Source organism: Biomphalaria glabrata, chromosome 6 (genome assembly GCF_947242115.1).
Source record: "Biomphalaria glabrata chromosome 6, xgBioGlab47.1, whole genome shotgun sequence".
In the NCBI taxonomy this organism is placed as follows: Eukaryota; Metazoa; Mollusca; class Gastropoda; family Planorbidae; genus Biomphalaria; species Biomphalaria glabrata.
In genome coordinates this window covers 43951022-44023110 of record NC_074716.1, presented here as the reverse complement: position 1 = coordinate 44023110, position 72089 = coordinate 43951022, and the positions used below count along the sequence as shown (strand labels likewise).

Genomic DNA, 72089 nt, shown 5'->3' with positions numbered 1-72089 from the left:
GACTTACAAAGTGGGCCAACCTGAAAACTGTGGGGGAGAAATTTCTAAAGGCTGGATAGTACTGCGCCAAGGGTCATACGTGCCCCACGGGCCATTGTTTAGGAATCACTGATCTATCAGATATAGGCCTAAAGTTTTCATACGTATCTTTGAATGAAACTGGTGTGAATGTGCATTTTAGTTCATCGTAGTCCCTTTATCAGTTTCCCCTGGACAGGAGGGGGGCGTAGCCTTCTCCTGGTGACATGTCCAATTAATGAAAAATGATGGCTGCGAAAAGTTGGTCACTGTTAAAATATTTCTTTAACTTTGCCAACAGCGAACCCAAAGAACCCCAACGAAAGGAATATATAAAAAATACTAGTTTAACCCTTAAAGCGCTGAGCTTTTTTTTTTTTTTTTTTACAATGGATGCATACTAAATGGAATTACAATTCTATTGTTTAGAGTTAGAGGCTAAACTACCACAAGCGTCTTAAGGGTTAATGATAAAACAACAGTAGTTCGATAACCAATATTCAACTAGAGTATTCAGTAATAGCAACACTTCTTTGACTTCCTCTATCTGGTAGCGTGTCTCTGTCCTGTGTCTCATGGTGCACAGTCTCGCACCCAATGACAATGTGCAATGCAGGGCCATAACAATAGGAAAGCTGTCTCCAGATGGAAGACACAGTCTATGTAAGACACAGTCTATGTAAGACACAGTCTATGTTAGACACAGTCTATGTTAGACACAGTCTATGTTAGACACAGTCTATGTAAGACACAGTCTATGTAAGACACAGTCTATGTAAGACACAGTCTATGTAAGACACAGTCTATGTTAGACACAGTCTATGTTAGACACAGTCTATGTGAGGCACAGTCTATGTGAGGCACAGTCTATGTTAGACACAGTCTATGTAAGACACAGTCTATGTAAGACACAGTCTATGTAAGACACAGTCTATGTAAGACACAGTCTAAGTTAGACACAGTCTATGTAAGACACAGTCTATGTAAGACACAGTCTATGTAAGACACAGTCTATGTGAGGCACAGTCTATGTAAGACACAGTCTATGTTAGACACAGTCTATGTAAGACACAGTCTATGTTAGACACAGTCTATGTAAGACACAGTCTATGTGAGGCACAGTCTATGTAAGACACAGTCTATGTAAGACACAGTCTATGTGAGGCACAGTCTATGTAAGACACAGTCTATGTAAGACACAGTCTATGTAAGACACAGTCTATGTAAGACACAGTCTATGTAAGACACAGTCTATGTTAGACACAGTCTATGTAAGACACAGACTATGTAAGACACATTCTATGTAAGACACAGTCTATGTAAGACACAGTCTATGTGAGACACGATATGACGAAAGTAACACGAACTCTCAGGCTAGATATCGAGATAAAGAGGTGAAGAAACAAAAACTAACAATGTCCAAAATCTTGCCGTCTACATTTTTGCCAGTCATGTCATACAAAAATAAATGACTGGCAAGATTGGGAACGTCACCTTAATCGTACATTGATCTTAGGATACACGTAAGTGTTGACATAGAGTTTGATAGAGTTCATTCAAAATATTGAGCAGACGACTTATCTCTTTTAGGAGTTCCTTTCAAACTTTAAGTATAGACTTCCGCTTTTAGAGAGTATGTTTAAACGGTATGTACACAATTGGCAGTCCTGTTATAAACATACGACTGACTCTTCTAAAGCAGGATTGTCCGTTGTTTTAGGCGAGTTCCGATAAAAGGAACTTTTTTCCTATAGAAATCTTTTTTTTTTCTTGATATTCCATTCTCTGTGAGCAGGGACGACTGCCCAAGACCCAGCCCCTGACGCGAATCTCCAACTTACCATATACAAGCCTATGTGTATAAGGCACTCATTTAGCCTACCTAACCTCAAAAAAGTATTTTCTAGCATCCAAACAATCCTTAATTTGCTTAGTGTCCCGCAGACTTTGCCCCCCCCCCCTTTTTTTTTTTTCAGCGATGGCTCTGCACACCCCTTTAAATGACTAAATACTCGTGGAAACAACCAACCCCAACAGCCACTTATTTCTCTTATTATAGAAACAGTAAAAAAAAATCCTTTCGATTTTCTTTTAAAGTGGGAAAATTAAAGTGTAGAATTAGTCCCACTGTTCTTCTTGTGTTTTAGATTGATATTTGTTATTTTCTTTCGACCTCTCTCCATCGCTGATGCTGATGTTATCATAAATGATGTACCCGGAACTACCCGGTAGTGTCTCACGTGAGAGGTCAGCCAGTAAAACTTCATGCACTGTTTCAACTGAAAAGACACACCAAGTGGATGACATTGGCAGAGACTACCGATGCGAGGATGGTGTGTGTGTTGGGGGGGGGGGGAGCAGAGGTGGTCCCCCATCCCACTCCGGACGACCTATCCAACTCCGCAGTACATACTCCGAGTAAATAATCAATTCACACATGTAAATTAAATATTGATATTTTAAACCGATTCTAGTGGATTGTAATAACCACCCCCCACCCGCAACATCAAGTCAACGTGAGGATCAATGTGTAAGTCTCATCAAGGTAAAGAAATCTAACAGAAGAGAGAGATAGTCAGACAGACAGATACATAGAGAGAGGGGGGAGAGAATTAGGCCTAGACAGATAGATTTTACTTTTTTAAGAAAAGGTTATGCCTTTATGAGACCAAAAGTTGTCTTTTGATCAATTTTAACACAATAAAGGCGATTCAATGGCGCTTTTAACTTTGGCAATCTTAACGTGATAGACGGACAGACTGCATGACAGATAAACAGCACACACACCCACAAACTGTAGTGGCTTTTTCCTTCCGGTGCCGCTAAAAAAACACCAAAGTTGCACATTCGGTTGATACGATTTGCTTGACAGAGAAAGAAAGCTTGACCTCGTCAGAGTAACACGTAAACAAACTGCAGGGCGTGCAGACTTCTGCATGTGTGTGTAGTGCGGGAGGTACTGCGCAGTTGGATACACAAATTATAAACAAGGTTGAATATTGGTAACAAAAGGAATCGGTCTAGAAGAGAACGACTGTAAATCGATAGGTGTAATGGCAGTGTATAGCCTAATCAACATTTTGAGGCTAAACAACGGGTGTCGCGTTAAAAAGTTTGGGGGGGGGGGAGGAAGCGGTGGAGTGTGCAGATTAGTTTTATTGACATGATTTGTATAAGTCAAAATTTAAGCTGATTTTGAACTAATTAGTTATAGCCTTATAGGTCATCACTGAGACGAATAATTTATAACACTCACAGTGTCACCCGTTAACTCTTTCTCTCCGTAATTATTTGTTCACATTCTGACGGAATTCTTCATTTTGCTCATTACTATTTCACTACTATGTTCTGATTTAAGCTTGAATAACTTTTTCGTTTATTATCAGAAACTGTTTTAGTTGGTCTAAGTCTAGAGCTAAAGGGGGAATGCATGCTCTTTTTATGTAACACAAAGTATGGTTTATAAAATGAAACATTAATTTAATTAAATGAGGTCAAATCAACAATGGTATCGTCAATTAGGAAAGAAAGAGTTAAACGATAAATACACTTGATCTAGATATAAACATAGAACCTATGAAATCATGACATCTCAATTGTTTGAATTGGAAATAGAATCAAATAAAAGGAAGCCGAACAGAATTGCCGTTGGGGTGCCTAAGAAACAAGTCCATTGCACTGGTGGGGTTGAAAGAAAGCCCCAAACAAACAGTTACTATCCACACACCATTCTTCGAGACACCCGCACGGCTGGTGGGGTACAGAAAAGAAATATGGGGAGTTTCCCCGTATCCCCGCCCTCAGCCTCGTCTTTAACCTTATCGTCATTAAAAAAAATGTAGCTGTGTATTAAATGTTGTTGCTAGTATCTTGAGTTGGTTAAATAAATAAGTCTAACATTAAAATTTTAAATTGCTTTTTAACTATTTTTCCCCCTTAAATTAAGAAAGCAATATGGTGATAAATATTTGTAAACATAAATTGCACTTATGGTCTTCCGAAACACGTTCAGTTAAAAAAAAACACCACCAAGTATTGAATTTATTTGTCACTTCCTGTTGATCCCCAACTGCTTTGACTAATACTCCATGTAAAGTTCGAGCACAACTGACAAGCAGGCCGCAGGGCCGCCCACGAGTTTGTTTAGCGCAAACTCCTTTAAGTATGCTTGTTTTAAAGTTGTTTTTCCCCATCTGTCCACTAATCATTCGTTAGGGATGTTCAATGCATACAGGATCTGCCTCTTTAAAATAAATTAATGATGACTTTGTCCTGTTCGCCCACGTGATGCTCTACTTTCTGTAGGGGACGCATGCGCGGGCCTCTTTACGAAGCGGAGGGATTTCATAAAAAATTTTTTTTATTTGACCGGAAAATGAAATAAATGTGCTGTACAGGTGTATAGAACGAACTATTTGAAACAATGACTTTAAATGACTTCTAACAGTTATTCTATATTCTGTCATTGCTGCTTTAAATGTCTGTATCCTGACTATTATAGATAGTGATAATCATAATAAAAAAAAACATTATTAAACAATTTTCTATTCTTAGGCCACAAGTCTTCTTCTGTATTGTTATATTCACAAGTCTAATAGAAATACCTTTGCGTACCTACTATTATTACACGTACACATCAGTTGTAGATCTATATGTCTGCATCCCTGATATGGTTAACATTTTTGACAATCTGTAAGGCTATCCCATATTCAAAGGCTGTATCTCCGCGTGACCTGGACTAGACGTTATGGAAAGCTGATCATTAAACTTGTTGACAATTGATATATGTAGTGAATGAGAAAATGTAGGAAAGTAAATGTAAGGTTCAGGATGTCCAGCTTTATCAGACGTATCCACCGGCCCTGTCATAAAGGCAAAAATAATCCATGAACATCTGGCATTTATATATATGACTTAATTAAATAAAACAAAACACACACACACACCAATTTACTACCAATGGCGGATTCAAAAACATTTGATGGGAGGAGCTTAATAACAATCAACGCTTTTTCCATATATTTATAACAAGAGTTTGTGCAGGTTGGAAACTTGTTTTCTGAACCTGATGATCTTCATAGAACTATCAATTGAAATTTTTAAAATTTATCTGTAGAGGGCGTTTTGATTGGCCGGCCTTAGGCCTGGGGTGAACCAGGCAGCGCCTAAGGCCTCCAATTGATGAGCCTCGGCCGCTTCTCACAGAATTCAAAACATTTTTTTTGGAGAAGAAATAGCGAAACTTGTGCCCAGTGTTATTGTTAGAGTACACTAGGTTTGAAATAAATAGAGTTTTTTTTTTACTGTTTATTTTTATTTTTCTATTTCATTTGGGGGGCCACCAAATTCACTTCTCCTAGGACCTCTAAAGCAGGCCTTGAATGCAGAGAGGGAAAGAATTGAAACGGATTCTATCGACTCATTGAGAGGAACTTCCCTCGTAGAAATATGATTCTCAATCAAGATATAAAAGTTCTGAAGCCTTTTGGAGACTTTCACGATTAACTTGACAATACCAAGGACGCTAAATAAAAAAGAATTGAGCTTTCCTTGTTCTTATTCTTCATTTCTTCTGTCGAAGGGTTCAGATCAGTAATCCTATACCTGGGTTGAACCGCGCAGTTCTTTCCAGATCAGGCAGTTTCCGTATAGTTTTTCTTCTATAGGAGGGTTTTGTGGCCAGAGTCTTGTTCAGACCTCTTGGTATAGTATGCAGCATTCTCTGGTGATGCTCCACAAGGGCAGGTTTCGCTAGTCCCGACTTTTAGCTTCCGAAACATATGTTGTCTCATTCTGTTGTGTTCGGTTCTGAGTCGAACAATTATGCGTTGGTCATGTCGAGATAGCTTATGGTAGGCATCCTTTTTCTTGTAATTGGGATGTGAGCTGGTCCAATTCTAATTTATTCTACTCTTTATTCTTTTCATCATTTCTTCTGGGTAGAGAGGGATTTTCATTTGTTTGCTTGTTCTTCCATCTTTGGCCAGCATGTCTGCTTTTTCATTGCCTTCTAATTCAATGAGTGCTCGAATCCATTGAAGAACAGTTTCCTTGCTGTTGATGTTAGGGTTTTCAAGAGCTGTGCTGAGAGGCTTTATATATGAAGTATCCGAGTTTTTCTGGCTTTGAAGGACTGTTTTGGCATCGGTCAGTGAGACAATTTGGCTGTTTGGTGTACATGGGTAGTTTATTAGTGTAGTAGCTGCTAGTTCATTTGCGCTTTAATATTAACGACAACTCAATGAGTGGCAGTTGAACTTTCTTTCTTCTTATCTTCTTTATTACCACTAGTTAGTGGCCCATTTATTTTTAAATACGCTGTAAAACAGAGTGAAAGTCGAATGCTTCCTCTAGAGTGAAATTAGATTGTACTACAAACTGAAGAGCTCAGACAATTGGATTCTGCAGAGCTAAAAGGCGCACACAAGTTATCATATATCTTTTTTTTTTAAATACATTGGTTATAAACACGTCTTTTGTTTTATACACCGGATACACCGAAAAGCTATCTATTTATATATTTTCCGCCAGGCATAAAAATCTCCAAATGGAGAATTTCACAATAAATTTTTTTGGTTTTAAAATCATTTATTTTTTATGACAAAGTAAACATTACGGCTTACATATTTAATTTAAAAAACAAAATGGTTCGCATTCAGATAATATAGTTGCACCTAAACTTTGCAATGTGCGAAATATCATTCTAACGGACTTTCAAATCTCTTTTCCAGTCTTTGAGATCTAAACGTGACTGAAGAACTAACAGAAAGACCAACAAAAGGCTAAAAATAGCTACAATCTATGACAAATAATCTGGGCATGGCTCAAAAACTAGATAATATTCAAACTTTCGGTTTGGGTTAATGGTTGGTCCCTGACTGGCCTTTGTATAAAGACGAATCTGCTTTGGTGATTATATACAAAAAAGCTTTTTGAATGAACGTTAAAGATATCATAGCTTCCATTCTCCCTTTTGATATTCTGTATAAAAACATTGGCCCGTAGAGCACTTAAATCACCTTTCAGGTGACAGGGCCAGTCACTTCAAGGACACTTCAAGGACATGTTCCAACGGAATGGTGCAAGTCGGGAAGATCAGATTTCCTCTTCCTCATGGCTGAGTGGTAATGCGATTCAAATTTATTCGGGTTCAAATCCTGGTGAAGTCTGGGATTTTTGGGGGGATCTTTGAGGCGCTTCTTACTTCATCCATCTCTAGACAGTTGGACGCTTTGCTGGCGACATTACACCCTCGTTAACCGTGGGCCAAAAATACCTTATAGATCGCAAGGTCTGAAAGGGGTACTTATCATGGCGCACGAGAAGTATAGAGAATGAGGGAGGATGGAGAGGCGCCTGTAGCCCATTAAATCCAATGTTGAAACTATTTTTCAATTCTCTGGCGAAGTAGCCACAATACGGTAGTTGCCTTGTTAAATGAAGCTCTGACGCAATTAGACATTTTCTATTATGGGAGAAAAGAAACTATAAATAGCTAGCTTTCTGGTGTATCCGGTGAACGGAATAACGGAAGTGTTGATAAGCTATATTTGTTAAAAGTGACGAAATGATTGTTGTGCACTTTTTTTTTAGCCCAGCAGAACTCCGTATGTAGATCTTTTATTGTTGTTTAGTTGGCAACATTAAATATTAATTTCGCGTCCTTGACATTGTTAAGTTAACTCCGAATATATTTCAAGCCACTCCATTTCAAGTAATTCAATCAACATATTAATTAATATATTAAGCTAATATACAATATTTAACTTAATGCAGTTTAAGTTGTGTGTGTGTGTGTTTTTTATATTTCATTTAAACTAGTTTTTTTTTATTATTAATTATGTATTTCTATTTCAGTTTAAGTTTTGGTTTTTATTCAAAGAAACGAAATGCATTAGTCCAACATTTGCCCATTTCACGTGCTACGACTGCATCGCACACTGCCTGCTGGTACAATGATACAAGACTACACATTTTAAAGAAAGTATAAACTTATCTTTTTCAAACTGTAAAATAAACGAAACTATTCGAAGAGCATCGTAACTTACAAACTTATGTTGTTTTCGCTTTTTTGTTTTTTAATTACTCTATTATTGGAACTCGGGGCCTCTCTATTCGACAACTTTTAGAAAAAGCTTTATATTTTGCTAATGCTTAATTTCTTTTACAATATACGTATATTGGATTGGAAATTGGAATTCATTGAATATTGTTTGGTAACAAATACCACAAATCAGTGGCGTCACTAGGGTCGGTGTCACCCGGTGCGGTGGGCTCGTGGGGTCACCCCTCACAAAAAAACTAATCGTTGGTTTCTTTTTGTTTGACCACAATACATTGAGATAATTACTCACATTCATTGATTACACAACGGCACAGTGAGTGATGATTGTATTTTAAAATATCGTAATTAATTACATGTTGCTTGTATTAAAATGTAAGTTTATTAAAATTAGAAACAATCCTAACATCAATAAAACACATTTTCTTTACTTTGTGTGTGTCAGCACATTTACAGTAAGACAATGCAATGTGTGTACTACCTTTTTCAAGTAACAGTCATAGTGTCATGACACTCAATTCTTCAAGTCTTCTTAAAAGTAATCAGCTTCATCTTTTAATGGCCACAGGTCATGAGATCAGCCGCAATGTACCCCAAGGTTGACACGCAACTTTTCTGTTTGTATCCCTATTTTTTTTTTAATCACCAGATCTATAAGGCTTGTGTTAAGAGTTTGAAAATTAAAGAGAGTACCGCGGAGCTCTGGCTGTGATCTACTATTTTTGCCGTCTGCGCCTGTCCGGGTAGTAGATTTCCATTGGATCTCAAATGTGTATTCCGCTCATGCGCCAGTTTGTTGACATAGAAGAGATAAACTTGCAGCAGGCGTCTTCCGAAAGAGGCAGCTTGAGATCTCTTAAATCACTAATCATAATGTTAAAAACCAGATCTAGATCTTGGTAAGATATGTCAACAAAGAATATCGTGAAAAATAATTAGGGGAGGGGGGGAGCGCAAAACGACATATTCACCTTTCTTTATCATTTTTATTTTATTACATTGTAAAAAAAATATTCTTAAAAACACATTGACCTTTCTTTATATAAATCGATACCGGAAACACTCATTCTTCTTATTATTATCAATAATATTAAGAGTATTATTGATTTTGGAAATTTGATTTGGTTAACGTTTTCTATATTAAAAACAAGTAATAGAAAAAAGAATACTGATTAAGACCAAAGCTTATCTAAGGGGAAAAAAACGCCAATTACCGCTATTTATCTGAAGTTTAGCTCCCTTTCTGCTATGTAAAATAAAATTAATTAATTAGTGCTAAATGATTAACTCAGTGGTTAATATCTTTTATTGATTCTTGTTTTGACATCGACTATGAATAATTATGTACAATTTCTACTTGATCCGAGAATGGGAAGTGGGAGAAAAAAAAAGTGTCATCCACATCTCTCATTAAGTAACATTTATTCCCCTTATTTTGATATCAAACAAAATAATTAATGACCCACAATTATTAACTGATTATTTTTTTTATTTATTCATGTCTTGTCAGGTTCAATGAATAATTATGCAAAGTTTTAACTTGATCCGAGATTGGGAAATGGGAGAAAAAAAACATGTTCCAACTTTTTACCAGAAAGACAGAGTGATATAAGCTTTGTAAAAAAAAAAAAAAAAAAAAGAGAAACCGGCAAGAGAAGAATTAACAAAAGGGGAAAGCTTGAGATATTTAGATCGTCCACGTAGATCTCATTCTACATCAAGGAGCTGCTCCTGACCAGCTTGCTAGCGGGGCTAAAATAGTAGCTCTTCGGTGAAGTGTGTCTCAACCACAGGTCTCAACCTTTTGAGGCTGTTGAACTCTGTTTAAATTATGCGTTTAGCGGGGGGGGGGGGAGCTTTAATGACGTAATCAGATAATGTATATTGTAGAGATCTCTTTACTCCTATCTCATTAGTTATAACTTCAAGACGTCTAGAGTGAGAATAGTTTTACTGAATTTATCTGGATCTTGATACAGAGACAGAATGAAAACGCGGACCTGTCCATTAAATTAACCGAGTCAATAGGCCTAATGTAGATATCACTGCTCCAGGCGGATTCTATTTTAGGTATAACCAGGGCCGGATATACGACTGTGCAAACTTGTGCGGCCGCCCAAAAAGGGGTAACCACATAAAAAAGGGGGGAAGGGGGTGATATTGAACTTAAAAATCTCTCTATTTTTGTTTTCGCAAATTAAGACATGATTTTTTAAGATTTGTAATTATTATTATGTACATTTATAGTAAAGCTTGAAGAGCTGCTTATATCTGACCATATTTAATGGCCAAGCTTTCATCTCATGAACCATAGATGTTCCACACACAATGGTCGCGTGACACACATAGTGGACAACTGACCTCTGACTAGTAACTTAAGCGACATTGTGAAACTATGTGTTAGCTGAGTTCTAAAGCTCTTGACATCCTACTCGAGGGGTCCCGGTGAAAACTGGGATTTCGAACTTTTTAAAGAGTCCACCCAACTCTAATGGTTAAAAGTGAAGTTCTCCTTTCAGACCTTGCGATCTATGAGGAAGATTATGTAAAAGTCATCTGTTTCTGTGGCCAACGGTTAACGAGAGTGTCATGTGACCAGCACAACGACCAACCGCCTTTACTTTCCCCAAACTAATGTCAGGTAGGCCTATCCATTAGTGCTGGTTTGACTCAGAGGAGCCCTAAAGATCCCGAAATTTAAAATCCAAGTCTTCACCAGGATTCGAATCCAGGACCCATCGGGTCCACATTTATTCGGGAAACTAAAGGCGGTTAGTCGTTGTGCTCGCCATAGTCACATGACAGCCATGCTTTACGTCATCTGCCCTATAGATCGCAAGGTCTAAAAAGGCTACTTTCCTTATGAAAATATGAGAATCATTGTCCGTGGGCTACTTGATATCACTAGATTGACAAATCTGTTTAATTACTTCTCTTGGGACTCCCCCAGCTGTAGGACATTATTGATTCATATTGTTTGTTGTGGGAGGTAATTGAGTAAGTGGGTATAAAACGATGTAACGTTTTCATAAATGTGAGATAAAAAAAAAAAGTATTACTTCCCTTTCCATTTCGCAGGAATCGCTGAGAGTTTATATAAGTAATTGGTCTCCCTCTACGAACAATACTAAGAAAGAAGCGTGAGAGAGCAAATTATAACAAATTAAGTCAAATAGCTCTAATGATTACGCACAAAATTTTTATCCTATTATCATGACTTTCTTTCAGATCCTTTCGATAGTCCCTTTTTAAATTTTTGAATATTAGGAACTACTGTTTTTAGTTTTAATTTTAAATTTAGGTTTTTTTTTATATAAATATTATTATCGCTGAATTTACTAAAAAAAATTAAATTAATCTAATGGGAATCGTGTGCCTCCTGCAGTCTGACAATATTAGAAATGTCAAACTTTAAATAAGCCAAAGCAAGGCGAAGTCTCCTCTAATAGCTACATCCAGTCTATTTCTTTGCTTACTCATTAAGTTAGTTACGCACTAAATCCAGTTTAACCATGTATGTTGAATATTGTTGATGGAAAAGCTAAAAATAACTCCATTTTCAACCAGTTTTGGAATTGTACAAGAACATTTAAGTACAGTCATATCTCTGTTGTGCCTCCTATGGTAACATTCTTTTTACTGAAGACATAATTTTGTAAATCTTTTTTTTTCCTCCTACTTAATTTGAACATCAGTTACAAATGTTTAAAAATTGTCATTTGTATTTAAATTTTTAAATTTATTACATCCTAGAAACGAATCGTCATTTCTTTTTAGGACATTGTTAGCTGAATTGCATAGACTTAGGCAGTAATTCATTTGTAAACAAACAAAATATGTGAGATTGTAAATTCCTTTAAAATAGATGTCTCAATAAAAGAGAAAATGATTTAATCAATGAAAGTCAATTTCTTTTCTTTAAAACAAACAAACTTAGGAACTTTTTATTTAAATAGGAAGTTTATGAAAACGTAATTGGGAAGCTGATCCAAACCAGAAAAAAAAAAGTGTTGTCACATTTTGATATCTATCTCAATGTTTAATACTCTGCGTGTATTGGCATTCTTCTTCTTCTTGAAACTGTCAGGTAGAGTTAAGCCTTCGGCTCTTGGAACTCTAAGCCAACAAAAGTGAACAAGAGCTCCCTTTCACGGCCTGTCTGGCGGGGTGTCACTCGCGGCCAGAACCCACGTGCACCGGGACCCCTGCCATTTTCCTTTTCTATACCAGGCTAACCGTGCAGGACACGCCATTTATGTAACGGCCCCTTGAGTAACGGCGCCTGGATTGTGACAAGGTTGTGGGAGCTTTTTTACAACTCCGCACAGTGCAATGAGGATGCTCTCACAACAACTTAGGCACCCCCACAGGGGTGTTTTACTACCCTTTAGCCTAATCGTTTCCTCCTACGATCGTTTCCACCCGGGCGCCACTATGAGTCAGGGTAGCATGCCCGGCATAAAGTGTGAGATAGTCCGATGCTGTTAATTGCGGTTGTATATTCATCAATCTAACTAAATCCAGAAATTTTCTCATTCTAATACATCACATCTACCTATCCCTTAATCTGCAGGAGCGTTGGGGCACCACACAAGATCTGTTGACCGTCTTTCTCCGTGAGTTCTAACACATACAATCACTTAACAATATCAGAAAGACGAAAAGTTTTCGTACAGACTCATTCATGAACTGATGTTTTTTTATATATAGTGTAACTCGAGTTCCTGTGTGGGGCGTGGTGTCTGAATGGTAACGCGCTTGGTTTAGAACTAATGGATCTCGAGTTCGAATCCTGGGGAAGACATAGATTTTTTTTATTTCGGGGCTAAGACGCGCCTGAGTCTAGCCAACTCTACTGGGTACCTGACATATTGGGACTAAGACGCCCCTGAGTCTAGCCAACTCTACTGGGTTCCTGACATGTTAGGACTAAGACGCCCCTGAGTCTAGCCAACTCTACTGGGTGCCTGACATGTAGGGGAAGTAAATGTGCTTGTTCCGGGCACATGACACCCTCGTTAACCGTCGAGTTGTCGACCGTAGAAACAGATGACTTTAACATCATCTGCACCCCCCTCCCTCACCTCACCTCCATAATGTCACAAGACCTGCCGTGAGTAGTGAAGGCTTTTTTTTCCCTAGCAGAAAGTTAACTGCTAAATGTTAGTTATGGACTGGGAGTTCCACGCATACATTTTTGCGAATGATGAGCTAATATGAAGATTTTATTGTTTTTTTTTAAAGAACCATGATATAGTAGCATACAGTCTCTGATTGGCTGACATGTTTCATCAGATATATCGAAAGATTAGATTCGAATGTTTACTTTTTTAAAATTTAAAACCTCCGCTGTAGGCTAAAGCTTTGTCCTTCTTTCAGTCCTCATCCAGACGTACTGGCAGGGCCGGTAACCCTATTTGTAATATATTTGTCCTTCAAGAAAGATGACCTAAACAGTGTAGCATCCTGGATGTCGCATACATCACTTTATATCACGTGAGAGTAGACCAAGACAGCATCCTGAAATACGACCTAGTGGTAGAGTTTTAGCCAATAGCCTACACAGTACAACAGACACTCAGCATACTCTTGCGAAGACTCGTGTTACAAGGGGAATTACAGCGATAACTGAACAGATAACGAGGCATCAATGGTGAATCCTTTGTAGCGTTTAAAAAAAAAAAAAGAGTGGAGCCGAATAACTAGTTAATAACTTAAATCGTAAATGCTACTTGTCGGTAAAGTATTCATATTTAAATGTAGCCTTTCTAATGCTGTGTCATTTCTTCCCACATTAAAACTCTAATTATCTGAGTGGGAAACGGATCTACAACTGAGTATAATAGATCTATAAGGATCATATGTAAATGTAAACAAGGATACTATGTTTTCCGCTCACACCCGCATTGGACCAAATATAGAGATTGCTGACAGTGACAGTTTATAAGAGACATGCCTTCCCCCACCATTTTTTTTTTTTTGTCTTTTCCCTTGCAACATTATTTAAATATAGTATTGTGTAAGTCGACTAGTTTTGTTTATTATGCCGGTTATAAAATGTTTGTAATTATCCCTTCTCCTCGTGTATAACAAAGTAAAACTTACTCGGTATACTTTTCTGTAAAAGAAAATAATAAAGTGATGTTTTAACATTAAACTCACCCTCCAAAAGCCCCCCCCCCCAACCCCCCAAAAACGTATGGATCCGCACTTAATACAATGGGCATATTTAAAAAAAAATCCACTTGACAACTCGTACATGTGAAGGAACACTCCCCCCCCCCCCAGACTAAAGAAGACAGTCTTGTAGAGTAGACCTCGCTAGTCCCAGCAGCCACAGACATAAGGGCCATCCATATAAAACCAAGTAGACCTTGACATGGCGAGAAAGAAAGAGCGCGAACCGAATTTTCTGCCAGTGCATAAAGGCAATTGAAAATAATAACAAAAAGAACTAATTTTAGAAATCTGGCAAACGGGTGTCAGTTTTGGCCGAAGTTCTATGAATTGTAAAGAAGACTGAAATGAAATTGTGATTACCTTTAGAGCACGGTTGTGAAATGTTATAACACTTATGACCGATCTTGACATGTTATCATAACAGTCAATGTGGATAGTCAACATTACGTTTGGAGCAGTTTTACGTTTTCTAAAGTGTTGGCGACAGTTGGCGTTATTCGTGAATGTCATTTGGTTACACACTTGGCTACGTACACATTCAGTGTTTGGGGGGGGGGGGGTAAAAAAAAACTTGCTCATTTAAGTAATTCAAACTTTTAAATAAATTGCTGGACTATTACCAAATACTACATATTCTCCCGAACATAGTTTGATTATGTAATAAGTCTTAACTCTAAACGTGAATGTAAACTACATCGTGTTTCGTCCAGCTATTAAATGTCCACCAGGCAACATGGGCAGATTGATGGCCCACAAACATCTCTGTATACTGTCCACCTGGCAACATGGGCAGATTGATGGCCCACATACATCTCTGTATACTGGCAACATGGGCAGATTGATGGCCCACATACATCTCTGTATACTGGCAACATGGGCAGATTGATGGCCCACATACATCTCTGTATACTGGCAACATGGGCAGATTGATGGCCCACATACATCTCTGTATACTGGCAACATGGGCAGATTGATGGCCCACATACATCTCTGTATACTGTCCACCTGGCAACATGAGCAGATTGATGGCCCACATACATCTCTGTATACTGGCAACATGGGCAGATTGATGACCCACATACATCTCTGTATACTGTCCACCTGGGCAGATTGATGGCCCACATACATCTCTGTATACTGTCCACCTGGCAACATGGGCAGATTGATGGCCTACATACATCTCTGTATACTGTCCACCTGGCAACATGGGCAGATTGATGGCCCACATACATCTCTGTATACTGTACTTTTTTTTAATTCAACAAAAACTATAAATTATAGCTGCACGATTGGTGACACCTCGTTGTTCAGACAAGCTCAACAAAGAGTTACTTAGGTCAGTGCGCTATGCCATAGTGAACAATTAAGTAAGATTTAAATAAGGAACATTCTACAGTTGTGTTAAAGCCTTTGTTACTACTAAGCAGATCTGCAAGATCAGATAAGATCTAAAAATAAAAGCTACATACCATTATGTATTCACCAATAAAAAAAAATCACCTTGCATTAAAGTATTAACAAAGAAACATTTCTTTTGGTCTATTTTATTTGATGATTCATTTCATGGTTTTAGGAACTAATGACTATTCATACAAGTATGAACAACATTATAATAGGTATGAAATACAAGAGTCAGCAACAAGAGCAACATTTGATTCATGCAATAAGGCACACAAGGCAGGACAATGTAATACATAACATACACCAGGAAACAGTACAATTCTCTCATATCACATAATAATCATGGCAATGTCTTTGATTCCAAAGATTAAATAATACAACACCATAACAAAACATACATAACTAAGGCAGAGGTTTATTATTTTAAAAAATGCATATCTCAATTCCAATTTTTTTTTTTATTGCAACTTGTTTATATCTAATAAAAAAATTGACACAGGGCCTTGAAGATCCGTTACAGCCCTTAATTAGATCTAATAAAAAGATTGACACAGGGCCTTGAACATTTGTAGCAGCCCTTAATTAGATCTAATAAAAAGATTGACATAGGGCCTTGAACATCTGTAACTGCCCTAAATTAACTTAACTATTGTGATAGGCATTAAGTGTGCACCAGCAGATTAGCATGAAGAGAGCTACTTCTCAACAGTTCATACCAGACTGTAAACACACTATATACTGGTATTTGAACATCATAAATAGTGTGACTGCTTCCTGATAAAACTGGCTGACTAATTTTTCTTATGGCTTTAGTCTATAAACTCTCTGGATATGGCCATGATTTAAATATTAAAATCAACATTCACCACTAAAAGCAAAAGGTCATTAAACATCATCATCTACTGAGTAATAAATAAAACGTGCAAAAAAAAAAAAGCATGCATAAAAATATCAAGGTCAACATCGGTACATAGGAATAAATGTCAACAACAACAAAGTCTAAATAGAATATATTTAAAATAAGTAAAAAAAAAAAATAGTCACAAAATGTCATCCAAGGTACAGCAATACCAAGATTTATAGTGGAATTATTTGATTTAAACAAGAATAAATATATTAGACATTTGGTTAATCCAAGAGATCAAAAATATGTCACTAACCTAGACATATAGACAGAGTCAACAGCACTATGACTAGACAACCTCACATCACATACCACTGGGTACATGTGTTCAGCATGGGATTTGATTTTGTAAATAGTTTTTGCAATACAACAAAAATTTAACGACTCAACATGGTGATCTGTTTTTGTTTTTTTTTTTACTGGCAGTCTTATGTTTCAAGATCTTGGTTGAAATAGTGTGGACAGATGAATGATGGGATAGATTGATTGAGTATGTCAGTGAGATTCAAATGTCACAGCTAAGATTCGTTTAACACTTGATGCTAAACTGATAATGAAGTAGATTAGTTTCTAAAAATCAACAACACAAAGCTTAAAGCTAGTACATCTACATAAATATATTTTAAATCTTAAAGTCGTCTTTTTTATGTACAATAGAATGTTCAAATTAATGCAGATGATAAGGTGAGGGGGGAAAAAAGCAGATTTCACACATTTACTAGAAGAAATTTAAATCCAGTCTTTAGGGTGTTTCAAGACTTCAACCAATTTAGCTTCTCTGGATCCAGGTTCTGGAGAATGCATGTATTCCCATTTCTGAAACAGAATAAAATAAATATGCTTTAAAAATGTACTTTTAGATAGGAGAAATAAGAGTACCATAAGTGTGACTTAACCAGTAGATGATTTAAATGATTTTTACCAACTACTAACTAGCAAATAGAATCATTGATGCATTTTAATTCAATATGTTGATTGCTCCGACTAGCTATGGTCACTATATTTAGACAGTCTAAGGTCACTATATTTTGACAGAATTATTAATGGATGTGTGGCTAAGTGACATCAACCATCAAGGAGCACAGTTCAAACCCCTCAGTATAGTTTTCTAAAAAAATAAGATCATTTGTTAAGAGCATCAACTATTAACTATCAACTATTAGTTGAAATCTTTAGACTACTCCATACTTTCCTAATGTCTCCCCTATCCCTCTACACAATACAGTGTAGCTAATCTGATAGTTGATTCATTAAAAAAAGGGAAGTGTTTATTTATGACTCCATTTAATTCTTAATATTTTTTTTATCTTAATAATCTATGTGTAAACAAGTTCTTTCATACGATAAAATGGATTTTTTTTCTGTACCGCTAAATAATTTTTATTTCCAAACTTACAGATATAATAGCCATCAACCATAGTGAAAAATCTATACATAACATTTAAAAAATCTATGGTTAAATTTAAACAGGTACAGGTTATGGGAACTTTTTTCTTATGAAGTTTTATTAGTGGCAGCTGCACCCTAATTTGACTTAAGCGACTAAAGGCCCTAAATATTGTATCAAACGTCTACCCAATTCTCTAACCAGAGTGCCAACCAAAATTCATTTACTTAAATAAATAACTGTTTATGTCTATAAAATAATGAGAAATGATAGGAAGATTTGGGAGGGACAGAAAAGAAAGGAAGAAAAGGAATATTTGTAGAGTATCTTTTCTGTAATAAATTAAAACCACTAGGCACTTACAGCAGTAAGAGGAAGTGACATCAGAATACTTTCATATCTGGCTCCCGGTGTGTACAGACCAAACTTGGTTCCCCTGTCATAGATCAAATTAAACTCCACATATCTACCTCGTCGCAAAAGTTGCCACTGCCTGGAACAAACATAAGCAGACTTCTTGGTCACAAGAACAAACTATTCAATGAAATAAAATAAAACTATAGTATATAACAATCTTTTCAAATAAAACTATAGTATATAACAATCTTTTCAAATAAAACTATAGTATATAACAATCTTTTCCAGCTTCAGGTAAGGGCCAGCAAAGACTACTGAATCTCATGTTTGGCTGTAATTGATATTTTATCTTGTTCTTCAAATTTTTTAGGGTTACAAACTCCTCTTTGCTCATTTTCCAAGTTCTGGAACACCCTTGTTAACTATTGAGTTGAGCTCAATACATCACCTGACATAAAGACCCTCATCTCTTGAAGTAATAACAAGTGTATATGAATAAAACAAATCTTTAAAAAAAAATATAGGGATGTAAATACTAAGAAACTGAGCGCTTATTATTAGTGTTAAAATTACAACTATTTTAACTGAATCACACTTTTCTATTAGTCTTCAAAACTTTTAAGAAGGATTACCAACACCAGAGAATTAACGAAACAATACAAAATTAAGGTGTTTTCTTTACATCACACAAATACAAACCTTTCATCATAGGTGTATGATTTCTTCTTATTTTTCTGCACTATTGGGACATAGGATGGAACAACAGAATCACCACAGCTCTGTCAAGGAAACACAATTTATATGACTTGTGGAAAAACCTCATTCTAAGAACACTTTTTTAAATTTTAATGCAACCATACACATGAACTAAAAGTGAAGTGAAATAAAATCAAAGAATGTCATCTATTTCTTAATTAATGTTTTTATTTATATATGTTGTCATATTTTACTTTAACTTTAAGGACATAGATATTTATTTATACATATATATTATATATTTCTACATGCCAAAGCTCCCTCACTGATTTACTTATTCATGCATCACTAATTCTTTTCTAATTGACTATAAAACCTAATTAGCCACTTGACCTAGCCTAGTAAAACAACAAAATAAAAGTTTTTTAAAAACCATTCTTTCAATATTAGGTTGATTCTTTAGTAAGAGTGATAACTTTGCTCTTAATAACTAATGAATGATATAGTTTCAGACTTAGAAACATAAAAACATATTGTCTAGATTAGAATACTGTGTCTAGTTAGAGATATGGTATAGAAGATTCTAGTTTGGTTCAGTGAATGATTTCTACATAAGGGGGTGCACAAAATGTTCCTTAACATTTATTAAAATCTTCACTGAATATATGTTAAATTTCCACCTATGTGTTCAAGACATAGATCTCCAGACCAAATTTAATTTGAAAATGATTAAATTTTTTTAAAATTATAATGGTCAAAACAGTTTTTCCTTTGTGGCCAATTAGTAATTAGTAATTTTCCAAAGATATACATAAACTGTCAAATATTTAGGAAAAGTGTTAGAGCCATTTTCAAGATCTGTGTCCACCCCAAAAGAGCTTACAAGCTAATAAGAGAAATTATTTTAAAACTTGGACTCACTTTAACAAACTCAAAGCATTTCTCTGGTGTGGGCTCATCAACATCATCAAAAAATATACCACCAACACCTCGGCGCTCTCCTGTACAACAAAGCGTCAAATAGAATGTTTTTTAAAAAAAAAAAAACTAAATATACCGATGATAACATACAGATTCACATATTATAATAACATAAGAAAAAAGTAAAATCTGATGATAACATTAAACTGCACAAAAAAGTTACTTTAATATCATAATGCACAATACAATTTGAAATGTTTCAAAGAAAAAATTTTTGCACATGCACAAAAAAAAACCCCACTAAAACTTTCCTAATTTACTTTGACTAATTTTTCAGAGACAAAATAAATTAGCTATTAAAAAAGCAAATATAGACACATTCGCAACAAACAATCTCTTGGTCAGAAAGATAAAAAAATAAAGAATTAGATTTTTTTGTTCAGTTTAAATTCACTACACCTGATACTTAAAGTGTACTGCAATGATTACCTCTGTGGGTTATATTGAAGTAGTCATCACACCATTTCTTATATTTTGGATAAAGATGTTTTCCATGAGGATCACATGCCTTCTTTAAAGCTTTATGAAAACTGACTGCATCCTTAAAAAAAAAAAAAAAGAATAAATCATGATTACTAGTGCATAGTTTGTTTTCTACATCAGTTAAATTGGTACAAATTTTAATTAAGTAGACCAAACAAATGTAATTTTCATTAACAACATTTAAGATGACCTTTACAACATCTGCCATATAGATCAAGGTCTTATTTTTACTAGATCATTCCATTTATTTTAGATAATTTTGGGGGGTTACTAAACTGCATTGACCCTAAAATGCCTAATACACTACACAAGTTCATAATTAGTGGTTTGACAAACCAACTTATTTCTCCACTAAAATATCAAGAGCTTGATTGATTCAAGAAAGTTAACAAATTTAAAGTAAAAATGAGTTTCTGTCAGGATTTATTCCAGACATCTCTTGTTCGGCAGTGAAAAATTCAACTACCACATTCCTTTTGAAGTGAAACACTATTTCCTCTATAAAAAAGATGCAATTAAATTATTTTATAAAATTAAAAAACCAATGTAAACTAATTCAACAACTTGAAAATTCTTGTCATAACCAGAAAGTTAAATAAGTTTTATGCATACACAAAATTTTTGAACTTCAAAGAAAGGGAGAGCACTACAAATAAAATCATGGTATTTATATTTATACTTCTTAATGATCCTTTCCCTCACTTTACAACTCCAATAGTGTTCACTGGTTCCAAGTGAAGCCCCTGGAGCAAAATACTGTGTGTAGCCAGTGGGTAATATTGCCAATAGGGCCAAAGAAAATTATTAGATGTAGCTTCAGCATTGACAAATTAAAGGACTTTTCTGTCAAGATTCTGGCACAAGACTTACACTTTCATCAAGATAGTAAGGTGTCAAGTCAGTACCGCCACCAAACCACCACTGTTTTTCCCCATTCTCATCTTCCACTTCAAAGTATCTGTAGTTGAAATGAACTGTGGGGACATGAGGATTACGCTGCAATACAGAAAAACAATGCAATTCAATTATTTTAAAATTGATGGTAATTATATAAACTAGTGCATTTTTTAAATTCCATTTTCATAAATTTCTTGTTTTAAAGTCTTAAGCAACTATTAATCAAGTTTGATAAAAGAAAACATATTTTCTACTGCATCCTTAGTAAAATAAAACTAATATAATGGCTGTAAATGGAAAAGGTATTTGTGTTTTGTGCATAATAAAAAATTTAGTCATTGGTGTTTATCTTACAAATTCCTCATAACCCTAAAAATAAGAACAAATAAGTAAAAAAAAAAAAGAACTTTTTACTTAAAAGCTTATTTCACGCTTACAAAAAGTAATTTATGAATGACAGAACTAAACACAATCATTCAGTGAGGGATAGAACTAAATACTTCCTGGATGAAAGAACTAAATATTTACTGAGTGAATGATACACTTACTGTGTGAATGACAGAGTGAATGAAGCATACCAAGAGTTGCAATGAAACGGAGGCCAATACAAGTTAAGCGGATGTAAAGGGACGTACTTGTATAACTTGGTGCCACACTTTCATGGGGGGCCACAGAGCAGTGGACACCAGGTAGGAAAAGGCACAGACATTGCCAGTGACAGATCTTTTTGGAGACAACTTGCCGCAGATGCACCAAACAACGTGGGAGGATTTAAGTCTAAGAATATACAACTTACTGGGTAGAGATAGAACTAAATACTTACTGGATGAATGACAGAACTAACTCCAGCAGCAAAAAACTTCAACTTCTCTCCTTGCATCTTCTTTCCCCTATAAAATTAAATTTGAAACTCAACTCACACGAAGATTCTAAACCCATTTTACATGGCAATGTGGAACTTATTAAGTTGCATATATATTATTTTTTTCAATCTCACTCCTAAGTAGTAGTTTTATGTTAAAGCTGTATAATCTAAACTAATTCATTTAATGAATTTTTAAAAAACAAATACACATATTTTTTTAACAAATGTGCATTATGAAATCTACAGATCTTTTAGGAGTATTTGTTATCTATGGATGAACATTTTCTTGTTCGATTTTTTACATGAAACACGAAAGAAAGAAAAACTGCAAATGTTGCTGAACAATAATTCAGATTATAGTTAAAAGATTAAAAAGAAATGTAAATCTGTCAGTTTAGATAAATACACCCACAACTCAGATGCTCTATTTATCAGATTTGTGGATGGTGAGCTCTCGTAGGCCAGCTATTAAGGGTAAAGGGTTCAAAACATATTCTAAAATGGACCTGTTTGAAAATACATTTGCATTAAGTTACCAACCTTGCCCTCATCTGTATAGCAGCATCAGGTGGAAGTAAACCAGTGACAACAGAAACATTAACACCTGCTTTCTCAAAAACTGTTCCATCTTGCAACACACATGTCACACCGCCACCTCCCTATCCACAGAAACACCAACAAAAAAAAAATGTATATCTAAGTAACTCAACAGCCTAGAAACTAGCCTAGAATTTGGTTTATTCTCTTTTCTCTATCTACTGGTACAATACTGAATACAAAAAAAGTTCTAAGGAGGGAGGAAAAAAGCAGACAAAACTTACAAGATAAGACAAACAGTTACCTGCTCCCTGAGCCACCTGTCGACTTGAAATTTCTTTCCTCCTTCCTCCAGCTCCTCTTTCTCCAATGCGTGGCAAACATCAGCTTGTATTCTCATGATCAACGACTCCATTTTACAGCGCATATCACCAGTATTCTGAAAAAGCAAAATTTCAGTTAATATAATAAAAGTTATGTTTAAAAATATCAACAATGAACCAGATTTAAAAAATATTTTAATATGTACTTAAGTATAATGTTTTTAAGATGAATGCTTCTTGAAGACAAAAAAAAGTATTGAATGCTTATTATTTATGACACCAAAAAAAAAAAAAAAAAACCAAGGAAAAAAATATAAATAGTATTTATAATACATGTGGGGCGGGCGGTGGCTTAGTGGTTAAGAGCTTGGCTTCCGGACCTGGGTTCAAATCTTTGTGAAGACTGGGATTTTGAATTTCAGGATTTTTAAGGTGCACCAGAGTTTACCAAACTCTAATGGGTTCCTAACGTTAGTTGGGAAAAGAAAAGGGGATTAGTTGTTGCGCTGGCCATGTGACACCCTGCTCGTTAACCATCGGCCAAAGAAACAGATGACCTTAACATAATCTACACTAAAGATCTCAAGGTATGAAAAGGGAACTTATTTATAATACATAAAATATGGATAAATACTTCAAATCTATCAATTTCTTTAATGTTTTTAGATGATAAAAAAACATGACGTCACATTTAATAGTAGCATTCAAGATTTAAAATCATTTAAAAAAAAAAAAAAAAAAAACAAGTTAAATAATTGCATATGACACCAAAAAAAACAACACACTAAGTTGCAGCTTATTAAATGAGTTCCTGGCATCATGCAGACTGAGTCTGATCTGGTGTTACATTTTCTGATAAAGTATGGTGAAGTTCTAGAAATTACCTCTTGCAAATGTTTCAAATCTGTTATAGGAGCTGACATCCATGTAGAGGCACTCTCCACGTCCGGTGATGAGCTCTGTTGTAGATTTAAAATATAAAAGTTAAGTTGGACTAAAAAATAATTTATGTATTTCAATTCTCTTACTTAAATAATAAAAAATATTTTTACTCATATATATTACATACCCCGTAACTGAAGGCTGTGAATGAGCTTAGTGTCCCAACACTTAGTAATTTAATTGATAAACTGCAAAGACAGTTTGTAAAAAAATATACATGGAAAAATATACACGACAAAATTTGGTTGATGGACAAGTGTTAATAAATAACAAAGAAAAACAACAGATTAGACAAAAACTTTTTAGCATTGCAAATTATTGGGATGTCTAAGCAATCAAAAAAGAATATGACCTTATAAACTTTTTAGTTTTAACTTATGTTATTTAATGCTTAACTTAAACAGATTTTGGAATCAAAAGGTTAGTATTTTAATAATGCTAGAATTGTATCTCATGAGAGATGGATAATTAATTTATCATTGCTTAATTTCCTACTTAATTCTTACACAAAAATTACCTGTGTTTTTTTACATGTACAGTCAACCTAGCATATTTCATGGCTCCTAAACGCACCAGCGTTACAAAGCACTGTCTGACAGCCCCAGACATCTTCAAGATTTTAATGTAGGTCCACTGAGAAAAAATAATAATCGAGAGGTCAAAAATGAATGTGCATGACTTATTGCCATCAATTGTGAAAATAAAATATGGCTTGCAACTCATAGCTTTCACTCAGAAGTAAAAAAAAGAAACAAGAATTTACATTATATACTAAGTATTCTCAACTAGCTCTTATTTCCAAAAGGCAAGGATAGATTGGGAGTCCAAATATTAGTGGAAATGGTAAATGTGGGTTAAAATACTGTTTGACCATGTAAAAATTAAATCTCAGTGTGATAGTGTAAATGGGTGCTTAAGTTCAATGAATAATATAGTCAATTATAGTCTATCTATGTGTTAGTCTGCTTGATTAAAGACATTGTAACTCAATGTAACTGAGAAGTTGTCTACATCTAAAGATAATATTAGATCTAGTTAAATCTATTAATAATTAACAGTAGTAATAATAGTGATGTGTCTAGATAAACTCTAGATCTAGCAATCTAGCTAGATTCTAGATTATCTAGATCTAGTCATAGAATCTAGATCTAGTATTCTATATAGTCATTTTAGTAGTCAATCTAGTCTTAAATTGCCATTCTAGATCTTGATCTACAATGACAAAGTCTACATGAACTATGCCCTGACCGCACTTCCCCGTGGCCGTGGTGGAGGCTGTCCAGACCTGAAAAAAAGCTATTATAGCATAGTGCAGGACAGGCCATTGTCCTGTTGGCTCATATTTCTCACGGCTATGGCCAAAAAACTGTTCCCCCGCAGCGGGGAAGAAGAGGAAACTGTGCCTCATATTCTGTTTGACTGCCCCAGACTAGCTGATCTTTGTCTCAACAGGTCTGGGAAACAAAAAATTCTCGACCTGTATGCCAACATCTATGCACTAATCAAGACAGCAGGGTTTCTGTCCAGGGCTTTTGCAAGAGAGGATTTGAGCCTCTCAAGTCCTCACTCCAATGGAGTTTGATGATGATGACATGAACTACATTCACAATGAATTCATTGATAATTTGAATCATTATTTAATTATTAAATTATCATCAATCAAAAACATAACATTTAAGGTAATCCTGTAGATCAGCGCCCCGCGTCATTTTCACGACATTCTTTGTTGTCAAGGCTTGATCAGCAACTTGGCTAGATTTTTTTTGGCGGGGGGAGGCGTGTCATTTCGAAAGCTGCCAACTACAAATAAACATTTCTTTTACAAATCTAAGTTTTCTAACTACTATTTTTTTTTTAATCAGAAAACGATTTTATTTTATGAAGATCTAAAAAAAACAAAAAAAAAACAATTTGATAAATTATTTTAAATATATATTTTTGTTTTTGTATTTTTATTTCAAATGTTTAGAGTTTTGATCTAGATCTATGTCAAAAATATATATATTTATAGGCATATATATATATATATATATATATATTATATATATATATATATATATGCTCTTATGCTGTGATTGTTTTAGATCTATGTCCAGATTTATTACATACCCCACCAGTATAAATAATTATTATGTCTCACGTTTTTCTTTAGGCTCTGTTACTCATTTTTTCCAGAATTTTTTTTTTCAGAAATTAAAAAACTTAAAATAGTAAAATACTGTGATCAAATTACAGCGATTGACAAATATAAGATATAGAGATGTCAAAGTTAGTAGAACTTTACCATGACAAGATTTTAGGAGACTTTAAGGATGGAATGTATGATCTATATGTATGTGTGATATATGTGTGATATATATACACATATATATTGACATATATATACATATACAGTGACACATTTATATAATTCAGTTTGTCCTGCCCTGTTTGATGCATTGTAAAACATACACAAAACTATGCATTTTTCAAATAAATTATTGGTACTTGATTGTGGAAATAATAAATATCTTGCCAACATCCCAGCCAGAACAGAGAACAATGTTATCTTTTTTTTCCAAAGATTTATTTTAAACATCTCAAATATGTCGCTATTTCATGTTTTTTAAATAAGAAACATTCTTTTAGAGATGCCTTCATAATATTCTCTGTGGTGAAAATGTATATTTTTAGTACCTATATGTATCTTATATATGGTCATGGTGTGCATTTGTGCTAATTATATTCATTAGATTCTAGTGATTTAGCGTAAATCAAGACCAACCAACTATCCACATCAAATCAACAACGTCCAAACATCAAACACCCTAACATAACCATCAAACCAACCAAAACCAACCAACCATCCACAGTAAACCAACAATATCCAACCATCAAACAGCCTAACTGAACCATCCAATCAACCAACCACAGCAAACCAACAACATCCAACCATAAAACACCCTAACACAACTATCCAACAAACCATAACCAACCACTGTCAACCAACCATCCACAGCAAACAAATAATATCCAACCATCAAATACTGTAACAGAACCATCCAACCATCCAGCCAACCACAACCAACCAACCACTGCTAACCAACCAAAACAACAAACTACAACCAAACATCAATCAAATCAACCAACAAACCATACATTCGACCAACAAACCTACCAAAACCAACCAACCACAACCAACCAACATACCTAACAACACCATCAAACCATCCAACCAACCATAACCAACCAACCATTATCAACCAAGTATCCACAGCAAAACAACAATATCCAACCAACAAATCTACCTACATCATCAAACCAACCACAACTGACTAACCAACACCATCAAACCATCCAACCAACCAACCATCCACAGCAAACCTACAATATCCAACCAACCAACAAATGTAAGAACACCATCAAACACACTATCAAACCATCCAACCAACCACAACCAACCAACCTACCAACCCCATCAAACCGTCCAACCAAAAATAACTAACCAACCACCCACAGCAAACCAACAATATCCAACTAACCTACCAATAGCATCAAACCAACCACAACCAACCTAGCAACACCATCAAACCATCCAACCAATTTCAATCAACCAAAAAACAACAAACCACTAACAACCATTAAACCATCCATCCAAGCAACCAAAACATAAAATCAACATCCATCCAACCATCAGACACCTTAACACAACCTCCCAGCCAACCATCTATCCATTCAACCACAACCAAAAAACCACTGCCAACCAACAAAAAAATCACAACCAACCATCAATCAAATCAACCAATAAACTATCCATGCAATCAACCACAATCAACCTACCAACACCAACCAACCACTGCCAACCAAAAAACCACAGCAAAATAATAACATCCAACCATCAAACATCCTAACACAACAATCCATCCAACCAACTACAGCAAACCAACAACATCCAACCATCAAACACCCTAACACAACCATGCAACCAACCATCAATCTAAGCTAATAACCAACCACAAACATCCATCCACTCATCTATCCATCATAAAAATTTACCTTAGTTTCTATACTTAATTACTTTATTTATCTTTAGAACACTTGCAACAGCCATTAGTAAACAAAATGTGAAAAAAAAAAAAAAGATCCTTAAAATACTACAAGTTGGCAACACCACTGTACCTTACCAACAAACAAAATGGCGGCGTGCAGATCATATTAAAAGTCGCTAACGTACTTTATTTATGTCATTCAAAATGTAAAGGTTCTTTTTTTTTAATCCAAATTTATTAAAAAACACTAATTACATGTATTAAATGAATTAAATTTTATCCTGGCTAATTATCGGCATTTTATGAACGCGGGACGCTGATATACAGGATTACCACATTTAAATCATTGACCATTGTCGCCATTGACAATAGCATAAATTATTAACCTTAGTAGTAAGTAGATCTAAATAAAATAACAAATCTAATATTAGTAATAATTATCATATAAAATGTCCTAAATTAAAGTAAATCTAGACTAGACTCTAGATTCTAGACTCAGTACTCAGAGTAGTCTAGAGTGACTAGAGTCTAGAGAACTAGATCTAGATGTTTTATATTATAATATAATAATAATAATTATATAGATTCTAGATCTAGAAGTAAACTATGTAAAGTAAACAATAAACTTTATAAATCTAAACCAAATTGATATTTCCAAAACAAACATTACCAACAAAGGTCAAAAGTTAAAAGGCACCACAGTCGGCACTGACACAGAGTAGATAAGAATAATAAGATTCTACTATAAATATTTAGATCTAAATGTAACTAAACTAAACTTACTAAACAAACAGCACGTCACATATGCCGCTAGATCTAGTCTAATAACTCTAAATCTATATTACTAATAGTCTTAAATAGAGAAGACAGAGAAATGACGAAATACACCAAAAGTAGATAGATCTATATAGATCTAGTCTAACTTTACCTTTTAAAATAAGCCTTGTAAGACGTGCTTGCTCAAACGTTTTTTAGTGGTACATGCCGAGTGTAACGTTAACACGTTTAACTCGTGGCCTTGACCCCACTGCTGTCAACTGTGGAAGTTATCTTTGGAATAAAAAGCGGTTTTGTCAGGTAATAATAAGGCTTGTCTTCGAGTCCAAAGATTAATGAGGAGTGCATTCTTTCCCGTGGCTACGCAGCCCCAACTGTGACCTACATATTTTGCCACAATCAAAGCAAGCATCACCATTGTCCACAAAAGTAAATATATTACTATAATTCGACTGCCATTAGCTAAGGTCGAAATCGTAAGCTACAAAAAATGTCTGAGAATTTTTTTATACCATCCGTAAAGTATAACTCTATGTCTTTGACCAGACCATAGATTAGATTTTAGAAATTAGCTAAGAAATTATTTAGGCTACATTAGCAAAGGACAAAAAAAAAAAAAAAAAAAAAAAAAACTGGCACTCTCCGCCAAGTATTTTATTTCATGCTTGAAAGTTTAACTTCTCTCTAGCTCCCCCCCCCCCCCTCTCACCCATTCTTCAATCATTTCCTTTTTTTTTTCTAAATAATATTAATTAAATATATTAATGTAAGTTCATCTAAAATTCTGATTCTAAAAAAGAAACAAATCTATGAAAATAATTAACCAAGCTACATTTTTAAAATCATACTTATATTTGAGAGTGTGAATGTTTGAGTGTGTGTGTGTGTTTAAAATTTATATTCAAAGTGTTAGGGTTTAAGTTTAAGTCAAAGGAAAACAACAACGTTATCGACGACAAATGTTTGTGTTAAGTAATTTTCTTTTCATTTATAAATATGCTCAGATGGCAGCACTGTGTGACTTATTCTCACATGAAATTGGATACCTAGCCTTAAAGCCTTAAAGTTTGTTTATTTCAGTATCTAGCTTTAGGCGATAGTTAGATTAGAAGATTTCTAAACTGGCCTGTTTAAAGCCCATATTTTCATCATACTAAGTAGATTAAAGTGATTTATAATAAAGCTTTTCTTCGAGTCCGAAGAATAATAAGGAATGCAGCATTTCACGTGGCTTCGCAGTCCTAGCTGCGACCTACATATTTTGCCACACCAACGCAGGCATAAGCGTTGTCTGGCGGTGGTTGATTTCGGTTCTGTTTTCGCCGTCTATGGATATAGGACCGTATAAGCAATTAAACAACCAATTAAAAACTGTAGGGCGTAATACAAAGAATCAAACAGTTTAATGTAGCCTACTATTACTATTACGCAGGCATAAGCGTTGTCTGGCGGTGGTCGATTTCGGTTCTGTTTTCGCCGTCTATGGATATAGGACCGTATTAGCAATTAAACAACCAATTAAAAACTGTAGGGCTTAATACAAAGAATCAAACAGTTTAATGTAGCCTACTATTACTATAAACGAAATGAATTTGCAAAACATATCTTATCTTATATAATACAGACGTTACTTCAAAAAAAGAAGATGATTACGTCCTACGCGTCATGCATTCAGTCATGCATATTAAGCAATGACTTAAATTCTGCCAAGTCCTGGTTTTCCTGGCTAGCACAGGCAACCCATTCCATGCTCTAATAGCACTAGGGAAGAAGGAGTATTTGTACAAATTTGTCCTAGCATATAGGATGAGGAATGTGCAGCCTTTATCTTTGTGTCTTTCTGAGTATTTTATTAAATTTTGTTTATGACACAATTATGTTTACTAATTAGTGCAATCTGTAGATTGGTGGCACTTTAAATTACATAGTACTGTTTAGCAGGGCCGGCCTTAGGCTATGCAAACTAGATAGCCGCCTAGGGCCTCTGGTTGGCGGGGCCTCACACAAGATTAAAAAAAAAATTAAAGAAAAGAAACACCGAACCTTGTCCTCAATGTATTCTAGCTTTTCTTTTCGCTGTTTATTTTTATTTTTATATTTCATTTGGGGCAACCAAATTCACTTTGCCTAGGTCCTCCTATTATCTAAGACCGGCCCTGTGTTTAGTATAGTGGTCCTTCGCCACTCTAGGCTTCACATTTAGCAACATCACCATTTCGCGGGGTTTCAATAAATAATAATTTTAATAATAATAAAATAATAAAAAAATATTTTTTTTATAAATATTAACATTAATTCGTGGATCTTCGCTCCCTCGCGGGCTATCTGCGGAACTCGATCGCCTGATTATTCAATGACAATATCTAAAATGGTATTTAAAAAAAAAACATAAATAAATTTATAAAAATATATTACAAATATTAACTAACAATAAAGCAATGTTATAAATTCTAAAATATTACGTATTACAGTACAGAAATAGGTAGGTTACTTTACAGTATTTACACTCGGAAATGAGAAGTAGGCCTGCCATCTCCCGCCTGATATGCCAATCGGCTTCATGAGATAGTAAACAATAAGCTTTTCTCTCCATTCATCATCATTGTTGGCAATAAACGTCATTGTTGGCAATCATCATCATCAGTGTAAATATTCATCCATTATAGACCTACAATGCATAGGCAGCTTGTAAATAAACCGGCTGTAGCTGTATGTGCAATGTATAGCACCAATTAAAAAACAAAAACTTCTTACGTTAAATCGCGGATTTCAATATTTGCAAGGGTAACACACATAGCCGAGAGGATACTGGAACGATAATCGAGGGAGCACTGTAATTTATTTTTGCGACTGGCACACCTCTTCGTGATACATTCAAATTTGTAGTCACATCCTCTGACACCCTAAACACAACCAAGGGCCCGCCTTATTGCTGCCTGACGTAAAAATATTTTTCCTGCAGGGATATTTTCTATCTTTAAAAATATCTGAATTCAAATTTTGCACACAATATTGTTAAAATACCCGTTTAAGTAGGCCTACCAAATTTATAAAAGCCATCTTCTGCTTTATTTAAATTTAGTGGGCATCAGTATTTGTTCTGTCTACTACGGATACCCTGATTCTTACAGTGACACCCTCATTGACCCCTGGCTGCCTTGCATTAGAAACTGCTAACATTTTCTTTGCTTGCTTTTATAAGCCTCCCATGGCCTCATCGCGCGGTATCTTCTGATTCATATTCTTTTGTTGCACAATACAAGCTTACCCCACCCCTCCTCTTTAAGAACTAGTTCACCACAAATGACGTGGACAAACATATCACACGATGTGCACTTGTGAACACCAGATGATCTGCTTTTGAGAAAACAATAGGAGAGAAACAAACTTCTCAACTCTGACTGTACGGACGCCATTAATGTGGACATTACTGAACTAAAACGCGAAAAACTCTTGATCAAATCCGTTACTTTGCAGACTAGGTAACGTGCACGCTAAAGGGTGACGAGCGTTATTTGCAGGGCCAGATTTAACTATGTAGAGGCCCCGGGGCAGGATTTGTTTTGAGGTTCCTACACATTTTGGAATAAATATATACATATATGAATCTTATGAGTATTATGAATACTTATATCTAAAAGCATAAATTTAATCTCATTTTTTTTTTTCAAAATAAATTTAATATACATATTTTAGTTAATTTTTTTTTATGGAGGGTAATATATTACTAGCTTACTCCAAACAGAGACGTCTTAATCTTCTTAATCACGACGAAAGATTTACTGTAATGGCGGTAAAAATGAGAAAACATGTTAGAAAACAAACAACAACAAAAAAAAAACAATGTGTAAGTCCTAATTCGGATATATTTTCTCTCTCTTGTGGAAGCCACTTTCGGTAGCCTCGCCAGTCCTTCCTTAAATATATATATTATATAGGTCTGTGGTTACACTGGTTAGCCCCGATCATGGGTGAAATCCCTTCTTAGATTAGAGCAGCGTTCTGGACTGAAAATGTGAAGCTTAGAGTTAATATATTGTTACGATCTTCTCTATCAGGCCTTCTGTAAACACTGCTAAACACAACACAGCACATCTAACACAAGAACTTGACAACAAGAGCTTCAATAAACAAAGTGGCGTTTAAATGACAATTACATCGACAGCCAATTCAACACTATTGGCTACATTAAATTCAAATGCTTTCTGAACTGCCTAATAAACACACAAGTCTCTCTAGCTCGTACAGCTACATTCTCGAGGACTCCCAAGGTATCGCACAGCCCTTACTGCTTTCTGTCCTGGACTCAACTCTCTCTCTAACAAATTGTCTCTCGACCGTACCACAGCATGGGTCATACTTGCGTGAACTAGCAGTACTGTCCCTTGACTATCGACAGCCGTTGACCTGTGTGATTGGCCTGAGACGAGTGTATCAGTAGGCCGCACACACATTAACCCTTTCAGTCCGCCACTGGAGTTACAACAATATATATATATATATATATATATATATATATATATATATATATATATATATATATATATATGTATATATGTGTGTGTGTGTGTGTGTGTATTATGTATGTATGATTTATATATGATTAACGTTGAAAAAGAATGCCCAATGCTAGACTCAACGATCTGCGTCTTAATAAATGTCTTGTATTCACTATGATCATCTCGCAACCACCCGAACAACTTGATGTCTGACAGTCAAGCAAACGCTTTAACCAACAACCTGCCCAATGCTAACACCTGACACAAAAAACATTCAATGGGCCTGATATATCATCAATGGGCCTGATATATCACTGCTGCAAATATTTCAGTTTGATCAAAGAAAAAGAGATACAGACTCGTTTCGGTCCATTGGTTCCATGCATTTGTACGCCCCAGTGAACAAAAATAAAGCCCTAGACGATTATCGAGGACGCCAATCGGAGGACTGGTAGTGTAACGGATTCGATATATTAGACCAAATTTAAGGAAGGGGGGTTTAAGCGTATTATATTGACAATTTTAAAGTTAGTTGGTAACATCAATAACACTTTAATTTGATCGCACAGCCGAATGTGGACTATGTTCGTTCTGTTGTAATAATGTTATATTGCTCCGTTTAAAGGTAATTGTATCACGATGTTCCTATAATAGCTATATGAGATTAAATGTAATTTAAAAAGAAATAGGCCTATTAATTAATTGCTTAATAACTTGACGAAAAGTCTGAAGTGATTTTATGTCCTAAGAGGCCACAATAGCTAATTTAATGTTTGAACAAGCTTATCGGTAGCTAGTTCTTCTAAATACAAATAAAAGATTGTAATTTAGTTAATGACTGCAAGGTTAGGATAATATTGAATTTTAAAGACAGAGTCTAGAGTCTGGACTATATTTCTTAGGGACTGTTTATGCTGAATGCTCAGTGGTTTTAAGGCCTATTTCAAATTGCGCCTTTAGTGCAAGCATCTTGTTGTGCTTTCAAGGTTTCCTCATCTTCACCTTTACCTATCCCTTAGTCTGCCGAACCTTTAGGGCACCACACTAGGTCTGTTGACCGTCTTTCTCCATTCCTCTCTGTCTTTTGCCTTGGATTAGAATTTTTTTCACTGACAGAAATTTCAAGGCTTACGAAATATAAAACTATGCTTCATTGTACCAACACCGCATAAATGGTGAGGCCTAAAAATAATTTGTGAATTAATTAGGGGCTTTCAGAAAACTAAGTTTACGTTTGTTTAAAGTAATATTTTTTTTTTTACACTTAGCATTTCGTAAAGCTGTTGCTGCATAGTTCCCATAATGCCGTGTTTCGACAGTTAACCAGAATGTCACGTGGCTGGCTTAATCACCAACTGCTTTTAAATATTCAGCATATATTATCTACTTCTGAGATGTATCAACTTAAGTTTTTAATTAAATTAAATAAATAAACCACAGCCTTTAAAAATAATAATAACAACAGTGTTTATAATAATAATAATAGCAACAACAATATTAATAACAATATTTGTCGTCTATATTATCCATAAGGACTTAGCCTACATCCCTTCCAGAGTTTATTGTAAATGTTAGCTTAGTAGGCTAAGGACCCCACAACCAGGACCGGAGTTACACGCGATAGAGCCCTAAGCTATTTGAGATATGGGGCTCCTTGTAATGAACGAAAGGCTTTTTCTTCTTTTTTTTTTTTACTCAAAAATGTTTGAAAATAACGGATCGCTGCTTTGTCGTGCGATTTGCGCGCTTTACTGTCGTTCAGATGTATTGATGGTCCCGGTTTAAACCCTGCCCGCTCTCATCCCCCGTCATCCTGCGGGAGTTTTGGACTAGGAAGTAAACTATCTTCAACTTGAAGGAACATCCGAAACATGTCAAATACTTTTTATTTTACAATCTATGTCTGTCTAACAAACGAATATTCGCATTTGATTGCAGTAACAACATTAGTAAAATCTCCGAATATAGAGACACTACAGGACAGAAGAAAAAAAAAGTAAAGTAGCAACAATTCACAAAGCACTAAACCATAAGTTACAAGTAGAAAAACTAAACCTAATTTTAAAAAATACTCAAGACACAAAGATAAAGACTCTTTTGTTATTACATATCATAGGACAAATCCGTACAATGGCTCCTTCTTTCCTAAACATGGAACGAGTCGCTTGAATCAGCTAGTAAAAACCAATGACAGAGTTTACGTTTCTAATTAACATGTTACAGGCAGGACTAGATTGACGTATAGGACGTAATTATCTTCTCTTCTGAAGTAGCGTCTGTTATTTATAAGATAAGTGGTTCTTTCTTTTAGATACACGACCATATTAAGGAAATACAATATTCTTTATTTTGCTTGTTTTTTAAATTTTACTTAATATGTCTATTTGATGTAACTGTTTTAATTAGTAATACCATTCCTAACCACTATTCGAGACAAATCAATATCGCCAAGTTAAACCAAACACGGACTCTCAAATTACTCTTTAGTATTGGCAGTAGTTCAAATCTTTTCTGAATTTTGACACCGGATTGAATTACTTTTTATTGTACAATATCTACCGTGTAGTTACATGCTGCTTGTTGTTTTTTTCCTTGGGCTTTTCTTGCCCTGTTAAATTCTGTTTTCTAAACAATCACCTTTCACCCTTGTACTTTTAGTAGTATTTTTGTTGTTCAACGTGTGTTGTCTGTTACATGGCGCTCTGAGCCAAACAAGTGTACTTTCAGAAAAAAACAAACACATTTAAATCTTGTCTAACAGACTATTTGATATGTCTCACAGTTTGTAAACCACTGGTGAGTTATCTTTGTCTCTGATAGTATACATAAGAGAAGATGAATACGTACAACGTACTGCGCATTTCATATTTCAATTTATCATGCATGTTAAACAGCGAATTAAACTCAACTAAGTCGTTGGTTTTCGTTGTTTTTCCTAGCTCATTCATTCAACCAATTCCATTCTCTAATGGTACTAGGGAAGAATGTGCACTTTCATAAATTTGACCTAGAATTATGGAAAAAGAAATGTGCATTTATCTTTGTGTCTTTCTCAGTATTTCATTACGTCTTATTCTTCTATGTGTAACTTATGGTTTTATAAATTATAGTTACTTTACTTTTTATTAGGTTTTATTTCTGTATGTGTAACTTATGGTTCCGTGTTTTATAAATTATAGTTACTTTACTTTTTATTTTTTCTGTCCTGTAGTGTATCCAGTGATTTTCCCTAATGGTGTTACTGAAACCTAGTGCTTTTTTTTGTTTTGTGACGGTACGCACCGGTACGGCGTACTGGCATCTTTTTTTCAACGTGGGGGAAAATATTACTTCTCTTGTATTTTAACGTTTATTATTAATTTATTAGTAGTTAAAAGTTAGGCAATCCATCACTGAGTACCGGCACCTATATTTTTTGTTTACAAAAAAAAAAGCACTGCTGAAATTAAATGCGAATATTCGTTAGTCTGCTCTATTTTGCGTTTGTTCAAGTTTCTTTAAGTTTTCTTGAACTGAGGGGTCCCTAACAGAGGATGCATATTGATTATTGATTTAATGCTCTCTGTTTGTCCGTTCGTTCTGATCTAATAATTGCACACCCAACACTTTGATTTTTCACTCCCATATTTTTTGGGCTATACGAGTGGTGAGACCTAGTAAAAAAATTTTTTTTTACTTTTTCTTGCGGTTTAATATGAGCTTTTCTTTTTAATGTTGTTTTTTTTTTAAACTATATTTTGTTTTTGCCATTTTAGTCTTAAACTTTTACAACCATTTTCGTCTAATTCTCTACACAAGTCTTCCCTTACCTTAGTATATTTACTATATAAAAACAACTTAATTTGACTTATTGATTAACTAATTGGTTAATTTTTAAATGATTCATGTGTTGTCATCCAATTTGAGCTTGTATGCAAAATTTGACGACGATTAGATGGATGGAACTGAATGGTCGAAATTCGATCGCAAAATATCCAACATAAAAGAAAGATACAGTGAGTTAAAATCAGCGTTGTAAAAATAAACAACAACTAGAGGATGGATGGGGGGCTTGTGGTATGCGCTCAAAACTGTTGTATTTATAGTTTCGGGTTCAAACCCTGCCCGCCTTAAAGTATGAAGGAACGTCCAAAACATGTTTAAAAAAAAAGAGCTATTGACAATCCAATTTCACTATCGCCTGTATCATACTTGTAAGAAATGTGCGAATCCTTTATTTTTTTAAAATGATGTATGCAAAAAGCTACTCATTCATAAGGCCTACACTATTTTTTAACACAAAAAATCTTATATAACAGAATGGGAATTATAATAACAATGACACTACATCATTGGTAAGATACATTATATACCTTCCGAAAGTGCTCACTCTTATTTGCCTTCAATTAAGTAGGCATTAGGCATATATACACATTTGTCTACTCTTAGGCTACGAATAAACATTTTCAAACCAAGATTTTAAACGAATTTCGAGCTAGTCCGCACTTTTACAATGCGATCTAGGTCACTGCTTATGTGTAACGTAAAGTAGGGCCCACGACTGATCTCCAGCGTCCGCCTAAGAGGTCTCCTCGTATGTAACAAAAACGTCCCTTCCTTATACTGTATAGAGCCAGTAGTATTTCCGTTGAGGTTGACGCATGTTGGCTGCATTGCGGTGAATGTGCGGGTCCGTGTTGGCCGTATCAGTTCGGGCTACAAATTGTTAAAACTTGCTTGGTTAACAATGTTTCGCACATGTCACATGTAGGCCCATTTAGCGATTTAAATACAAATTCAAAGCTAAGTGCTGAAACAATGAATTATCCATACACGCTTTATATCTAAGTGTTAAATGGTAAACGCGCTTGGCTTCCGAACCGAGGGTTCTGTGTTCGAATCCTGGTGAAGACTGGGATTTTGAATTTCGGGGTTTTAGTGCGCCTATGAGTCCACCCAGCTCTAATGGGCACCTGCCAATAGTTGGGGAAAATTAAAGGCGATTGGTCGTTGTGCTGGCCACATAACACCCTCGTTAACCGAGTGATTGATCTATTATTTTTTTAAAAAGAGAAAATGGTGAATATTGGATATTTTCACGTTAAACTAAGCAATGTCTAGGACGCTAAATGGAACTTGACTGTTGCCAACTAAAAATAAAAAAGAATGGACCCCATTCACCAATCGTAAACAACCAACATTTAGCCACGTAATAATATTGATAAAACACTGAAAAAAAAACTGTCACGTGACAGCCTTTGTGTATTACGTAATTTGTATAGAAGAGATAGAAAACCACGTGGCTAAATGTTGGTTGTTTACGATTGGTGAATGAAGTCCATTGAGCTGTAATTTGAACCATATGTCAACACTTGGCAGTTGATCTTTGTATCAAATTTCCTTACCGCTAGTTAGTTGCCGATTCATTTTTAAATAATTTTTTTAAAGTCATAGAGTGAAAGTGTAATCCTGGTCTAATCATCTAATCCAATGCTTTCACTTTATTGAAGCTAACTGAATAGCTTAGAAAATGTCACCCTGCAGTTCTATAAATTATCACATACATTTTCAAAGCATAGCTTATAACACTTCCTTTATTTTGTACACCAGATATACCAAAAAGATTTTTCCACCATGTATGAAAATAAAGCGAAATATCTAACAACTGCTGCTTGGGAGTGTGGTGGCTGAGTGGTTAAGCGCTTGGCTTCCGAACTTGGGGTCCTGGATTCGAAGTACCAGGGTATCAAGAACTTTTTAGTGGGGGGGGGGGGGATTTCTTCCCAACGAACTTCGAATCTCAGTGAAGACTGGGATTTTGAATTTCTGGATTTTTAGGGCGCCCCTGAGTCTACTCAACTCTTATAGGTACCTGACATTAGTTGAGAATTGTAAAAGCGGCTTGTCGTTGTGTTGATCACATGACACCCTGCTCGTTAACTGTTAGCCAAAGAAACAGATGACCTTGAGATCGTCTGCCCTATACATCGCAAGGTCACAAAGGGGAACTTTAATTTTTTAAATTACTCATTAAAGCTTCTGTATGTTAATGTATTTATGTTGTGTTATCAAATAAGGCCCTTTGTTTAGCAATTACAAACCTAGCGTCCGATTGTCGTTTCTGTAAACCAGTGGTTCCCAAACTTTTTTCTTTAACGGAACTCCTCGCACATTCGGAGTATTTAACGGAACATTTGTTTAGACAGATTAATTCACGTGGTGTCCTTCTAGTTAATTATTCCAGTACTTCGTGGAACACTTATTCAGACCTCGCGGAACAATAGGGTTTCGCGGAACACAGTTTGGGAAACACTGCTGTAACCTGTTAAAATTGTTGGGTAAAAAAACAGTAATGGAGGGGTGGGTTTGGCCCTGGTTAGAATTAGGCCAGATTAGAATTGGGACCAGCAAACACTATGTGATCTGTTCCTCTGTTCCGTCCATTAGCTAGAATTTATAGTAAAGTAAAGTTCCCTTTTCAGACCTTGTGGTCTATAGGGCAGATGATGTAAAGGTCATCCGTTTCTGGTTGACGAGGGTCTCATGTGGCCAACTAATGTCAGGTACCCATTAGAGCGGGGTGGACTCAGAGGCGCCCGAGGATTCCGAAATTTAAATATCCCAGTCCTCACCAGGATTCGAACCCTGGACCCCGGTTCGGAAGCCAAGCGCTTTATTGTTATAGGCTCCTTATTTATTTCACCATTTAGGCCTGCTTTCACAAGTCGTACGTTAGTCCAAAATGAAACACGTTTTTGGAATTCTTTGAGCTTAACAAAGATTGCTATCAATACAACTACAAAATGTAAACCAGACATTTGAATGGCATGGGTTGCCTGAATTAGTCGGGAAAACCAACGACTTAGCAGCAGTCACAGATTAACTTGCATGACTAGAATGAGAAATGGATACGCGAAGAACGAAATTCTCCTGTGAAGTAAAAAGTCTGTAATTTTTAAAAAGGAGTAGACATTCATTCTTCAAGACGAGCTCCACGACAAATGTGTACTACATCTCGTCTGTTAGGCCTATAGACGCTTGTATAAGTGTTGTCTTTTTTCAAATGTCGTGTGTATCAAATCATAATTCCTATTTTTTTTTTACGCCCAGGCCCAAAGCTGTTTATTTTTACCTCTTTGTGTCTAAATTTATTATTATTATTATTATTTAGCAGATTTCAGGGCATTTCTCATTATGAGGTTATTCCAATCTCAAACTCTGCCTTCAGAGCCTGAACAAAGTGACCCGGAACTAGATCTAGACAGAAAAGTGAAACTGCTCAAACAAACAAGTCACATTGTTAAAGAGAAGGGTCACAGAGTTGCAACCCCTGATAAGGTACCTGTTTATTTTTTATTTGTTATTGATAGATTAATACTGGTTTTAAAAGAAATTAATTTCATCTTCATAATCATTAATTTGATCAAGGCTATAATGACAACTTGAGTAGCCCTAGTTCACAGATTTTGCTTTATGTGCACCAAATACAACACAATTTTTCAGTATCACATTTCTTATTAAACGGAGTAATTCGAAATCTGAGTTCACATGCTGTTTCCTTTAGTAAAGAAATCTTTAATTTTGGAGGGCATCATGAGGGCATCATATACCCCAGCTATGCCAATGTGTGTCTTCTTTAAACAAAGAGATCTCGGAATTTCGATTGCCAGGAAAGTACGAACTTAAATTCTTCTTCTTCTTCTAGCCAGCTTTTTGCTGCTGAGCTGACAGCTCTTTTGCAGACTGTGCCAAGGAAAAATAGTGTGCAATTTTCTTCAGTTGTTCAGCCCTGCCGTACAGGGTGTAGGTTATGTTGGGCAAACTTAGATTCACTTTTTTAAATATTTTATCTAGATGGCTATCTTGGAACTGGCTAGTAACTTCGAGAAAAGAAAACTGGGGAAACAGCAGCAAATATTGACCGACATAGCGAAACGTTGTCAAGAGCAAGAAGTCCACGACTTGTCTGCCAGGCTGACTACAAGATGTGAACTGTTGGCCACTCCGCGCTTGACCAGTGACAGTTCCTTCTATATGAGTAAACGTTTGACCACAGACAGGCTATCAGAGTTTACGTCAGATTCCGTGATGTATGCAGGTAAGTGAATTGAGCTTCACCAATGGTGTCCAACCTTTTTCCGGCCAGGGGAATATGTCGCAAAAGCATCGTCGAGTCCCAGGGAACTAATCGTCTGCGATCTTACTATGCATTTTAGAAAGAGCTTTCCAGGGGTGGGATAGCACCGGGTCACGAGCTTGATATGATCCGCTGTTTGGGCATCAGTAGAAGAAGTTGGCTGAATTCTGAATTAATACTAAGGAAGGAAACGAAAAATATATTTAAAGGAAATACAGAAAAAGATAAATGGCGCTGAAGCGTGACCACCCAATAGCGTGGAATGACCCTGGTGATGAAATTGTGTAGATCCTTGTCTATAAAGTGGAAACATAAATCGTGCTATAGTTAAAAAAAAAAAGACTCCCACCCCCCTACAACGCTATTTTCACATTGCTCTGCATCATTCGGTCGATGGATTAGTCCCATTTCTTCCATTACGACTGTCAGTTGTATTAGACAGAAAGTGTGTGTGTGTGTGTGTAAGAGAGAGAGAGAGTAAAGGAATTTTTCATTTCACGCGTTTCTCTTCAAAAAGTTATCTACCCTCTAGAAAACATTGAATTCAACTTAAAAAACCAAGCTCATTAACAGATAACACAAAAGTTTATACCGTACACACGTCTCAATAGTGCCGCTCACACTCTTTATCAATGGATAATCTACTCAAATCTCTGCCTCCAACTGTCCCCAGTTTCGTTTTCTTGCCTTATCCGCAATATGTTGTGGGCGTCCTGATTTAAAAGTCTTTCATCCCTTTTTTTTCCCGCTCAATCACGTGTATACCAGAGATAAAGGATTGTCCATCTCACCAATCAGAATTTTAAATGACAAACTTTTAGTGGGCGTTTTTCTGTTTAAAAGTAGGTCTCCAAAAGCTCTATATAGGCTAGTTTCCTATACTAATTATTCAATTAATTACAATTTATATAATCTATAGCCTTTAGCAGTTTAGCCTGTTGTTTGGTAGACGTGAAACCAAAAATCATATACCGCACTATTTTTTTTACCGCTTACAGAAAGTTAAAATACTTTAAAATACCTAAAATGTAGACCTAACGTAAGAAAACGAATTATTCGAAACTATTTTTATTTCCCATGCAGGAACAACCGTTTCTGAACGACCTCCCCAGGAGAAGACTTACAAGTTCTTTCCCGCCAGAAATAAAATTCGGCAACAGACCACGCTCCATTCCGACCTTGACCTACATAACTCCGACTCGAGCAGGTTAATTAACAACCCACTTCCATTGGAGCAACTGAGGTCTTCAGAAGCCAGCAAAATTCTACTTCCGGAAAAAACGTTCACAAAACCTTTTAACGGATTTCAACACAGGCGAAGACATTATAAAAGTCAAAGGGGAAGAAAGGCAAAACCTCTTTCCAACTCTATGATGCCTGGATTGAACTATTTATACTTGGGTTTCAGCGCCCGCGGCTCAAAATCCTCAGCGGCTCTGCAGAGTCACGCCCTTTTTTCTTTGGGTGACCCAGCATCCCACCACATAGCAATGGATGAAGACAAAAAGTCTGCTGAAAATCTTCCAGGACCTAACACAGAAAACTCTGTAACTCGTAACATTCTCCATGTTCCAAGCATAGAGTCCATTGGTCGATCGTTGGCGAAGGGTCTTGATGTCTGAATATCAATTCAGATCAATAGAGTGCAATTTTATGTAGTGGGATATTATTAGTCCGGGTCTCTTTCATATCTGTTTTCATGGTAATGTTTAGGAACTCGGAATACTTTAAGTTAAAGGATCTGTAGCAGGGCCGGCCTTAGCCCGATTATACCGATTGCTCTAATTGGGCCCTGACAGGGGCGCCGCAATTTACATTTAGCACATTACTCTTGGGCATGGCTCTTGTCACAGGCTTCTAAAGATGTAGGACTTAAAGGGTTAACATATTTAGTGTACGATTGGCGTAAGTTTTATTGACCCACTGAGGCCTATTGCGTTTGAGTTGCTTCCTATGCATATTATATAATAAATGTTGATATAATGTTCAAATTAATAGTAATAGTTGTTATTGTAAAATACATTTAGAAAAGCGATCTGGCAACCATCCATTAAACTGGGCGCCGCAATTAGTAAGGCCGGCCCTGATCTGTAGTATTTCCTTTCATAGCTTCTGACAGTAGTATCTAAGCTTAAAATAATTTTAAGACTATGAACACGAAAAGAAAACAAACAAAAAGAGCATTAAATCTGTAGTGTGGGGATATAGTTTCTCTATAAATCAGACACACAGTGCCTATAAAACACGTTCTGCTTATTGCAAATTAAAAATTCATGAAAGCGCATTGGATGTTGCAAGAGCCATGATTTTAATCATTCATGTTTAATGCACAAATTGTACTTTCAATTTCCTCATGGATAATACTATTATTGTTATTATAAAACTTATACATATATTTGGACAACTAATGATATTAAAATGATATTTGATTATTGAAATGTTGTGTAGGGTTGTCTGCATTGAATCATTGTATAGTTGTTCAGAAAACAAAGTCAAATATGTGGCAAATCCAATAAACAGCAAGCTTTTTGGTGCGCAGAATTCGGCAGCACTATAGCACTGTAGAAGGTAAACACAGAGCAGATTACTGTGAATAACATTGCTTTAGTACGAATATGTCCAAATTTGAATGATCGTACTTGGTCATCAGTTCGGTGCGTATGTTGTATACCATCGGCTTTGGACTAAAGGAGATCGGGGACACGCAGGGAAAAATTGTGAAAATAACGATGGCTGAGTGGTAACGTTCTTGCCTTCCTAACCGGGGTCCCGGGTTCGAATCCTTGTGAAGGCTTGGATTTATAATTGCGGGATCTTTGGGCGCCTCTGAGACCACCCAGCTCTAATGGGTACCTCACATTAGAGTTTACTTTTTACTAAGGTAACTACGGTCTTAACAGGTTACATTTGGGTTCATTCACACACACAGACCTTAAAAAGAAAACATAAAGGAAGAAAATAACAAAAGGGGGAAAAAAAAGAATGTAAACGCATATACAACGGATAACTGTTTGAAGTGATTATAAATGTAATTTAAAAAATGAATTTTGATTTTATATTATATACATAATTGTGTTTTAATTTATAAGCTGGATCAACCTAAATTTCCTTCATTTACAGTAGGCCTAAGACTTTGCTCCCCCCCCCCCCCCCCATTGTAACTTATTATTGTTTTACATATTCGTATTGATGCTCTACGACAGTGTTGTTAGGGGCTGAATGGGATCAAAACTCCTTATCCTGGTTGCTAGACGTCTGGTGTATATGTATTTTAAGGAGTGTGTGTGTGTGTTTCAATGGTGACGGTGGGAAGAAGTTAACGATTGCTTCTGAATGATGCAATATAGGTGGCATTGTCGTCAGCGGGTTTAGTTAGGGCAGACAACTCCAGATCGTGTGACTGAAAAGACGTGTTATTGAATAGTGAGTTAGACGGTGTTTAAAATACCGTTATATATAATTACTAAAGTATATTTAGTGCTTTTCATCACAAGTTGATTTTGTCTACATTTTAATTAACTTTATATGTAGTATTTTCCCACAGAGAAGTTTTTCAAGTTATTTCACGTTTTATAAGTCAAGATAAATTACGCCTACAGCGGTCTAGTTGACTACCAGCAGCTGGGTGCACTACAATGAGAGTCAACAACAATTTATTTGCTACCGTAAAGATAAAGTAAAATATAACCTATTAGCCTATATAGTTCTAATGGTTTTTCTGTTCCGGTTTGAGGGAGAGAGAGAGAGAGAAATAATTAAATAATAATTATCATGATAATTGTATCTATTTTCATCAGCCAGTAATATTGTTGACTTAAAATAATTTCTGCGGGTTAAGGTTTTTAATGTGTTCCTTAAAATGTTGAGAAAGTGATGGGAGTTGAAAGTGAAGATTTACTCTTAAAATACGATCAGCCGCCTTGACTTTTCCCCAACTAATGTCAGGTACCCAGAGGACTCAGAGGCGAAATTAAAAATCCCAATCTTCACCAGGATTCAAACCCTCCGGGTCGGAAGCCAATCGCTTTACCACTCAGCCACCGTGCCTCTGCTCATAAACCTGGTTTACATTATTTGCAGGCTTAGTAATTGCTTAAAGGTGACTTTTCTTAGGTATGAATTACGTAAACTTTTGGTTTGGACAGGGGCGCCGACTAACCTTGCTGCCCATGGCGCAGGGTATCATCAGTACGCCACTGGTAAGTATAGTCAAAATCATGAAATAGATATCTTTAGAACAACAAACTCGAGAAATAGATAAGATAGCCTTAGAGTTATAAAGATACTCATTTATGGTGACTAAAGAGCAATTACGAAATGCGTGAGAGCCACTGCTATAAACTTCTAATCTGTGTCCTACTATAGCCGATGTGGCGAGAATGTTTCTGTAGTACTTATCTCTATTGTGTTAATCTTAAATAAAATAACTGAAGCCGTTAGTGCTAACTAGTACGGTCACCATACAGAAGGTAATGTTATCTGATCAACTTTGAAGTCCCAGGCGTTAACTATTTAGTCACGTGACTAAGGGCACTAAGGCAAGTTTGATTCTTCCTTGACACGCAGACCACCGCATTTTTTTTGTTAAAACCCCAACCACTGAATAAAACAGAATAAACATTGTTAAAACCTCGATATTATTTATTTAGACCCACGAAATTTAAAACTGTTTAAATATTATGCAGGTCTATTCGGGCATTAACATAATCTTGTTAAATGTTTCTGAGTTGAATCAAAACAAATGGAGTATAGATCTATATAATATGCACAAGGGTAATGGCCTATAGAAGAAATTGGTAACATAAGTAGCCTATGTGTTACGGCCATAGACATAAGATAAATAGACTGGAAAAAGGAAATAATTTCATGAAACTTGAAAACAGGTATATCTGAAGCATACGCATTTATAATTCTGGAAAATCGCATGATCTTCAGTTTTGAAAATTAAAGACAAACTGAAACTACTTCCTTTGTTGTTGACGGTTTCAAATAACATTACTCATGGCTGTCATCTCATCGCTTCAAATGTTTAGTTTTAGTTTTAAGCCCATAACGTCGAAGAAAATTAGCAGAGTGTGCTCTAACGCTCCTAGTCCAAGGCGCCAAAGGGACAAGCCTATTAGGTTAATAATCCTGGCTTTATATCTAGATTAACTATAATCACCTAACTAGATCAAGGTCTAGAGTAGAGTAGTAGACTAAGTAGAGTTATAGAGTAGACACGTACTACTTGACTCAGACTCTAGTCGTAGGTTGACTTGGAGTAGATAGATTATAGGCCTATCTAGATCTAGTAGTAGACTAGTACTAGGTCTATGTATAGATCTTGTCAGATAAGTGTTAAAGTGACAGTAGTCCGTATATAAGAGGTCTAGTCTAGTCTACATTGTAAATGTTATGTTAACATTAACTTTTTAAACTAACATTAATTTTAAACATAGACTAGATTGTCACTAGATCTATATACTAGTATATATCTAGTAATATAGTAAATGATAGTATTAGTATGCGGCAGTATGCCATCTAATCTGTAGAACTATAAATATAAAAACTAATCTAGAGTCAAGATCTATTTATACTATTCTAGCTAATAAAACACTACTGTTAAAAAGTGATTGATGATTAATAATTCTTTGTGACATTTGCTATGTTAGTGGATTATGGTTGACACAGGGCCGCCGCGAATGTTGTGGCCGCCTGCGTGCGAAATTAAAAATGCCGCCCCCCCCCCCTTCTTTTTTTTTTCTCTAAAGAATAATTCCATGAAGACTGAGCTGGACACTGTTCCGAAAGTGGCCTTTGATTTAAATCCATTTTTTGTAGACCATTCCATTTTTCCTTGCATATTGGCACCGCTGTTGTATCCCTGAAGTACAACTGTGAACCATGCACCTGGAAAAAAATTGAATATAAGTGCCTGCAGAAATTAACATTTTGGTTCTTTGTGACTAACATTAAAACCTGATCTCGTTCTGACTACTCACTTATGCTCCTGTATTTGCGACGATTATAATTGATGAGCTTGCGGCGGGTATATTACAATGAACAGCGGAAATGATCATGATCTATATACAATTTCTCGATAACTTTGCTCAATAGTGTTACATAGTCTTCACGTGGGTATGTTAACGTGTTTGGTTTTGTCAGTTACAGTACACTCATAATTTGTAAAGCTTGAAATATACAAAGCCATTGGAACTTTTTCAACGTGTCGTAAACTTTCATAATAATTATCACGATTGTATTTTAGAGAGATGTGCATTGTATCCACAATTATCTGACATACATGGATTCAGTTTTGCCTACAAATTTATCCAACAAACGAAGCAACTCAACGCTGAATATTTTTCATGAGTTTGATACAAAGTAAATAATCCAAAGTACAAGTCACTTAAACAATGACTTGAAATAAAACATAGTAAGGCAGTGTTTCTCACATTTCCTGGTGGCGACTCTCTAGATAACAACATTTTCGTTCGAGCCCCTTTAGAAGCTGAAGCCCAGAAGAGCGATGTAGGCTCCCACAGTGAGGTCCGTGATTTTTTTTTGTCTTTGTATATAATGTAATAAAAAAGAAAAGAAAATTAGTCACACATTTTAGGTTGTTTGTTTTTTTCATTTAGCCTTCTTTAATTGAACACTGTGTATAAAAATGATACAAACCAAATTAACGTCATGAAATTTCACTAAAACGTTATTGTTGTTTTTTGGGGAAACAGTGTTATTTACATAATTTTTAAGCGTTGTAAAAAGTTCCTCCTAAAGGTAGAATTGAAGATGCGGCAGGGGTCTGAACATTGTTTTCGCTGCCCCCCCCCTCCTCCATTGTTGGTCGGTTGTTGGCTTGTAGCTCAAGACAGCTAGAACAACTGAACCGATGTATGCGTTTTATGTTTGTTAATAACTAAACTTTAAATAACTTGAACAAATTCTTTGTGAACAAAAACTCAATTATAATTCTTATTATTTACGATTTAACTAGATATGAAATATAGATCTAATAGTAATGAACTAAACTGATATTTAAACAAAATCTAGCTCACAACAAAAATAAAGTCTTTACTCTTTCATGTTTTAAGATCGTCTCACATTTTTACTAGGCACGTTAATTTTATCATCGTCACTACATAACCCCCAATCAATCGCTTAACCTATTTTTTACCGCCTCCTAGGAAACTCACACACTTTTTGTCAAGATGTTGAGCCCTCCCCAGTCCAAATGAGAGGAATTAGTGCCCTGCCTTTCCCCCCATGAAAATGATTTTAAAATTGACTTTTTAATTACCGGTAATAGATCTACTTACAGTGCGGGTCATTCGACTCAAACAAATATTACAAACAACCCGCGAAAATTAAAGGCCAGAAATGAGTAGGCGCCTATGGAAAAAACCCTGGGAATCCCTCGTATACTGCTCTATTTTTTTTGTTCTAGTTTCCGAAATATTTATCATGTACGAATATCGTTTATATTTTCAAAGGATAATGGAATACTTAGAATTTATATAAAATATTTAAGTAATTTTTTTAATTTAACTTTTTAAAAAAAAAAGTAACCTTGAAATAATGATTTGGCCGCCTTTTAAAGTCGGCTGCCTGCGTGCAATGCACACATCGCACAATAGTTAGCGGCGGCCCTGTTCACAAAGTATGTTAGGTTGATCGTTATATATAGAATGAAAAGAAGGGGGTCTCCCAGCCATAAAAACAATATAAGGCCTGGGAGCAAATCAAAGGGCGTAGTAAAATTTAAATTTTAACAAAACATCTGTCATATCATAAGCGTTATGACTTCACAGAGAGTCTTTGATGACCTTCAACCAATAGAGCATCCCCAAGAGCCCCTGAGGAAAAAAAAACGACAATTAAAATCATATTGTATATTGAAATATGGTGTAAAAAAGGCTAAAGGGAGAGCTTCCTTTGTTAAAGGCCTAACCGCCCCATTAGCGCCCAAAGATAGTTATTTATAAATGTGTGTGTGTATTACCGCTAAAGTGCAGAAACAAGTTATTCTGCAGTCTACCTGGTTATTATACAGACTATCTAAGGTAATCCGTTAGGTAAAATGTGATAACATCGGCATTCTGCACTTGGAGGAGATCAATTAATTTGGAAGGATTATGAGCTTAAGCGGTAACATATATATTCAAATGTTTTGTAGTGATAATATGACTGAGAAAGATAGGGTCTTGAAGTAAAATCAAATTAAATTATAGGCTAGCTTTTACATAGCGCTACGTTCATGCTTATGCTTTATGGCATGCTCTGGTCCAAGCTCTTTTGTGGACCAGTCGGGGGGGGGGGAGGGGGTACAGCCTTTGGACGCTAAACATAACTCTGCCCAAGTCGGGTGTCGAACCTTCATAGGTAGCCATGTCAAGCCAATTTCAAGCGTACTTAACCTCTCGATCACGCTTCCCACTGAAGTAATTGATAGTTTGTGTGCTTTTTCAATAGCTACTTGTCTCAGTAACAGAAACAGCAGATGCCAGCTTCAAGACAGCTCTCTCTCTCTCTCTCATTATTAGCTTATTCCTTTTAATAACCTTCCCGTGTTTCATTTAGACCGGAAAACATTCTTACTTCTTTAAGCTTCTTCTTACAAAGCTTATACCAACTCACTCTGTCTGTCTGGCAAAATGTTTGTACACATTATTTCTCCCACATATTTTTTATGTTTTTCTTGTACATTCAATAGGATCTTTTTTTTTTTTTGGTTCTTAATATAAATAATACTAAAGGAGCCCTCCACCCCTCACATGACGTATCTTGAGAGCTTAGCATTATAACGTATAAAAGTTCGTGAAACAATTTTAAACAAGAGAAACAAAAACATGTATTAAAAAACAAAAGCTTATACGAAGTGTAATTGTGTCAATTAGTTTGGATCTGTCATGTAATTAAATTTTTTAATAAATCTACACCAACAGCAATAAATCTGTTCGATTAATAATATTTTTACCAATTTTTTTTGTTTAGCGCTATTTCATGCCTTTAGCTTTCTCATTACACTATGATCCTATCACTTGTCTGGACCAGGTGGGAAAATGAGGGGGGGGGGGCGGGGGAGGAATGGATATCTGGGTGTGGATTTTACCGTAATTGGTTTTTTAAAGGCATTTACAGAAAAAAAAGGGGCGAACAATCTGAATTCGAACTCGTGGCTCACGCCTACACGGGCAGGCGTGCTAACCACTCTGTTAGCGAGGTAGAGAAAATTGTATAATTATATATTGTTTCAATTTAGATTGGCGGCATATAAAGGAGACTAATTCAGTTTATACCACCACTTCAGTACAATCTCTTTTGAGCTATTAAACAAAATAATTAATTACCAATAGTTCAATAACTAATTTGTTAATTTGTTTTTATTTATATATATATATATAATTTATTCTTGTGGTGCCAGCTACAAGAAATAATTGTGCAAGATTTCAACATCAGCCGAGATTGAGTTTCAGAGAAATAGACTGTACAAACTTTTTGCCCGACCGACAGACAGGAGTTCAGTTAAACTTTGTAAAAAAAAAATCATTATTCAGCGTATAAAATCCGTTGCACACGTCGAGTCGTTTTACAATGTAAAACTCTAGTAGATACATTATGGGTAGTACTTACATTCCAGACTTTGTTTCAGTGGGCTTGGAGTTGGTTGAAGGGGACACCCTATAGAGAAAAAAAAAATAAACAATGTAAAACTGTAGGTACATTATGGGTTTGGGAAAAATTCTTTGTATTCTAAACTTGTATAATTAGTGACAGTTCAGTACTTACAAAGTAGACGATGTTTGTTTTTTCGTTGTCTCCTTTGGCTTTGGCTCATTTGCTGTTCCATCTTCCGCCGCTCTATAAATAAAACAAAGAGTCTAGAACAAAGCAACAAAGTAGGGATTTTGTGTGTGTGTTATATATACACGTTTTGATACTTTCAATGGGAAAGTTAGAAGTTAACAGCAACTAATCACAGGTGAAATTTAAAGGTGAGAAAAAAAAATCATAATATCTAAAAATATGATAAAAGTACAAACAAATTCGTAAATGAGAACACTTACCTTTCTGGTGCCACAGTTTGACTAGCTGTAGCTCTCACTGACACCAGTGGGGCCTCAGTCTTAACTGCCGTCACAGTTTTCTTAGCCTGTCTTCAATAACACACACACACACACAAATTTAGAAATTCTAATTATAGCAACAACAAAAAATACGAAAGCAAGACTTATTTAGAATTAGACTTATGTTAAAATACTATTGGCGGCTATGCACTATCCATATCTGAAATAGTCTAGTAGAGTTGTGCGTCGCACTTGGAACACTTAGGCCAGCAAAAGTGAACAAAGCTCCCTTCCACCGGCCTGGATGGGCGGCGAGTTCCTTCTTCCCGCCACCCTGTCTGGCGAGGGGTGAGACTCGGGGTTAAACTTAAGAGTTTGATTTTGCTTTCACATCCAGTAGACACGGGCACTCCGGACTCGCGGACTAAAGACGCTGTCAAAGGCCGCTCCACTGGGACCCCCGCCATGTTCCTTTAATGTACCAGGCTAACCGTGCCAACGCGCCATTTATGTAACGGCCGCCTGGACGTTGACAGATCGCTGTGGGATTTCTTTTTCATCCCCGACCAGTGCAATGAGAATACTCTCGAACCCCCATAGGCATTCCCGCGGGAGCCTTGTTTAACCACCCATTTGGCCTAGCCGTCACCTCTCAAGGCGCCACGATGAGGCAGGGCAGCAAGCCCGGATGCAATCTCCATAAGATTAGTCACTGGCAACGTCTACAGCATCTCTCCATTCGGTGAAAACTCCTTGGATGTTCTCTATGAAGGTTCGTCGCTAAGTTATCTAGGTCATCGCTGTTTGCACTTTCCTTGTATCGATCTCCAACTCTTGGGATGCGGGTTTCATTCTTTTTGGCAAAGACGTGTCCTGCCAACTGAATGCGACATTTGGTCACCATTACATTGAGTGGTGAAGGGGCAGTTTGGAGAAGGATTTCTATGTTTGTGACTCCTGAATCCGTATAAACCATTTTTGCTGTGCCGCACTTATTCACTCTATTTTAGCAGATGACTTCCAAATCTCACATGCTTACGTCATTATTGGGATGTTGATTGTGTTTAATAGGTTTTTTTTAGTCACAAGCCCAATAGCTTAGCTTGTCCAAACATGTCTGAACCTTTGGATAATGGCCCCTGCCTTTCCTATTTGGCGCGCTACATTCCCATCTGTTGCTATGACGCTAACTAGAAATGTGAAATGATGTAGCTGATAACTCTCTGACCTACAAGTGTAACGGACGCACCTGTTGCCTTATATTCTACTAGCATTATTTTAGTTTTATTTCTAAGTTTTTGCGTATGCCAATCTAGGCTCTCAGTCAGTTCTTGTGTGTATTTAGTTGTAGAACCAAGTAATGCAGCTTCGTCGGTGAAGTCCAAGTCAGTCATTCGATTCATTTAAAGCCTTGGGATATCAAAGACAGCGTCTTTCATTGATCTCATTATAATGTAATCGAGGGCTATTAGGAAGAGGACTAAAAAAAACAGAAACACACACACGCCTGTCTCGATGCTACAAAACTGCCACTTCCTTCTGTTTTATATTTAACACTTTCTTTCCGTAATTATTTACCACATTCTGATGGAATCAAGGTTTGTATCGTCGGTTGGGAGAGAAAGAGTTAATGCAGCAGCTAGATTGAATGTAAAGGTGTCTTAGGGCCTGAACCATTTTTTTTCAGAAATGCCATATTCTCTAACTATTTTCCTGATTGATTCTCGATGGACACTATCAAACGATTTTTGGAGTCCACTAAACATTTGATTTACCATTATCGGTATTCCAGATATTGATCTATGATGTTTCGTAAAAAGACTATCTGCTCGGCGCCTGATCTGCTATTCTCGAAAGGCTGCTTCCCTGAGCACCATGTCTAGCCCCGGTGCTTTGTTTTTTTTAAGCACTGCAACAGCCATGTTAACCTATTCTATTGTACAGTTGTGAAGCAAAGTACCCGTGGGAGCGGGTTCAATAATATGTTGTTGGCCACCCCTCCTTCCCAGTAAAACAAATTTTGTGTGTAACAAACAAAAACAACTTCTAAACAGTTTTAAACGACTAAAAGATGTTTCAAAGAAAATAAAGAAATGTTTCAGTAGTTCTTTTTCACATTGTACAAATTTACAATCCACTCTACTGAACAAACTGTGACATGCAAAGTGATTTGGCACAAACGACTGAAAAACGTTGACAATTTTTTTTTAATGAAATCTGTAATTAAGAAAAAAAATGGCATCGAGAGTTCGGTACAACACGTTGATTTTGGAAGTCCTCTCTGCATCTTTAAATTCTCTCCTTAAAGTAGGCAGTAGTTGACTCATCAATTTGGTTTTGCTACTTTCTGCAGTCGCGTGAAGCGACAAAAAAAATGGATCAACAGCCCAAGATCGAATTAATCCTTCAGCTTCATTTCTTACACTCTCAAAATCATCTCTCAAATGTTTACTTCACCATAGACCTTCTCCAGTTTACCTACAGTTTAATGTATATCTTGCTGCTCTTTCTAGCATTTTTCGGACACAACGTTGGTTTGATTAAAGAAGTGCCCATCTTTATATGTTGTGAGCAAAATACTTATACAAGTTTTAGACCAGGTCAACAAAAAAATCTGCAACTTCTTGAACACAGCTGACAGATTAATTGAACACAGCTGACAGACTAATTGAACACAGCTGACAGACTAATTGAACACAGCTGACAGACTAATTGAACACAGCTGACAGATTAATTGAAGAGCAAGTTTTAGTTGTGGTAAGCGCAGTGAACATAATGCACGTGCGACTACTTTCACTGAAGCAATGCTTCAAGGCCATTGTAATGCGTGGGCGCCCGCAGGGGGGTATATGGTAGTGCAGCTTGCACCCCCCTGGATTCTGAGTAGCCAAATTCTAGCCATTTTTTTTGCACCATCAAATCAATTAACTTCTAAGTAGAAACTGAACAAGTAGTGCTTCCACTGGTTAATGTAGTAGTAGATTAGCCTAGGCTCTAGGCGTATGGAATTGATGACCAACCATGTACGTGCACGCCTCTAAATTCTGAGTAGCCACATTTTAGCCAATGTTTATATTTTATATTAAAATACATCTTCCAGATCTGTTTCTTTTATTTTGTAGATGTAGATTTAGTCAGAATCCAGGGGGGTGCAAGTGCACTACCATGTATCCCCCCCCCCCCTGCGGGCGCCCATATATTATTGATTCAAGAGTTTAATAAATTAATGTTCAGGAAAATTTTGGGTATCGTCTTCTAAGTCTAAATCTAAAGACCTATCATCGGAATATTATAATGTGTAGTAACTTAACAAGTAGTGCTTCCAGTACAATTGTAAAGATATGCTATTATTGTAGCTAGAATAGGCAAATCTGTAGTTCATGTCCGACCATGTACGATTTATTATTATAGGCTTGCAGTTCTTTGCACCATAAAGGCACGTTAGTTGTGACGATTTGTTTTCATTTGCACATAGCTATAGTTATTATGAATGCCACAAGGTCGACTTTCACAAGACATTCTGTATGGTATTTTAACAACGCGCTACATGTGTACTTCATTGTACAGTCTAGACATGGACAAACTACTCGGCTAAAGCTTCCTCGTGATGGCCAGCATTCTTTTTCCGTAACTGTCCCTAGCGATAGCGTTGGTGCTAAATTTACCATTTATTGTGTGAGACACGATGGATTGAGAAATACGAATCCATTCAAGCTTTAAGTCTCAACTTTGAGATCTTTGACTGTTTGGCGGATCTTAAAATAATCTCTGCAAGTGAAACCAGATAAACTGCACATGTGTAGTAAATATCTCCTTCTCTTGTGTTTCTGATTTGTCTTTTCATTGTCGTCAATTATTCATCTGTTCTTGAACCAGTTTCCCTGATGTTGCTGCCTTTCCAACTTAACTTAGTGGCCGCTCAACAGCACATTAGCAGTCACATTAATGACATAATCAAAAACCAATTTGGCCATGCTGAGGAACACGTCAGAGGTGTCATCTGCTAGCAGAAAAACTTGATAACGGATATTGAGTTGCTGCTGCCGAGAATTCAGTCAACAGACACATTGAGAAAAAAACACATGTCGGATTATTGCAGAACACGGCTTTACATAACATATCTTGCTTCTTAAAAAAGTATTTACTGTGAACTTACTATATATATTAGGTATGAGGGCCCGAATAGGGGTCAGTTCTTTTCATTATTATTATAACAAGGAAGTTGAGGCCACGACTTTGAGCCATAGGTGGCAGCTTGCACTCCCCTGCAAAAAATCCTGCGGGCGCCCATGTCTGCAGACTTCTGTTTCTCTCAAATATGAAACTCTAGAAATGACTGTCTGTTTCCTATTTCTTTGGATATTCTTTTTCGGAGATCACGAAACAAGACAAATATCTATCTATCTATTTATCTATCAATTTATCTATCTATCTATCTATTCATCCATCCATCCATTTATCGATCACTTAGCTGGACCACTTAGGAAGATGGGAGGGTGGGGGAGTGAGAAAGCGATAACTATGTACATTAAACATCATTTACTTTTTAAAAGCATTGATAAACAAGATTACAAAGAGTTTGTGTTATCTAATAGGGTATTGTTTTTATTGGTTCTTCTTTTGTCAGATAAAGGAAATTATTGTGCACAATGTCTTCTTGATCCGAGATTAGGTGTGGGAAAAATAACGTACCAACTTTTTTTTTACCAGACAGGCAGAGTGTAAGTCGTGAGAAGCTTTGTAAGACAAATAGGGGAAATAACAATTCCATTACTCATGAGTCAAATATTTCTTACCTCCCTCTGGTATAACGTTCTGAAGACCGGCAGGCTTTTTTAACACTTGTCTTGGTTTTGTGGCCGCTGTCTTTAGGCGCCTTTTCTCGGTGGCCGCTTTCTGAAGGCGTCTCGTCTTCGTGGTCGCTGTCAGTTTCAACACTAGATTCGGATGAGGAATCACTAATTTGTCTTTTCTCACCACTCTCAATGTGAATCTATAAGGTATATATATATATATTATAGATAAAGATATAGGTATAGATATAGTGTTATAACCTTGCCATGCACACAGCCATTCAAGATAGTGCAGAAGGTGCCACTGCTAGAAACTAGACTAAGAAGGATGTTGACATCAGCTCCTCTGGGGACTGGATATGGCTTTAGTTAATAAAGTTTGAAAAATCCTAAATTATCTCTGTCAACTTCCTTGTGGGCTTGTAATAGAATTCATTGTCAATAGGTTGTCAATAGGTACCAGCTTACCATGCTTTCTTAACGTCTGAACTATGTTTATTACTTTCCTTGCAATACCCTCATCCATCATTTTTGCATCAGGTTCAATATCTAAAAGAACCAAAATCTTTTTTTTACTCATTTTTTTTGTCAATCTGCAGCTAAGACCAACCTCCTCACTATCGTCACTGATCCACAATGGAATGGGGGTTCTCCAGTTACGATTTCTAGAGATGGCTCAATCTCTTGCCTCTTTCAGCCCAACTAGTTTCCAAATCATTTTTCTTTCACAAAGTCAGGAGCCCAGTATGTGTCCTTAGTTGACGGCAGCAAATGTTCCCCAGTGTGTACCACCCTAACAAACCAGCTTGGCCATGACACTGGGCAGTGTCCAAGGTGTTGTGGTCCAAGCAAGTATGACACATCAGGCTCATCTTCAAGAGGGAATGAAACAACCACATCTATATAATTTTGTCCAGATTTAAAGTTTGACAATGGTGTGTTACAAGCAGTGGCATATGGCATCACTTTGTAACCTTGATAGACCAGCCCTTTGTTGTAGAGTTGCTTGAACACCCACCAGATGGTCTCCATGAATGATGGATACATGGTGCGATAATCATTTTCAAAATCAATCCAACGAGCCAGCCTTCCCATACTGACCAGTCCACAGAGACAGCTTTGGCATAAGAGAGTTCTGATTCAGGCTAGGGCACAACATAAATAGTTGTTGTTTTTTTTTGGTGAGGGACTTGACCTCAACCTCATTATTAAGCTCTTGCTTTATGACAGGGTTATAACAATATATATTTATTTATCCAGGCTCTCGGCTATATAGTTTATTTCGACTTGAAGCTCCCTTCTCTATTTTTGCACTTAAAATAATTTGGCCCACATTTAGACATTCCCCTAGCCTAGCATACTTTTTAGCCCGTTATCCTAGCATTAGAATCGGAATGGTCCGTTCTCTCTGTCTCTCTCTTTCAAGTATATCCTAGCATTAGAATCGGAATGGTCCGTTCTCTCTGTCTCTCTCTTTCAAGTATATCCTAGCATTAGAATCGGAATGGTCCGTTCTCTCTGTCTCTCTCTTTCAAGTATATCCTAGCATTAGAATCGGAATGGTCCGTTCTCTCTGTCTCTCTCTTTCAAGTATATCCTAGCATTAGAATCGGAATGGTCCGTTCTCTCTATCTCTCTCTTTCATTTTCTCTGTCAACCGCTCATTCTCTTTAAACTCTCCCAATATCTTTCGTCGGCTTCTTCTTCTTCTTCTTCTCTCTCTCTCTGTATCTCTCTATCTTCTCTTCTCATCCTATAGATTACAGACTTTACTCCCAACGTATTTCATGTGTCAATCTAGCCATGCATGTTAACCAGTGACTAAAACTCTGCTAAGTCGTCGGTTTCCCTTACTGATTCAGGCAACCTATTCCATTATATAGTGAAGAAGGAGCACTTGTACGAATTTGTTATAGCGTATGTAAGAATTTGTTATAGCGTATATATTCTCCCAACACACGTTTTTTAAATCTCGCACATAGTAATGCTTGGTCTCATAGATTTGTGTATATACATTTGAACGTCAATCTTTGTAACACCACACACACACACACACACACACTACCACAGCACACACATTTACTTTTGTATTTTTGGCCCATAAAAGAAAGTTTGAGATTTTAGACCATCTTTTATACACCTAGCTCTTAAAGACATACTCAAATGTAAGGGAAAACAGTGCTTTTAAAGACGTTAGCGGCGACATAAGTGACGTTGGTATTAATCAAACGGCTTTTCAATAGGCAGTGATGCATCGTTGTAGTGCTACCTGAAAAGAATCTTGGAAATCATTTCTTTTTTCTCATAACAGAATCTAGCACTCAATGGGCAACGCAAACAAGTTGAAGAATTGCAAAGACAAATTTAGGTCACTTCTGGGAGTTTGTGAAATTACTATCCAAGTAAGATCCACTCCTAAGAAAACATGTAATCCAAATCAAGCTGAATCCAGACCGAGAAAGAAAATATCTCAACAAATGCTAAGCTAACTTATTGTAATATTGGTTGATTACGAGCCAGATATTTTTAGATAATTTCCCAAATGTTAAGGCAACGTTGTCTTGGATTATGACGGTGTACTAATTTTTTTCATTGATATCATCTTAACCATTCTCCAAGTTTGGCAGGAATTCGTGTTGCTGAAATCAATTCAGTATCGTTTTAACGTCTACTGGACGGTTTACACATCTTTTATTTAACTTCAGCACACCACTAGGCCGTCCTCATCCAAAAATCAAACCGGAACTAGCCTTAAGCGCTTGGTTAAAATCCACTGGAGCGCCAGAGAGGCGTCAAGATGGTTATAGTTTAATTTTCAAAATTATAGAAACCAATAGTCGGGACGACATCGTTGAAGCCAGTGTGACCTTTGCCGAAAGCATGTGCACAGATCTGGAGATGAGCAGACCTCAAAGATGTATTGGCCACAAGAAAAATGATGACAGGCACAAGAAAGAGCTACGGGTGGAAATTTATTCTTCCTTGGACAGGATGATTCAAGAAATCACCCGATATCATGATGTGGTAGGTAAACCTGAATTTTTGTCGCCATCACAACTATTGAATCCTCAGATCGAATTCATTGCTATCAACGATTGTTGCATTTTTATTTATGTTTTTTTCTTCACATATCTAGATCTTTAATATGATTCTCCTCTAGGTATACGTAATAGTCAGAGTGAATGTGAGAGATTATCCTTAGACATTGTGATTATCAAATGCGTATTTAATAATAGTGGCAAAGTCTACGGTTCCGAAGATTAAGGATGAGCGCAGTGTTTCACAGGACTACACAAATCCAGTTGCGACCTGCATATTTCTGCGCATGTTATACTGACAAAGCCGTTGTCCGCTGGCGGTTTATTTAAGTTTTCTTTCCGTCTTCTTCTTCTACTCATGTCTTCAATAAAGGCTCTTCTTTGGGTCTTCGATGTGTGTGCCGAAGCCTTTGTGAGAGCTCTTCAATGGTCTCCATCAGAAGCCATCTGCTGCCAGCTATTCTCCTCTGTGCCAGTGAAAACACTTACGGGAGAGGGGCACCTGTTTACGCCGTCCTCCTTTAAGCTCGTTAAAGATCATATTCGGCATACGGTCATCTCCAATGCGGGATGATGTCCGACCCAGCGCAGCTGTCGAATGGTAATTAGTGCTTCTATAGTTCTATACTGTCCACACCTGCCTCCAGCAGAACATAGTTATTTGTAATGTAGTCTTGCCAGAGTATGCCCATGATGGAGCGCACCAGAACCTGCTTTAGGCATAGGCAAAATAGACAGCAGCCTATAGTCTCCAATTGGTAGGGGCCTCGTACAGGACTTTAAATTTTTTTTTGAGAAGAAAACGCAAAAAGATTGTGCTCATTGTTGTCGTGGATTAAACTAGGTCTTAAATGAATTGCGTAATTTCATTTTTTTATGTTGCTGTTTATATTTTTTTTAAATTATTTTTCTGTTTCATTTGGGGCCACCAAACTCACTTCGCCAAGGCTTTCAATGCCTTTGATAGAGCACCTAGGTCTCCAAGACATACAAAAGTGTAGTAAGAACCACTGCTTAATAGACATCTTTTTTTCGCTAGGTGAAGAGACCTGTTTCTTCATACTCTCAGTCTGAGGCGACCAAAAGCGTTGTTGCCCTTAGCAACACGGCTGTCTGTTTCTCTGGACAGTGACACATCGTGCTGCCCATGTAGGTCAAGTGGTCAACAACATTATCTTATCTTATATAATGCAGACGTTACTTCAAAAAAAGAAGATGATTACGTCCTACGCGTCATGCATTCAGTCATGCATATTAACCAATGACTCGTTCCATATGCTGAGACAAATTTGTACAAATTTATTTTTAAAAAATGCTCCTTCTTCCCTACCCTAGTGCTAATAGAGCATGGAATGGGTTGCCTGAGCTAGCTAGAAAACCAGTGACTTAGCAGAATTTAGGTCATTGGTTAGCATGCATGTATAGATGCATGACGCGTAGGGCGTAATCATCTTCTTTTTTGAAGCAACGTCTGTATTCTTGAAGATAAGAAAAGAAATGAGAATTGAGATGAATGCCCGGGCATTAAAAAGATCTAGATCTGCATTCATTCAATAGCCCAGGCACAAAATAGTTTAAATATGGAACCACTTACTGTAATTGGGACATAGATATAGATAGCAGCTTTCTCGAGATACACAGAGTTAGTTTTCCTTTTGGGACCCATTACCAGGTGAATATTTTACTTAAGGACTAAAGACTATATTATGTATATATATATATAAGATAAGATAATATCCTAGAAGTAGATATAGCAATTTTTAGAAATGCATGTCGCATTGTCAGTTCACAAACGCACACATATTCGGGAGATTCCCTTTTTGGTGCATTAAAAAAAAACATGCTACGAATGCTTTTTATTTTACAATATAAAGTATTGGGATTCTAAATTACTATATAATAACTAGTCGACCCACGGCATAGCATACGCCGCTATTTTGCAGGGCCGGCCTTAGACCGCAGTGGTCCCGGCACTTTCAAAGGTCCCGCGCTAATGCTAGGTGTAAATTATTATCCTCCGTTTGAGACCCCTCAACTCAAGAAAACATTAAGAAACTGGAACAGACACAAAATAGAGCAGTTAGATTCATAACAAACGAATATTCACATTTGACTAGAGTAACACCTCTAGTAAAATCAATAAATTTAGAAAGCCTTCAGGACAGAAGACTCAAAAGTAAAGTAGCAATAATACATAAAACACTGAACCATAATCTTCAAATACAAAAACAAAATTTAATGTTTGTTTGTTTGTTTGTTTGATTTGAGGCACATCGGCACAATTTAGGCCATGTCGTGCCTGCAGTCCCTTGGACTACTCTCTCTCTAAACAACAGGGCCAGATTCTATACAGTCATATCATTAAAATCAAGGTCTATTCACAGTTAAAATAGTCAAGGTAGTAAAAATTTAAATATTTTGGTAAAAATCTAATGTAAATAGTGCATGTTCACAAATTCATAAATCAGATCTGCGTAGATAGCCCCACTTCCCGGATAAAGCCCAGTACCTTCCCAGGGTCGACATTATCAAATAGTGTATTTAAATTAGTGACTCTAAAATATTTCGCCCTGACATCCTGGTATCTGGGGCAATCAACAAAATTTAATAAAATACTCTGAAAGACACAAAGATAAAGGCACATTCCTCGTCCCATATGCTAGGACAAATTTGTACAAATACTCCTTCTTCCCTAGTGCTATTAGAGCATGGAATGGGTTGCCTGAGCTAGCCAGGAAAACCAGTGACTTGGCAGAATTTAAGTCATTGGTTAATATGCATGACTAAATGCATGACGCGTAGGACGTAATCATCTTCTTTTTTGAAGTAACGTCTGTATTATATAAGATAAGATTAAATTAAACCGTTTTATAACTTATAACAGATTTCCCGCGGCCTCCTGATTTACTTGGAGCTCCTGGCAATCTCCTGAAATTACAAAATATATTTTTTTTTAAAGTCCTGGAAATCTCCGGAAATTATTAAAATCTTTTGAAAATTCATAAAAATCTTATGGAATTTAGGCAAAAAGTCATTTTGGGGTGTCATTCAATATGGAAAACCCCAAACCTACGCGCGATAAAAAAGGCATTATGCAATACCCATAAGTGTGAAATCTGGTGAAAGAAGCTTCTCGCGCCTCAAGCTTATGAAGAATTACTTGAGGTCAACAATTCTCGAAGATAGATTGAAACATTTGGTAATTCTTGCTATTGAGCGTAATCTATGTTGGAAACAGAATTTTATGATTTATTGTATGACATCGCTACACGCAAGACTTTTAAAGTAATTCTGTACGTAGTAAAGAATAAATAAATGCAAAGACGAATTTATTTTCTAATACAAACTCTAAATTTTCCCTTATTATCCTTATTCCTACCTAACTGGGAAATCCGTTTAGCAAAGGGCCCCACAATGGTTAATTCCGGCCCTGTTATTTAGTGACGGTTGAATACAGAGTAGATTACTTGTTCTCCTCCTTCTCTTTTTTTTTTTTTTTGTCTCCGCTAATGTTACGTGGGGTAGAAATAAATAAAAGAGTGACCTTTCCATGACTTTTTGGTCGCAATGGTTAAGTCCGGTTTGTTATTTAGTGATGGGTGAATACTACTTGTTCTCCCTCTTTTTTTTTCGTTGGGTAACTCTAGTCTTACTTGCAGAAATAAAAGAGTGATCTGTCCTCTACTTCTTGGTGTCCAAACTTTTGAGCCATGAAGATAATTATATATAGAGATACACACTGGCTACGCTCGTTGATTTGTTCCAAGAATTTATATTGTTTATTATACTTTCAATAAATTGCACAGATTTTTTCGTTCCCCGAATAATATACTTTTAAGCTCCTGGATCTGTTCATTTGTCCCTTGACTTTTGCCGTAATATATACTAATTATTTATATTTTAAATACAGATGGTAATCGAACCAAACTTTTAAAGTTCGGGTTCGGTCCGGTTCAGATTTAAGTTCGAGTTCGGTTCGGTTCGATGAGGAGTATAGTTAGGGTTTGGTTCGGTTCGGTCAGGTCTAAAGTTCAAGTTCGAGTTCGATGTTAGGTAATAGCAAAAACTAGATACATGCAATAATATTTAATTCCATTACTTAGATAAAACAGCGATGCAAAACCTTAATCGGCCTGTGGGACATTTTAATTTCCAACACTCGTGTCGCCGGCCACAGAAAAGATACAAAAAAAATTAATTAAAAAAGCACTTTTGTATATACAATTTGAAAAAGTTTCGTTTTCAGGCCTTACGATCAGTAGGGCAGATGATATAAAGGTCATCTATCCTTGTGTTCCACAGTTAGCGAGGGTGTCAAGTAACCATCACAACGGCCGACCGCCCTTACTGTTCACAACCAGCCAACCAACCCATTAGAGCTGCGTGGACTCAGAGATGTCTCAGAGAGCCTGAAATTAAAGATCTCCGTCTTCACCAAGATTCAAACCCTGGACCCCCCTCGGTTCAGAAGTCAAGCGCCTACCTCCCACGCGAATATAATATTTACACTAATTCATGGGATGTAGGAAGTTTATCCAAAACCAATTTCCGAAGATCTCATGTGATGAGACACAAAGATGAAGCACCGAAATCTAGATGCTCATCTGTGAGGCGATTACGTCACATTAGTTTCGCCCCCCTACGCCTGCTAAATGAAGAGTCGCAATTACGTTTAGAAGGCTGATTCAACTTTGTACTGTTATGGGCTAATATCATCTGACCACTTCTTACCTATTATTACTTCTCATTAGCCACAAAACATTACAAAATAGAAATATACTTAATAACTAAGTTCACTTGTATACAATGACACTTTATTTCTCACTGGTAAATCCGTCCAGTCTTCCTATCTTCGCTATCTTTAACTACTATTCAAAACACAGCCTACTTCTAGATTAACGCTATGTTGGTCTCTTGTTCGCCTAAGTCTACTACGTCATTAGTCTGTCTTTCTACGTCACTACTTTTACCGTCGCTAAAACAATACACAATATATTTGTCTAACAAAACTAACCTACTCTCTAAACTAGTACATTACCACAGAGGTTCCGTTTGACTTGAAATTTTTTCTATTAACTCTTGCTGCAGGTTCGCTATGTCATCCAGCCATACTTCTGGTGGTATCAGTAGTCACTTCCACCAATTTCTCCCAAGGGAAAGAAACATCGTCCATGATGTCTGAAACTTCTTTGAACATGTCTTTTCAGTCGTTGTCCCAATGCATGTTCCTCATAGCAGCTATCCTTTCTGTAATTTAAAAATTGCTTTTCGTACTGCAAATAATAAGCCCTATGCGAAACGGATCGCGCGGGGCCTCGTCTGGGTAGGGATAAGCATAATGTCAAAATTATTTTTTTTTAATTAGAAAATAGGCCTACTTTCGTCTTTGCAATAAATTTTTATCAAATGAAAGCTCGCAATGCCACTTTTTATTTATTGGCACCCCAAAATGTCAATTTGGTCTATTCTTCAGAAGATTTGAATAAATTCAAAAAAAGTTAAGGACTTTATCGTATATTTTGCCTTTTCATGAGATTTCCTGGAGGCCCTGGAAAATCAGGAGGTCGCGAAAACCCTGTTAATTTATTTACGTTATAATGGTTTAATTTAATACTTAGAATTAGCGCGGGGCCTATGAAAGCGCGGGGCCCACTGCGACCGCATAGGCTGCAGAGGCCTAAGGCCGGCTCTGTCTACTAGGAACTTTAACAATTCGTCCACTTGTGGTTGTCTTGACTGGCACAAAAAGTTCTCCAGACGTTGGTCTATAACTGTCTGTTTCGTTTGTTCCAACAGTTTGCAGTTCATTGTCTTCATCGATATCATAATACTTCATCGAAACTCTTATTCAAAAAGCGTTGATTTCTTCTGTATGTTTTTCCATCGTTTGTCTTTATGATGTAAGATCTGGGTGCTGAATGTTTTTTTTTATGACAACTGCTTTCTGCCATGTTTGACCTAGACGAACTCTCCGACAAAATAATCTTTAGGTAGTCTAGCTTTTGCATCGTATTTCACTTTGCTTTTCATCTGTCGTTCGTTGAGTAATGTCTCTGCATTTTCAGCTACCGATGGTTTCAATAGTTTGGGATCAGTTGGAATGATTCCCTGAGTCTTCTACTCGTCAGCAGTTGTGATGGTGAATACGTCAGTCCACCTATCGGAGTATTTCTATACTCGAGCATAACGAGATATGGATCTTTCCCACTTTTGTATGCTCTGAATCCTTTTGCTTTCGCACAAAACATAAACAACCAACAATGACGTAATACCATATAATATTAGCACAGAATCTTCTTCATGCAGTGGAAAATTAAGAATTTTTTGCCTATCTTGAATTCTGGTCAAAGCTCCTGCGCCCAATTAATATAGTTCAGAAGAAACTACAAAAGTCTGGACTGCATATACGTGAAGCTGCTAAAGAAATTAGTACTCTTTCATGCTTTCTGCAAAATGATGAGAAACTGACAAAAACCCAATCCATCGAAAAAGCAAAAGAATACTATGGATTACCTGTAATCAAAACAACCAGAAGAAAGAAAATACTTAGTTGAGTTCTAATGTAGGACTGTCAATTGAACTGCAATTCAAACGTGTTGCGACAGAAGTGCTGGACAGATTTCATATGGAGACGAAGGGCAGATTCCAAAGGCTGGAAAGAAAATGGATACCTTAGGGTTTCTTCTTGAACCAAGACACCTGTTAGATGAAGACACGCTTATGACAAACTGCTACTTTTCCTCTAAAGCGCTTTATAAATGAAATTATTATTATTATCCCAAACTATTAGATCCGACCTTTCATGTCTAATTAAATTTGATAGATCTAATTCGTATTAGATTTTATTTGAACAAATGTAGAAATAAAAAAAAATAATTCTATAATTGTTGTCAGCTTATTCATAAAAATGAAACAAAGTTAGACGTCTGGAAACTTCGGAAACATCTTGAGTTCTAGACTATATTCATATTTCATTGTTAAATATTTTTTGTTGAGCACATGCGATACCGGTAGTAGATTTGATACAATAATACCATTGCTTACTATAAAGTACGCGCAGTGGTAATGTATTTATGTCCTTGAGAATAGAATCTTTGGTGGGAAAATCCTGGTAGATAGTTACACACACACACACACACAAAGTTTAATTAAGGCGCGCCTAAAATCACTAGATTGATCCAAATTTAGATTAGTTATCTGCCAAAAAATGATTTAGTAGATGGATTTAAATATATATCAGATCGATAAACAAATTTTAATAGTCCCATAGATTAGATCGGTACCAATAGATTTAAATATAGATTGTATCGCCCAAAAGAAACTTTACTAGATAGATTTAAACTTAAATTAGGTCTTTAAAAATACCCAAGATAAACTCACTAGATAGATACTTACTTAGAGTAGAACACTTGCAAAACAATACACTAGGTCTAGGTAGACACGATATTAACGTAGTGCATTGAAACACTATACTGATCAAACATTAGTGTAGGGCCTTACACTCACTTAGAGAATGTCATGTTTAGATAGATACAGAAATACGCACACAAATAAAACACAAGATAACAACAACAAAAAAAGAGCTGAGTATTGGGAAGTCCGTAAGCTGGTGGGAGGGAGCAACCAGTTGGGGTTGGTGAGGGAGGCTGGTGTAGGGTGTGGGGTTGGTGAGGGAGGCTGGTGTAGGGTGTGGGGTTGGTGAGGGAGGCTGGTGTAGGGTGTGGGGTTGGTGAGGGAGGCTGGTGTAGGGTGTGGGGTTGGTGAGGGAGGCTGGTGTAGGGTGTGGGGTTGGTGAGGGAGGCTGGTGTAGGGTGTGGGGTTGGTGAGGGAGGCTGGTGTAGGGTGTGGGGTTGGTGAGGGAGGCTGGTGTAGGGTGTGGGGTTGGTGAGGGAGGCTGGTGTAGGGTGTGGGGTTGGTGAGGGAGGCTGGTGTAGGGTGTGGGGTTGGTGAGGGAGGCTGGTGTAGGGTGTGGGGTTGGTGAGGGAGGCTGGTGTAGGGTGTGGGGTTGGTGAGGGAGGCTGGTGTAGGGTGTGGGGTTGGTGAGGGAGGCTGGTGTAGGGTGTGGGGTTGGTGAGGGAGGCTGGTGTAGGGTGTGGGGTTGGTGAGGGAGGCTGGTGTAGGGTGTGGGGTTGGTGAGGGAGGCTGGTGTAGGGTGTGGGGTTGGTGAGGGAGGCTGGTGTAGGGTGTGGGGTTGGTGAGGGAGGCTGGTGTAGGGTGTGGGGTTGGTGAGGGAGGCTGGTGTAGGGTGTGGGGTTGGTGAGGGAGGCTGGTGTAGGGTGTGGGGTTGGTGAGGGAGGCTGGTGTAGGGTGTGGGGTTGGTGAGGGAGGCTGGTGTAGGGTGTTAAAAAAAAAGGGTGAAACAAAAAGGGACCCATAAATAAATATTTACGTATAAAGAAACAAATTGTTTTTACATTGTTTTTTTTTTAACGTTTCTCTTCTCTTTCTCAAACCCTCTACTTTCTTTCTCTCTCACACACTCTTCTTTCTCAGGTACTCTTCTCTCTATCATGCTCTCACTATGCTCTTATATAATACAGACGTTACTTCAAAAAAGAAGATGATTACGTCCTACGCGTCATGCATTTAGTCATGCATATTAACCAATGACTTAAATTCTGCCAAGTCACTGGTTTTCCTGGTTAGCTCAGGCAACCCATTCCATGCTCTAATAGCACTAGGGAAGAAGGAGTATTTGTACAAATTTGTCCTAGCATATGGGACGAGGAATGTGCCTTTATCTTTGTGTCTTTCAGAGTATTTTATTAAATTTTGTTTTTGTATTTGAAGATTATGGTTCAGTGTTTTATGTATGATTGCTACTTTACTTTTGAGCCTTCTGTCCTGAAGGCTTTCTAAATTTAGTGATTTTACTAAAGGTGTTACTCTAGTCAAATGTGAATATTCGTTTGTTATGAATCTCACTGCTCTATTTTGTGTCTGTTCCAGTTTCTTAATGTTTTCTTGAGTTGAGGGGTCCCAAACGGAGGATGCATATTCTATTATTGGCCTAACCAAGGTTAAGTAACATTTTAGTTTTATGTTCTTATTTGATTTATAGAAATTTCTTTTAATAAATCCTAATGCTTTGTTTGATTTTTTTGTAGTTTCATCAATATGTGGATTCCATGATAGTTTTTCATTTATTATAACACCTAGGTATTTTGCGTTTTTAGTCTGTGATACTGGTTTGCCATGAATAAGATAAGTGGAATTAATTTGTTTTAGTTTTTTTGTTACTCTTAACAACTGACATTTTTCTGGGTGGAAAGACATGCTCCAATTTGATTCCCATTTCTGTAATTCATCTAATTCTCTTTGTAAAATATCTGTGTCTTGCTCTACCTCTCTCTCTCTCACTCTCTCTGCGATAATTTGGAGATTTGATTTTTTATTTTATAAAAGTAGTTTTCTATATTACCTTTTAAAAAAAAAACAGTTCCCTTTCAGAAAGTAGAAAGTACCAGAACTTTGTAGGCGGAGATCGGATTTTTAATTATTTTTTTTTTAGATCTGAGTGAGACGAACGGACGAACAGACGACACAACACTAATAGCAATGAGGTTTTCGCCGAAACGTGCTTCTTCGTAAATTGTGCGCATCAATGAGTGCTGCGTGAGAAAACGGCTTTTATTTTATGTAGTCTGATAATTTTTCCGTCTGTTTGTCATGTTCCCTCTGTGGGCTGATTTTTTTAATGAAAATTATTTCGTTTAATTGCTAAGAAAGTAAAAAGCGAAATATTCAGAGAAAAATCCTTCTTACGGAAGTACATATCAAACCATAATAGACTTCTGCTTGCTATTGCTATTTTGATTGGTTATCCCTTTACGCCATTTAATTTGAAAAGGGAATGTGGATTATTGAACAAACACTGAGACAAGGTAAATAATCACACTAGATCTAGAACTAGATGATCCGGATCTAGTCTAGATCTAGATATATAGAGAGAATCTAGATCAGAGTTCTATAAAAGATCTTAGTCTAGATCTAGATAATAATTAAATTATAATAAATTAAACTTTTAAAAAGATCTGGTTATAAGTGACATAAGTTAAGTCATAAGTGATATTGATATAAGAAACTTAGAAATAGAAAGACAAACTAACTTGACAAAGTCAATAATAAACTTTTATAAACTAAAACTTGTCTTAGTCACTTAGACTTAGATCTAGTTAGTATTACTATTAATTAATTTAAAGTCACTAACTTTCACTAGGGACTAGATCACTTGCCCCAGCAGGCCCAGCACAACCAAGGGGGTTTTGAGTTTAAAAACCAGGGGGTTTGAGTTTAAAACCCCCTACCTGGGGTTTTTGCAGTTAAATCCCCCTCTTCAGGGGGGTTTAATGCTAAAAATACCTCTTCAATATAAAAAAAAGCAAATTACACACTAAAATTATTTGAGCATAACCAATCCAATTGGGGGTTTTGAGTTTAAACCCTTCTCCTACAGATGGCTTTTTTAAAAGTTTAAAACCCCTCAAGATGGTTTTGTTTAAGATCCCCCTACAGAGCATTTTGAGGTGGAAAACCCCCAACAGATGATTTTGACAATAAAACTTCTCTTTTCGATATAAAATCTAAAGCAAACTACAGTCACTTAATTCCAAGAGCGTATTCAAGGGAGGTTGCACATTTCTACCAGTGGCAGGGCTCCATTAATAAAGTGCAGTGAATAATCATATGCTGAAATTGAAAAACACTTAATGTAACTCAACAAAGATGGCTAAGACAGATTTTAGGAGTCAGTTATAGAGATCGGGTCTAAATCAAGGAAATCCTATGGCGAACTGGGAGTTGACCCCTTAGTAAGAGTGTGAGAGAGCGTCGCATGAGGTTTGCGGGACATGTTCTCCGACAAAATGAATTATTACGCATAAGAAGAGTTGCGATGATATCCTAGTACAACTTGACACCACACATTCATGGAGGTCCTCAGAGGCTTCAGACATTACCAGTGACAGATTTTTATGGAAACAGCTTGATGGCAAATGCGCCTGACGGCGCGGGAGTGTCTAAGTCAGTAAGAATAGCACATTAGGTTTTTGAAATGAAACTTTTTAATAGCAGGAAAATGCAGTGTAGATACCTCAGAATATGCATTTTGTTGGCTTTCAATATCAGAAATAGTGCTTGGCGGTGGGGCTCCGCCCCGCGCTGGGGGAGCTCCTAGCGCTCCTCCAGACCCCCTTGCTAGTAATGGCGGGGAATCTACAATTTTTCCACAATAAATGTCCGAAAGAATGAAGGGTCAGAATGTAATAAAGATTATGTACACACACACACATATATAAATTTTTTCTTTCGCGAGGGGAGGTGGGGGGAATCCTGGCTACGCCCATGATATATCATTATTGATTATAATCATAGATGAGTGTTTCTCCAGTACTGCCTACTCAGGCTACTGGTGACAAATAGGTATGGTTCACTAAAAATTTAGTAAAACTATAAAAAAAAACAACAACTCTAGATCTATAACTTAAAAACTTCTTATTAAAATGTCACAATTTTCTTTTCATTGCACTTAGTGTTAGAAATGGTTTATGTTTAAATTGTGATATTTTGAGCTTGAAAGGTACATCAGTCGAATTTTAAAATTGTAGAAAATATGTGAAATAGTGCACAAATTAGCATCTTTTGATGTAACACGGAACACATGGTAAGGTTCTACTTATGGCAAGGATTATTGAACAGACATTTTTATTGAAATAGGTTAACAATATAATGTTATTGCGTTATCTATATTTACTTTGGTATTGCTTGGATGTCGCCGTAAAAATGCGTCACGGGTGCATCACATGTATGGTGTCCCACTAAACTTGGAATTTTAAACCTTTTTATTGGCTTTATCAATTGTAAACAAAATAAAGGATTCTGCTCCCAATTGTGTTTCTGTTACTAAAAACATCAATGATTACTTTACACAGTGTAATTTTTCTTTAAAAATGTAAAAACAGGAGACATTAATTACATTAATAGACATGGTGTCCCACATTTTTTCACTGTAGCACCCGAAACACCCCATGTTGAATCATACCAGAAAATCTCAGATCTAGATATAAGTAGTTTTCTCACCAAAGTTTTGAATTGTAATAAGAATAAAGCTTATTATTCTAGAATACATAGAATACTATTTTTTAATCTAAGTTAATGTAAACCTTGTTTTATCATTGTTTGTGGTGCTTCACGGGACACTAAACAAGTCTTGATCTAGGTGTAGGTCTCGTGTAGATTTAAATCTACTCTATATTTCAATTTATATGTAAATCTAGTTTTGGATCTTGTTCTTGGTGCATTGAAACTCAGAAAGCTGCACCTTTTAGTCTATGATTAGGTAAATATTTTATGCTGTTATATCTAATATATTTGTAAAGGATTGTTGAACACACACACACAAAGGCCTAGAACATTCATTTGTGGTTATAGAAAATTATTTTGTGAATCACTAATAAAAGAATAATTGATAATGTATTGTAATAACTTAAGTGAGGCAACTCAACGAGGCACATCGATGTTTATTTACAGGACATCACAAATACATATGTAGAACAACATGGATTGATCACAACATCTTTATCTAGGCTCTCAACTTGGGTGGAAATCGTTTGTCTCCTAATGTCAACATCCTTTTCTAGTCTGGTTACTAGAAGTGCGCATCTCTACACTAGCCTGGATTGCGGTGCGCATGGCAGAGTCATAACATTGCCCCCATCTTAGCACTTTTCGTCCTGAAAAGAAACACTGCAGCTG

General features: G+C 36.4%; 5 protein-coding genes across 9 annotated transcripts in view; 2 read left to right on the top strand and 3 right to left on the bottom strand.

Annotated features, from left to right (window-relative positions):
* Nucleotides 1-15788: 15788 nt before the first annotated feature.
* On the bottom strand, nucleotides 15789-29148 carry LOC106071568 (oxygen-dependent coproporphyrinogen-III oxidase-like). 3 transcript variants are annotated; one of them, XM_056033024.1, is made up of 13 exons: nucleotides 28990-29148; nucleotides 24551-24666; nucleotides 24161-24221; nucleotides 23976-24050; nucleotides 23073-23207; nucleotides 22772-22890; nucleotides 22190-22256; nucleotides 21340-21465; nucleotides 20416-20527; nucleotides 19927-20006; nucleotides 19009-19088; nucleotides 18316-18445; nucleotides 15789-17381 (listed from the first exon to the last, which is right to left on the bottom strand). In XM_056033024.1, the coding sequence occupies exons 2-13, from the start codon at nucleotides 24640-24642 to the stop codon at nucleotides 17295-17297; spliced, it is 1164 nt and encodes a 387-aa protein (XP_055888999.1). In that variant the 5' UTR covers nucleotides 24643-24666; nucleotides 28990-29148; the 3' UTR covers nucleotides 15789-17294. The 3 variants fall into 3 exon arrangements, with proteins under 3 accessions (XP_055888999.1, XP_055889000.1, XP_055889001.1); XM_056033025.1 differs by lacking the exon at nucleotides 28990-29148 and adding an exon at nucleotides 28845-28971; XM_056033026.1 differs by lacking the exon at nucleotides 28990-29148 and adding an exon at nucleotides 28759-28777.
* A 4653-nt stretch (nucleotides 29149-33801) lies between these two features.
* LOC106053484 (uncharacterized) lies at nucleotides 33802-43855 on the top strand. Of its 3 annotated transcripts, none has more exons than XM_056034195.1 (4): nucleotides 33802-33962; nucleotides 40491-40654; nucleotides 41171-41414; nucleotides 42537-43855. In XM_056034195.1, the coding sequence occupies exons 2-4, from the start codon at nucleotides 40511-40513 to the stop codon at nucleotides 43073-43075; spliced, it is 927 nt and encodes a 308-aa protein (XP_055890170.1). In that variant the 5' UTR covers nucleotides 33802-33962; nucleotides 40491-40510; the 3' UTR covers nucleotides 43076-43855. The 3 variants fall into 3 exon arrangements, with proteins under 3 accessions (XP_055890170.1, XP_055890169.1, XP_055890171.1); XM_056034194.1 differs by having other exon boundaries at nucleotides 40488-40654; XM_056034196.1 differs by lacking the exon at nucleotides 33802-33962 and adding an exon at nucleotides 35815-36133 and having other exon boundaries at nucleotides 40488-40654.
* A 5144-nt stretch (nucleotides 43856-48999) lies between these two features.
* LOC106057484 (uncharacterized) lies at nucleotides 49000-61121 on the bottom strand. The gene is made up of 6 exons (XM_056031402.1): nucleotides 60931-61121; nucleotides 56302-56498; nucleotides 51506-51595; nucleotides 51228-51299; nucleotides 51072-51119; nucleotides 49000-49294 (listed from the first exon to the last, which is right to left on the bottom strand). The coding sequence occupies exons 1-6, from the start codon at nucleotides 61000-61002 to the stop codon at nucleotides 49267-49269; spliced, it is 507 nt and encodes a 168-aa protein (XP_055887377.1). The 5' UTR covers nucleotides 61003-61121; the 3' UTR covers nucleotides 49000-49266.
* Nucleotides 61122-65845: 4724 nt separating this feature from the next.
* The window catches only part of LOC129926882 (uncharacterized), a 7427-nt gene continuing 1183 nt past the window's right edge, over nucleotides 65846-72089 (bottom strand). Inside the window, exons 2-3 of the mRNA XM_056033355.1 lie at nucleotides 66961-67664; nucleotides 65846-65849 (exon numbers count right to left, since the gene is read on the bottom strand). Coding sequence (XP_055889330.1) covers nucleotides 65846-65849; nucleotides 66961-67664 — 708 coding nt within the window. The remainder of the gene's footprint in view (nucleotides 65850-66960; nucleotides 67665-72089) is intronic.
* The window catches only part of LOC106057513 (inner centromere protein-like), an 18681-nt gene continuing 15680 nt past the window's right edge, over nucleotides 69089-72089 (top strand). The window contains exon 1 of the mRNA XM_056033252.1: nucleotides 69089-69220. The gene's annotated coding sequence lies outside the window, so the exon portion shown is untranslated. The remainder of the gene's footprint in view (nucleotides 69221-72089) is intronic.

What these genes read in the sequence shown, in the direction of transcription:
- LOC106071568 (XM_056033024.1), bottom strand. Translation starts at nt 24,642, where the DNA reads ATGTCTGGGGCTGTCAGACAGTGCTTTGTAACGCTGGTGCGTTTAGGA. An exon ending in GTACATGTAAAAAAACACAG is followed by an intron (nt 24,222 to 24,550) that starts GTAATTTTTGTG and finishes CTGTCTTTGCAG; the next exon opens with TTTATCAATTAAATTACTAA. An exon ending in GCTATACAGATGAGGGCAAG is followed by an intron (nt 22,257 to 22,771) that starts GTTGGTAACTTA and finishes TTAATTTTATAG; the next exon opens with GGGAAAGAAGATGCAAGGAG.
- LOC106057484 (XM_056031402.1), bottom strand. Translation starts at nt 61,002, where the DNA reads ATGGGTCCCAAAAGGAAAACTAACTCTGTGTATCTCGAGAAAGCTGCT. An exon ending in GAACGTTATACCAGAGGGAG is followed by an intron (nt 51,596 to 56,301) that starts GTAAGAAATATT and finishes GTGTTATTGAAG; the next exon opens with ACAGGCTAAGAAAACTGTGA. An exon ending in CAAACTGTGGCACCAGAAAG is followed by an intron (nt 51,300 to 51,505) that starts GTAAGTGTTCTC and finishes TTTTATTTATAG; the next exon opens with AGCGGCGGAAGATGGAACAG.
- LOC106053484 (XM_056034195.1), top strand. Translation starts at nt 40,511, where the DNA reads ATGAGGTTATTCCAATCTCAAACTCTGCCTTCAGAGCCTGAACAAAGT. An exon ending in GAGTTGCAACCCCTGATAAG is followed by an intron (nt 40,655 to 41,170) that starts GTACCTGTTTAT and finishes TATTTTATCTAG; the next exon opens with ATGGCTATCTTGGAACTGGC. An exon ending in AGATTCCGTGATGTATGCAG is followed by an intron (nt 41,415 to 42,536) that starts GTAAGTGAATTG and finishes TTTCCCATGCAG; the next exon opens with GAACAACCGTTTCTGAACGA.